The sequence below is a fragment of the Aquarana catesbeiana genome, linkage group LG05, assembly GCF_042186555.1.
Source record: "Aquarana catesbeiana isolate 2022-GZ linkage group LG05, ASM4218655v1, whole genome shotgun sequence".
Taxonomy (NCBI): domain Eukaryota; kingdom Metazoa; phylum Chordata; class Amphibia; order Anura; family Ranidae; genus Aquarana; species Aquarana catesbeiana.
This window is the reverse complement of record NC_133328.1, coordinates 644,632,755-644,704,843: the sequence shown is the minus strand read 5'-3', so window position 1 is coordinate 644,704,843 and position 72,089 is coordinate 644,632,755.

The window sequence follows — 72,089 nt, the reverse complement described above, 5'->3', positions numbered from 1 at the left end:
CCACCATACTACACAGACCACCATACTACGCTGACCACCATACTACGCTGACCACCATACTACGATGACCACCACACTACGCTGACCACCACACTACGCTGACCACCACACTACGCTGACCACCATACTACACTGTCCACTACACTACACTGACCTCCATACTAAATTACACTATACTGACCACTATACTACACTGACCACTATACTACACTGTCCACTACACTACACTGTCCACTACACTACACTGACCTCCATACTAAACGACACTATACTGACCACTATACTACACTGACCACCATACTACACTATACTGTCCACTATACTACACTGTCCACTATACTACACTATACTGACCACCATGCTACACTGTCCACTATACTACACTACACTGACCACCATACTACACTGACCACCATACTACACTGTACTGTCCACTATACTACACTGTCCACTACACTGTCCACTATACTACACTACACTGACCACCATACTAAACTACACTATACTGACCACCATACTACACTGACCACCATACTACACTGTCCACTACACTACACTGACCTCCATACTAAATTACACTATACTGACCACTATACTACACTGACCACTATACTACACTGTCCACTACACTACACTGTCCACTACACTACACTGACCTCCATACTAAACGACACTATACTGACCACTATACTACACTGACCACTATACTACACTGACCACCATACTACACTGACCACCATACTACACTATACTGTCCACTATACTACACTGTCCACTATACTACACTATACTGACCACCATACTACACTGTCCACTATACTACACTACACTGACCACCATACTACACTGTACTGTCCACTATATTACACTGTCCACTACACTGTCCACTATACTACACTACACTGACCACCATACTACACTGACCACCATACTACACTGTCCACTACACTACACTGACCTCCATACTAAACTACACTATACTGACCACTATACTACACTACACTGTCCACTACACTAACCACCATACTAACCACTATACTACACTACACTGACCACCATACTACACTGTCCACTATACTACACTACACTGACCACCATACTACACTGACCACCATACTACACTGTCCACTACACTACACTGACCTCCATACTAAACTACACTATACTGACCACTATACTACACTACACTGTCCACTACACTAACCACCATACTAACCACTATACTACACTACACTGACCACCATACTACACTGTCCACTATACTACACTGACCACCATACTACACAGACCACCATACTACGCTGACCACCATACTACGCTGACCACCATACTACGATGACCACCATACTACGCTGACCACCACACTACGCTGACCACCACACTACGCTGACCACCATACTACACTGTCCACTACACTACACTGACCACCATACTAAATTACACTATACTGACCACTATACTACACTGGCCACTACACTACACTGTCCACTACACTACACTGACCTCCATACTAAACGACACTATACTGACCACTATACTACACTGACCACTATACTACACTGACCACCATACTACACTGACCACCATACTACACTGACCACTACACTACACTGACCTCCATACTAAACTACACTATACTGACCACTATACTACACTGACCACTATACTACACTGACCACCATACTACACTGACCACCATACTACACTGACCACTACACTACACTGACCACCATACTACACTGACCACCATACTACACTGTCCACTATACTATGCTGTCCACTACACTACACTGACCTCCATACTAAACTATACTATACTGACCACTATACTACACTGACCACTATACTACACTGACCCCCATACTACACTGACCACCATACTACACTGACCACTATACTACACTGACCACCATACTACACTGACCACCATACTACACTGACCACTATACTACACTGACCACCATACTACACTGACCACTATACTACACTGACCACCATACTACACTGTCCACTATACTATACTGTCCACTACACTACACTGACCTCCATACTAAACTACACTATACTGACCACTATACTACACTGACCACCATACTACACTGACCACCATACTACACTGACCACTATATTACACTGACCTCCATACTACACTGACCACTACACTACACTGACCACCATACTAAACTACACTATACTGACCACTATACTATACTACACTAACCACTATACTGACCACCATACTACACTAACCACTATACTACACTACACTGTCCACTACACTAACCACTATACTACACTATACTGTCCACTACACTGCCCCCCATAGTAACCACTACACTGACCTCCATACTATACTACACTACACTGTCCTGCCTACAGTCTCTCTCTCGCCCCCCCCCGGCCAGTAACAAGACTCTCACTCACCTTCTTACCCTGGCTGCATCGATCCGGATGAGGAGGAGACAGCGGCGGCTCACGTTGTTTCTTCTCTCCCCTGTGCTCTGCTTGCTGCCATGTTCAGTATCCAGCGCCCTGTGATTGGGCATATGGGGGGGTCATGTGCGGAGGCAGGACTTCAGGAGCGATCGAGGACAGGCCAGCCCTACGCCTCACATGACCCCCATACACCCAATCACAGGGCGCCAGACACTTAACATGGCGGCCGGAGCCCGGGGACACAGAATTAGAAATTAGGAGGCAGCCAGTGACACATACTGGCGCCCCCCTAAATATCGCGCCCGGGGCCACGGCTCCCCCTGCACCCCCCACGCTACGCCACTGCTTACCGTTAGATCCTGGAATCAATCATCCACTCACCTGTGAACCCGGGAGTCACTTGTTCCATTTTTGCTACGTGCAACCTGCATAGACTTTTGGTGGTGTTTTTTTCACAAATCTCTCTACAAATCTATATTATGGACTGTCACGTTTTAAGTTCTTTATATTAATTTAGGACTTTTTGGAGCTGTCACTATTTCCATTTTCAGTCACTGTTTTTATCTATCAGATTTATTACTGATTGTTTCATTCATTTTTTTTGTAGGTTAACACATTCATATTGTGTAATCCATATTTACGGTCATACTTAGTTCATTCTAGGTTTTTTTATTTATGCACTTAACTTTTTTGTCAATTTGTAGCTCTACACTTTTTTATATATTTTTTCACTTTTTTACCTAGAGTCTACAGGTGTGTTAGCTGCTATCTTGGTGTTTTTTGGTTTAGCGCAGCGCTGTACATATCCATTTATTTGTTGTCTACACTCACTTTATGAAAGTGAGTGCAACCTCCCCCCCCGTGTGTGTCTTGCCCCCCCCCCCCCCCTCCACTGTGGTCGTCGCAGAGTCATTTTACATGCTGTGTATTTTCTATTTTTATATTTCGCTTGGCATGTTCATCATTGTCACTACCTGTATGCACGGAACGTCTACACCTGCGGGTCATTTGCAACACAGGCTGTACACCTTACAGCTGTAAGGTAAGCGGTTTGCAAACACGGAGGTGTCCTCACTGAAGATCCCCCCTCCCTTCACGATTGGAACTGTTTTGTGTTTTTCATCACGAGCTTTGTTTTGGACTGGATGATAGAACTAGTATTTATGTTTTTCCTAGGGATTTGTCACTTGTAGTCCACCAGGATTTGGCACTTTTTTTGCTAATGGGGCACTAGCCCACATGTATTTTTGACTTATCTCATACATATTTTTGCATTGTGTCACTATTTATCCTATTTGTGTTAGCTCATGTATTTTTTGGTTTGCTTTATTCAAGCAGTCACTGTTTCACAATTACCTTTTATATATATATATATATATAGGCTTCGTTTGCCCGTAACATTATAGATATATCTATGTTGATCAGGAACTTTGCACTGCACCGCATCTTCACTATGTTTCTTTAGCATGTAGGATCCATTCATTTATTTGCCCTCTTCTTTTTCAGTTTACTTTGCCATTTTAGTCATCTTTGTAGCCCCCCCCTCCCCCCTTCATCACAGTGCAACTACCATCTTCCCCCACTTTTGACGTATCACATACGTCACCCAAAAGTCACTTCCGCCATCGTGTTTGGAGCGCACAAGCTGCACCATGAGGAGATTCTCTTTCCTCCTTTTCTGATCTACACATCTTGTTTGGCCACATGGTTGGGGAGAGACGCCTGTATTCGGTGGGGACATCGTGATACACGTTCTCTGCTTACTTGACACCTGTTATGGGTGTCAGATTCATCCGGTGAGTAGGATGTTTGTGCCCCTGGAAGACGTCACCTCTGACGAAACGGCGTAGGGAGGAGAGACGTGCTGACGTCACCACGACCCTCGATGATCCCGGAAGTTACGGGCAGCAGTATCCAGCCGGCCGGCAACTGTATATGCAAATCTATTTCTACTACATTAGGATTCCTATTACAGAGGTCCATGAGTGTCATTGTTACGGTCCACACCTGAGGCTGGGGTCACACAGCCACATGCCTGCTTGATCTCCTGAAAAGAGATCTAAGGAGTCGGTAAGGGGCCATCTTCTTACATAGGTGGAGGAGCTTTTCTGTCATCACTGAATCCCGGGTGATCTAGCCATATGCCATACACCATTCGGATGCTCACCACTCTCTCCCTGGCATAAATCTTATACTTATATGAACTGTACACTTTTGTGCACTCTGCACTTTGGACTTTATGTTGTTCATTAGCATTTTTTTGTTTACAATTATGTGAGTCATGCTATCACTGTTGTATTTTACGTACAGAAATGTATAATATAGTTTACCCTTCAGGATGTACTCACTATTTCATTGGTTTTATGTCACTCATTGCAGCGCAGCCTTTTAATTTTGATGAGTAGGATGTTTGCCTAGATTGGTGGAGGACGGCCCCTTTTTCCTTTCACAGATTTGTATTTTCACTGTGCTCTGGATTGAAGAATCATTCGGTGGCGGTTCATGGACTTCATTACTCAATATATTGTTGCATTTATATAGTCCATTCATATTATTTGTCACATGCATAGGTTTATATGAGTAATTTATATCACATGATTTGGTTTATTGAGCGCGGTATGAAATGTATTCATTTATTTTTTCGAGTAATCGGAATGGTCTGGTTTGGAAAGTGGGGTTCCCCAAGGATCTGCCCAGGGACCAATCCTGTTTAATTTATTTATAAACGATCTAGAGGATGGGATAAACAGCTCAATCTCTGTGTTTGCGGGCGATACTGAGCTAAGCAGGGCAATAACTTGTACGTCGGAAGTGGAAACCTTGCAAAAAGACCTGAACAAAACAATGGGGTGGGCAACTACATGGCAAATGAGGTTTAATGTTGAAAAATGTAAGGTAATGCAATTGGGGGCCAAAAATGTGAACGCAAGTTACCAGCTAGGGGGAGAACCTCTGGGGGGAATCTAGGATGGAAAAGAACCTGGGGGTCCCAGTAGATGACCGGCTTAGCTATAGCATGCAATGCCAGGCTGCTGCAAGCAAAGCAAACAGAATATTGGCATGCATTAATAAGGGGATCAACTCCAGAGATAAAATGATAGAGACCTTCTGGACATCTGTGTGCACGCTAGATGCGGGTGTCATCATCATAGAGATGGCATTTGAGGTTATCAATTGACTCAGGGGACGGTATAAATATAGAATAGAAGGGGTCTGAGTACAGAGCCTTGGGAGAGGAGAAGAGGAGAGGAGAGAAGTGGAGAGGAGAGGAGAAGAGAGGAGAAGAGAGGAAAGGAGAGGAGAGCCCTGTCCGATTTCCAGTGCAGCAGTTCTTGGGAGATTCTTCTTTCTCATTTGTCCTGGTGACCATTATTACAGAGAGATAAAGTAATGGAAAATCCAAAATATTACAATTGTTATCAAAAGGTGAAAAGGGTAAATCTTTTAAAGGGGGGTCACCTGTTTTGGTGACAGCTGTCTAAGATGTGCAAAGATCTCCTCTTATTTCCTGCTGCATTTATGGGACAGGAAGTGACGGGAAATCTCCTAAGTGGGCCACAGACACAAAAAGAGGGTTTTAACCCTTCCCTACTCTTTTAAAAAGGAATATACCTACATTAATTTGGAGTCACAGACCCAGAACATAAATGCTGTGAATGAGCATCACAATTTCTTCTCTCTATGCTCATTTCGGGTCAGCAACTCAGAATGCATTAGAGTTGTCTCTGGGTATTGTTGACGTAAACCACGGCACTTGCTGTGCTGCCAGCTAGACAGGGACATTGTTTCTTTATTATTTTTAAAAACATGTATTTGCATGAAGGTTTGTTTAGCTAATCTTCTTATAATACAACCTTCTTAAAAAGGTAGCTTCAGATGACATGTGTTTTTTTTTTTTTTAGGTGGGGGGGGGGGGAGTAGGAAAGGGTCAGAGCCACATATTTAAAAGGCAAGCTTGACTGCCCTTAGGAAGAATCAACTGCCATTTTTTATGTAGCAAAAAATGTATTAAATCCCTTAAAGAGGAAGTAAACTCTCCCACTCTGATGCTGCTTTTCATTTAGTCCATTATAATAAGTAATTATCAAACTATAGCCACTGTAATCCAGCCCAAATCGCATATTACTTACTGTTTAACCACTTCAGCACCCGGCCATAGACCAATGACGTCCACATGTGGGATCTCCCATCCTGGGTGGAAGTCATATGACGGCCTGGGCTTCCCGGCCGCCTAGGGGGCGCGCGCACGCGCCCGCTGCATTGCTCGGGACCCGGTGCGTGTGCCCGGCGGCCGCGATGTCCGCCGGGCACCCGCGATTGCCCGTTAACCGGGCCGGACCGTGGATCTGTGTGTGTAAACACACAGATCCACGTCCTGTCAGTTGAGAGGAGACTGATCTGTGTTCCCAGAATGGAGGAACACTGATCGGTCTGCTCCCCTTGTACGTCCCCGTAATAAATATTTTTTTTTTTAAATGCCAAAATCTATCCCGTATTTTATAGACGCTATAACTTTTGCGCAAACCAATCAATATACACTTATTGCGATTTTTTTTTTACCAAAAATATGTAGAATACGTATCGGCCAAAACTGAGGAAAAAATGTGTTTTTTTTTTTTTTAATTGGGATATTTATTATAGCAAAAAGTAAAAATAAATGTGTTTTTTTTTCAAAATTGTCGCTCTTCTTTTGTTTATAGCGCAAAAAATAAAAACCGCAGAGATGATCAAATACCACCAAAAGAAATCTCTATTTGTGGGTAAAAAAGGACGTCAATCTTGTTTGGGTACAACGTCGCACGACCGCACAATTGTTGTTTAAAGTGTGACAGCGCTGAAAACTAAAAATTGATCTGGGAAGGAAGGGGGTGAAAATGCCCGGTATTGAACCGGTTAAAGAAACTTTGTTTCCAGGGGTAAGGCAGCACCATCTTAAGTATTGTTTTCTGAGTCCACAGTAGAGTGTATTTCCGCCCTTACATTGAGCACTTCCTGTACTGTTAACCAAGCCTCCTTCTCAATCCAACGTTTCTATAGAAACCCTGCTTCAATGCTCATAGCTGACTTCAGATCTTAGGAACACAGCCTCCTGGACACCTACCCCAACCCTGAAGGATCTTAGGAACACAACCTCTTGGATACCAACCCTGAAACATCTTAGGAACACAACCTCCCGGACACCCACACCAACCCTGATACATCTTAGGAACAAAACCTCCTGGACACCTGCACCAACCCTAAAAGATCTTAGAAACACAACCTCCTAGACACCCACGCCAACCCTGAAGAATCTTAGGAACACAACCTCTTGGACACCCACACCAACCCTGAAACATTTTAGGAACACAACCTCCTGGACACCCGCACCAACCCTAAAAGATCTTAGGAACACAACCTCCTGGACACCAACCCTGAAGGAACTTGAGAACACAACCTCCTGGACACCCGCACCAACCCTGAATGATCTTAGGAACACAACCTCCTGGACACCCGCACCAACCTTGATACATCTTAGGAACACAACCTCCTGGACACCAACCCTGAAGGAACTTAGGAAACCAATGACACAGAACACAACCTCTTAGACACCCACACCATCCCTAAACCATCTTAGAAACAGAACCTCCTGGTCCTGGACAACCACGCCAACCCTGAAAAATCTTAGGAACACAACCTCCTGGACACCCACACCAACCCTGAAAGATCTTAGGAACACAACCTCCTGGGCACCCACAACAACCCTGATAGATCTTAGGAATAGACAGGTGCACTGCCAAAAAATGTGTTCGTTTTCGTTTCATTGTTTTTTTTTTTTCGTTTTTCGTCATTCGTTCTAAAGTGTTATTTCAAATAAATTTATAACTTTGGAAAAAATTCAAATTCATTATGTTCCATTAGTTTAGATGCGATATTCGAACATTTGGAGATTCGAATATTCAAAAATTCAGAAATTCGAAAATTCAGAAATTCAAAAATTCGGAAATTCGAAAATAAGAACGAAAATCCTGAAATAATAACTGACTAATAATAACTATTAAATTATTGGCATTGGAGTTTCCTTTCATATTTAGCTGTTAGTGAACGTAACGAATATAAATTTATCTGAAGTTACAAATTATCCGAATTAACGAATGTCACATCTAAATGAATGGAACGCACCCAATTAATAATAAAATATAATAATAATAAAACGTTTTTATTATTATTATTATTATTATTATTATTATTATTAATAATAATATTTATTATTATAAATTTGTTAAGTTCCATTCATTTAGCTGCAGCATTTGTTATTTCGGATAATTTGTAACTTCAGATAAAATCGTATTCGTTACGTTCACTAACAAATTTGAAAATAAATTCCAATACCTATAATTTTCGTTTTTGGAAAAATATGTTAAACGGGTTTTCGTTAATTCAAATATTTCCAAATTAACTAATTTGTTGAATTCTGTCAAAAAACGAATTTGGAACAAAATGAATTGCACATGTCTACTTAGGAACACAACCTCTTGGACACCACGCCAACCCTGAAAGGCCTTAAGAAAACAGCCTACTGGACACCCAAACCAACCCTGAAAGATTTTAGGAACACAGTCTCCTGGATACCCACACATCCCTAAAAGATCTTAGGAACCCAACCTCCTGGACATCCAAACCATCCCTAAAAGATCTTAGCAACACAACCTCCTAGACACCCAAACCGACCCTGAGTTATCTTATGCCGCGTACACACGATCGGACTTTCCGGCATACTTGGTCCGGCATTTCGTCGGACAATTCGATCGTGTGTGCGCTCCAGCGGACTTTGTTTTCTCAAAAGTTTGACGGACTTAGATTTGAAACATGTTTCAAATCTATCCGACGGACTCTTCTTTCTAGTGGACAAACCGGTCGTCTGTGTGCTAGTCCGACGGACTCAAACTGACGCATGTTCTGAAGTAATTACAAGACGGAAGCGCTCGGTCTGGTAAAACTAGCCTTCGTATTGAAGCTAGCACATTCCTCTTCTGTAATCTTTTAATACAGCGCTTTTTTTTTCTTTATAATGCGAGAAGAAGGAAGTTGTTTTGCTGCTTATATTCACACAGAGTTCTCACAAACTACTTTCTTCATGATTTATCCTCATGCCATGACTAATATTAGATTTTTGAAAAGCCAGATCTCCAGAAATAAAGTAGCAAATTTGTTTTTGGACTCATATTTATTTTTTACAGATTTCAACAATATAGATTTTACAATGTGTGCTAAATTATCCAAAATGTTTATTTTATTTTATTTTTTTTATTTTGAGTTTCAAGTTACCACAATAACCTTAATAATTTTTATTGTTTTAATGAATCTTAATGAGGTTGGTGTCCCTTGTTAATTAGACATAGGGGGGTTATTTTAAAAATGCTAAATCATTTTTCACTACAAGTGCAAATTGTACTTGGAATTGCCCTGAAAGAGCATTTGGAAGTGCATTCGCTGTGGATCCAAGGGGCACATGCAAGGAAAACCCCCCCAAAAAAAAAATACTCTTGCACATGATTGGATGATAAAATCAGCAGAGCTTCCCCTCATTTCAGATCTTCCCCTCAGATTTACAGCGACTGCACTTCCAACAAGTGCACTTGCAGTGCAATTTATCAAGTGAACTTTGCAATAGCACTTTGCACTTGAGTTGCAAAATGATTTAGCCTTTTGTAAATAACCCACATATAGTCTGTTTGACCTGTACCTGCCTACTCACAAACCAAATGTCCTTTTTGAATCAAAACACATAGTCAATAATGTAAGGTAACGAAAATATCCATTTATTTGGGTCAAAACAGAAATGAGGAAGGCAACACTGGAGACACTTTTGGAATGTGTGAAGCCTTTTGTCCCCCAGGACACACATCAAGTTAGAGGACAATAAAATTGGTATCTTGCGCCTAGGGAGCACAGTCAGAAGTCAGACCAGACAGAAGGCAGCCAATCACTTTCGAGTCTTCCGTGGAGCCTTCCCTGCACGCTGCCCTGCAGCCTTCCTTGGAGCCTGTGCCTCTGGTGGTGTACTTGGAGCAGGAGGAGGAGGAGGAGGAGTAGCAGGAGGAGTGGCTTCATCTGCTATATATAATTTTGCAGTAAGTTCCCTTCTCAAGCCCTTCTGATAGGCTTGAAAAATCAGACCCTCACAGAGGAGGCGTTGCCCCTTTTCGAGTTCCAGCAATCTGGTGGCCATATAGGTTCCATACGCCTCTTCCGCATTGGGTGGTGTGCTGAGGATTTGGCTGGCTTCGCGAATGAGGGCTAGTGATTCCTCCTCAGTTCGGGTCATCTTTCTTGCCCTTTTGGTGGTAATGCGGAGGGGAAGCACCTGACACTCCGTGAGGCTTCTACTGGGCCCAGCCACGGCCTCCTCCTCTCTCCCACTGGGCAAGGCCTCCTCCTCTCTCCCACTGGGCAAGGCCTCCTCCTCTCTCCCACTGGGCAAGGCCTCCTCCTCTATACCTCTGGGCACAGACTCCTCCTGGCTGAGCTCATCCTGGGTAAAAAAAAGGGACATACTGGTATTTGTAATTTTTCCTTACTCAATCACACACAATTTTCAGCTCATGACTTGCAAATATAATTCTAAACAAATATTAAAGGCTATCATTTTGACCCCACCATTATTCTAGCTGCTCACCAATATTTGAAGTCTATTTTTGGCCACTACTGTCTAGTGATATGTCTACATATTAATAATTGTGATGAAGTAATTTTTGGTGAAGCACTTAAAACATTTAGAGTTTTACATCATTAATATTTACACAATCCCAAAAGTATACCTGGCTGAAGCTGGGCACATCCACCTCATCAATGATGAAAGGGCCCAGTTCTTCTTGGGACTCCTCAGCTGGGGTGGAGGGAAGGGTGGAGGTGGAGGGAAGGCTGGAGGGAAGGCTGGAGGGAAGGGTGGAGGAAAGGCTGGAGGGAAGGGTGGAGGGAAGGCTGGAGGGAAGGCTCGAAAGTGATTGCCTTGCTTCTGTCTGGTCATCCAGAAATCGCATTTTTTGGTAGTACCACAGCTTGGGGACATACACCTGGTCTGCTGCTGTTCCGTATCTGTGCGACTCCTGGATCTTCCTGTGTTCCCGCCTATACATGTTGCGCAAGATACCAATTTTACTGTCCAGAAACTTAAGGTCTGCCTGGGGGACTCGAGTCTTCGCAAATTCCAAAAGTGTGACCAGTGTTGCCTTCCTTGCCTCTCTATTGGAATATAATGGGTGCTTGACCTCCCACAGGTTTCTGTTTTGTTCATACAACTCAATAAAACGTGACAAAAAATCTTGCTCCTTAAAAGGATTCATTTTTTCTGAAAGCCAAGACACAAGATAAAAACTGCAATGTCAGTCCAAAATCCCAGTATTATATTTGGCTCAATCTAGGCTACACACACACACACCAAACACACACCCACATTTAATCTTAACTTCGTTTCTGACGCTCGCTACTTCCGCTCGGACATACGTAGGCCAGCGGAATAGCTTTATATACACTGCGCATGTGTCATGCTACGGCTGCGTCGCCCGCCCCTGACGTTCTTTAGTACGATTTGTCCCCGCCCCTTCACTCTTCGTTGCGCAGTGGGAGTATACAGAGAAAGATGGCGGAGAGATTATCTGGAACTAGCGCGGAGGAAAGCCCGGAGCCACAACCATCCAGATCCAGGAGGAGATATAAGGACACCAACATGGCCTTTGAAGAGATGGTGGAGATGGTGTCCATATTGAGAAGGGAGGACTGCAATGGCAAAAAAGGACCGTACACCCGACCCAATATGCGGAAGGACAAAATAATGTCCTCAGTTGTCACCGCTCTTGAACATAAATTTGGCACTAAACGGGCTAAAGAACAATTGAGGAAGAGGTGGTCTGACCTCAAAAGTAGGAAGCCTGAACAATATTGGCGAATAAAGAAGCTGCTTAAAAAAAGTAAGTACTTGTTGTGCGTTCCGAATGAGATACTTAACTTGCATGCTGATCCATATGCTTTTCGTTTATACAGCATCGTTCGTAAAGAACGTTCTTTATATAAAACATGATACTTAGAAAATGACGTGTTTTTTTTCAGCCAAATACGATGGTACAGGGTTTGGACATACATTTATGTCTTGATAATTTGTCGTATTCCCAAAATGTGGTGATGTTGTGTAGATGTGTTGGAAAATATAATGCTTCTTCAAAAATGATTCAGTGTAATGTAAGGACAGGACACAGCAGCTGTTTCCACATCTGGACTCACAAGCACTATAGTGTACTATGTGACACCCGAGAAAATTTTTGTGGGTAATACACAAAGGGGCTCCAGGGGGTACTTGAGGTCTTTGCATCTGTGAAACTTGCATGAAAATATGTATTGTTTGTCATTTTTGGGCAGAGTGAATGTAGATCCTGTCTTCAAAATTTTTTTTGGCAAAAAATGACAATTGTCCACAACTTCTAACGAACGTTTCATATTCCTTTTTCAAGACTGAAATATCACTGTGTTTTAACTATACATTTTGTATAATTCTCATGGGGAGAAAAGACTCAGACAACAGTCCAAGGATCCCAGGACCCCCCCAAGTCACCAGCCTGAAGCTGAAATTAGCCCAAGCCCCAGCCCAAGACCACGCCCACCCGACGAGCTGGAGGAAGGAGAGGTGGAGGAAGTTTGCGATATTTCCACCCCACCAAGTGAGTGACTGACACCCTAGCTTAAGTTCATCTATTTAGGCGTGCATATTTTACAATAATTTTTTTTCCACAAATTTTAGGTGATGTTCCGGTTGTGGAAGGCTAAGCGGCGGAGCCATTTAGCACAGACAGTGCACAAAGACTCATTGGCCAGATAATGGTGTGGAATGGCCAAATTGATAGAATGCGTGATCAAATAGACAGCATGAGAAATCGGCTGGACAGCATGTAACAGAAAATGAAGAACATGATTGATGTTTTGGGCAGAATCTAATAACTTTTTGCCTAAAAACGTCAATCATGTTCTTCTTTTCATTGTGAAGTTTTATTTTTCTAAAATGTTTTAACTTAAATACTAGCTAAATACTAATGTCAACATTTTGCAGATGCACATGGTGTGTCATCATGTGCTATCTTCCATCAGGGGATATCAATCTACTTGTTTTGTGTTTGCAACCCCTTCATCAGAATAATGTTAGTTTGTGAGAGGAACAAAGGGATTGCACACACAAAACACGTCCATTGCTCCCCCATGATGGGAGATAGCACATGTTGACTTGAACCTTTTTTCTGCGGAAATTGTGAGCATCTGCAATTTTTTTAGTTTTACATGGGTGACATCACCAGCACCGTTATTAACATGTTGAACTTTGGAAGTTCCTTTTATTTTTTGTTCTTTTTAAAACCCTGTTGTGAAGCCCAATTTTTTACAAAATGTATATTTTTGATAAATATGCCGAAACTAAAAAAAAGTAAAAAAATATTTTTAAAACATAAAAATATAAAAACAGGTTCTAACAAAATGCAACTTTCAATGTGCACTCAGTAAAATGTTTTTACTACTACAATGTGTGTGGCTTATTATTTATCAATAACATTTTTTATTTTAATTGTGTGGTTACAGTGACAAAGGGCCTTATTAACTAAAGGGAAATGCGCTTGCCACTACAAGTGCACTAGGAGACAGGCAAAACAGAATGCAAACAGGAATCAAAACAATAGATTGTTGGCCAAAAGTTTTTATTTTTTTTCTTTAAAAAATTAAAGATCTTGTGGCATTGCAATGGCCCCCCGACCATTAAAATAATTGACATATCTGTCACTCACTTCACGTGCGGTTTGGGGGGCCAAGCCAATACGGCCACTTTCCAGGCCTGTGAGTGGTACATCAACACCAAGTCCAGCCTCAGGCCCAACAGAAGATACATATGTTATCGAATGTTGTCTCAAAAAATTGTGAAGAATGCAGCAAGCAAAGATCACATGATTTATTTTGTATTCAGCTAGATTGATTGCAGAGAGGAACAAACGGAACCGGCTGGCCAGAATCCCAAAGGCATTCTCCACAACGCTTCTTGCTCTGGCCAGCCGGTAATTAAATACCCTCCTCTCAGGGGTGAGTGTCCTTTGGGGGAACGGCCTCATCAAGTGCTCGCCGAGAGCAAACGCTTCATCAGCGATAAAAACTGAGGGGAGTCCATCCACATTCTGGTCATCAGGTGGTAATCCCAGGCCACCAGTCTGGAGACGCTGGCACAGCTCAGTCTGTGCAAACACTCCTCCGTCAGACATCCGGCCATTCTTCCCCACGTCCACGAACATAAATTCCAATTGTGCCGAGACCACCGCCATCAAAACTACACTATGGAACCCCTTATAGTTGTAGAAATAAGACCCCGAATGGGGTGGTGGCACAATGCGGACATGCTTCCCATCGATCACCCCGACACAGTTGGGAAAGTCCCAACGGTCAGCGAACTGGGAGGCCACAGTCTGCCATTCCTGTGTGTTTGAAGGAAACTGTGGAGTCAAACCAGAAAAAAAATATAAGTACTTTTATACATAACTTGAATATCAGATTACACAAAAACATTATTGATCAACAGCAGTTGAACATTATTAATATGTGTTATTTTAAAAAAAACTAAAACAAAGGGATACTTATAACATTACTCACCCCCTCTGATGGACCATTGATCAATTTGTATGTGGGGGGAGGGATACTACTTGGGGCCAAGAACACACCTGACAGTTGCAAACATTTGAGGGGGTGGGGGAGGGGTACTAATTGGGGCCAAGAACACACCTGACAGTTGCAAACATTTGAGGGGGTGGGGGAGGGGTACTAATTGGGGCCAAGAACACACATGACAGTTGCAAACATTTGAGGGGGTGGGAACACACCTGACAGTTGCAAACATTTGAAGGGATGGGGGAGGGGTACTAATTGGGGCCAAGAACACACCTGACAGTTGCAAACATTTGAGGGGGTGGGGGAGGGGTACTAATTGGGGCCAAGAACACACATGACAGTTGCAAACATTTGAGGGGGTGGGGTACTAATTGGGGTCAAGAACACACATGACAGTTGCAAACATTTGAGGGGGTGGAGGAAGGTAAAACAGTACAATGGAATTACACTCAGTAATAGATGACCATGGTCGGTATATAATTCTAGTTGCTATTATAGACAATGTTACTTACACAATAGCCAACACTTATGCTCCTAACAAGTATCAACAAAAATTAATCCGTAAGCTGTTGAGAAAGGTACGGAAAATACAGAAAGGGCATATTATCATCTGCGGAGATTTTAATGCCCCGATGGATCCTAATGTAGATACTACTAAAAGAGACCGCACAAATAGATTGAGCCTTGGTAATATTTTCGCTGAGGAAGATTTATATGATCCATGGAGGTGTTTACATACTACTAAAAAACAAAAACTCAAACTCAAATATTCCGCGCTTAGGACAAATATTCAAAGAGAACTGCAGCCCCCCCAAAGAAATGGAAAAACACCGAGGTGAGATCCAAAAAGACTAACAAACTCTAGTGGGGAATGTGGCGCTGTTCAAAAGTGAATGAAAATAAAATAGTACCCCAAAAAAATATTTTTTGTTGCAGCATATAAGAAATAAATAGTGAACATACAGTATGTCAAGTGTAAATGCAACAAGTGTAAAATACCACGTATTATTATAAAATCAAGTGCAAATATATATAGGTTAGACTGGAGTGTGAATAGTCCTAGAAAAAAATCCCTGCACTCATACCAAATACATAAATATGTGCATAATGTAAGTGCTGGTTTAAAAGATCCTAAAAGAAAAAGCACAAAATATACCAAATAATTGACGTAATAGTGCACCAAAAAATTAGAGATCCAAATAATTGTCCAAACAAAAAATAAAGTCTTATATATGTAAAAAAGAAGAAAAAAAAAAAAGAAAAAATCTGTGAAAAGTGTCTTTGCTTCAAAAAGGATCCCGTGTGAATTTGTTGTGATTGTTATGTGATCTCCTCTTCTGGAACCCCCACTTGTGTCCCCACTCACCGAAAAGCCCAACCCCTGCAGGGGTAATGAGCATATGAATGCGCAGGGACTCTGGGGCCACGCCCCCTTATGACGCCAGAGTCCCTGCGCATGCTGGGACCATGACGTCGTAAGGGGGCGGGGTCACCGCCTATATAAATGGCTCCGCAGCTCGCACACAGCATTCGAGCCGGAGAGAGCGTCGTGTCAACATCGGGGAAGAAGAGAAGAAGAGAAGAGGCAGCGAGACAGTGGCGACAAGACAGCGGCGGCGAGACAGCGGCGACGAGACAGCGGCAGCAGACCGGGCCCCTCGCTGGCAATAGAGCTGGAAGAAGATAGCGGCGGGGCCCGGGAGAAGAGGCCGAACACCGGGAGAAGAGGCCGAACACCGGGAGAAGTCGGAAGGAGACCCCCCGAAGTTGGAAGAAGACCCCGGAGCTGACTAATAAATTACTCTTAAAATCTGTGTACTGTGTTTTTTTTATATTGACACTTTTCCCTATGTGAATGGGTAGGGGTACCATGTACCCCAAACTCATTCACACAGGGTGGGGGGCCGGGATCTGGGGGCCCCCTTATTAAAGTGGGCTCCCGGATTCCGATAAGCCCCCCGCCCGCAGACCCCGACAACCAACGGCCAGGGTTGTCGGGAAGAGGCCCTTGTCCTCATCAACATGGGGACAAGGTGCTTTGGGGTGGGGGGGCCCCCGCAGGGCGCCCCCCTCCCCCAAGGCACCCACCCCCCCATGTTGAGGGCATGCGGCCTGGTACGGCTCAGGAGGGGGGGGGCGCTCGCTCGTCCCCACCCCCTTTCCTGGCCGGCCGGGCTGCGTGCTCGGATAAGGGTCTGGTAAGGATTGGGGGGGACCCCCACGCCAATTTTTTGGCGTAGGGGGTTCCCCTTACAATCCATGCCAGACCTAAGGGCCTGGTATGCCCCTGGGGGGGAACCCACGCCGTTTTTTTCATTTAAAATTTGGCGCGGTGTTCCCGCCTCAGGATTAATACCAGACAGCTGTCAGCACTGCCTGTCACTCATCGCGGAAGGAAAACAAAATTTTCCTTTCCCGATGAGTGAGCCAGCGCGACATGCACAGTACCCTGTCGCCGAGAACCAGCGCGATGGTATCGTGCTGGAAACACAATCTCGCTGTCAGGTACTGTACTAACACGAGATAAACGCGAGATTAGCAGAAGGGGCCCAAAGGGTGGCGTAGTGGGGCTTGAACTTCCTTTTTCTAGTCCCGTCGTACGTGCTGTACGTCACTGCGCTCAAAACCAGCGGACTTTTGGAGTGATCGTGTGTGTCCAAGTCCGTCCATTTTTAAGTCCGGCGCACCTAGTGTACAAAGTCCGTCGAAAAGATCGCCGGACCAAGTATGCCGGAAAGTCCAATCGTGTGTACGCGGCATTAGGAACACAAACTCCTGGGCACCCACACCAATCTTGAAAGATCTTAGGAACACAACCTCCTAGACACCCACAACATTCTTGAAAGTCTGAGGAACACAACCTCCTAGACACCCAAACCATCCCGGAGAGATCTTAGGAACACAACCTCCTGGACAACCACACCATTCCTCAAAGATCTTAGGAACACAGCCTCCTGGACACCCACACCAACCTTAGGAACACAAACTCGTGGACACCCACACCAACCCCAAAAAATCACAACCTCCTAGAAATCCACATCTACAGTGGAAGATCACAAGCTGGAAACCCACACCAAGCCCTAAAAATTTTATGAACATAACCTCCAGGATGCTCACACCAGGAGGTAGGGGGGAGGGCAGTAAAAACACACAAAGGCCCTTAAAATCATAGGCTAATTTGCTGTAAGAGAGTTTTAAAAAAAATATTTTTTTTCCCTTCCTTTAACCCTTTTTTTCCATTTACTCTCTCCTCCTTATTGGTCTCTTCTGTCATAACAGCTTCCTCCTGCCTCTCAGTTGTAATATACACTGAGCTGCGCATGCACAGTTCAGTGTACATTTATGGCCCCTGATCTGTGGTGCATTGATTTAGCTGCAGTGTGCATGCTCAAGAGTGACATCATCACAGCCTGGCCAATCAACTGGCTAAAGAGACGGCACCCAGAAGGAAGACAGGATGAAGATGGAAACACCCGGGACCTTCCAGATTGGTGGCACCACACTGCTGGGGGGGCTTCTTTGGCAGGTAAGTCTGCCATAATGTTCTAATGCAATGCATCCTAGCACATTATAACATTACATAAAAAAGCAGAGCTTATTACTTCTCTTAAGCTCCTCTTCTACAGAGACACAATAAATGTGATCTATGTATTTGTTCTCATAGCTAAGGTCTCCAACCCTCTTATTAATTTTGCGCACTTCACAGTGCATTCTAGGGCCCTGATTGGCTGAAGCAAGGAACGAGTCATCAGCTGTCAGCGGGCTTCCTCACTGACAGCTGAATGGCAACATTTAAAAAAAAATGGTGTGGTGTCCCCCCCTAAAAGTCATACCAGACCCTTATCCGAGCATGCAGCCTGGCAGGCCAGCAAAGGGGAAGGGAGCGAGTGCCCCCCCTGAACCATACTAGGCCACGTGCCCTTAACATGGGAGGGGGGGTGCTTTAGGGCAGGGGGGCTCTGTTGATGGGGACAAGGGCCTCCTCCCCACAACCCTGAGTGGTGGTTGTGGGGGTCTGCGGGCAGGGGACTTATTGGAATCTGGAAGCCCCCTTTAACTAACAAGGGGGTCCCCAGATCCTGGCCTCCTATGTGAATGAGTATGGGGTAAATAATACCCCTACTCATTTACCAAAAAAAAGTGTCCCCCGATGTGGATATATGGTCAATCATGATGCCCGCCACGCCGCCAGTGAAGGATCCCCACCGACTGCCTGCTCCGCCGTCTGACAAGCACCCCCCCATATTGAGAGAATGTGGCCTGGTATGGTTCAGGAGAGAGGGGTCGCTTGCTCACCCCCTTCCCTTCCTTGCCTTCCAGGCTGCAGGCTTGGATAAAGGTCTGGTATAGATTTTGGGGGGTACCCCTCAACGTTTTTTTTTTTTCACATTTTTTTATTGCCGGCAATGGCTTTTTATTTTTCAATAAAGCTTGCAGGGAAAATAAATTTAAATGTCTTTTTTTTTTTTCTTTAGATATGGCAGTTCTATGCAGTTCTATACACAGTACAGATGCGTCACTTTACAGGCAAACTAAGGCCGCCCCCCCCCCGGCACTATATTTAAAGGAATTTTTTATTTTTATTGCTTCACTTTAAGCATCATTGACCACTTACCTACTGGACACTTTTACCCCCTTCCTGCCCAGGTTAATTTTCAACTTTCAGCGCTGTCGCACTTTGAATGACAATTGCGCGGTCATGTAACACTGTACCAATATTGAATATTAATCATTTTTTTCACATAAATAGAGCTTTCTTTTAGTGGTATTGAATCACCACTGGGGTTTTTTATTTTTTGCTAAACAAACGAAAAAAGGCGGACAATTTTGGAAACAAAACACAAAACATTTTTCATAGTTTTTCTCCTACACTGATGTGTGCTGATGAGGCGGCTGCACTGATAGGTGGCAATGGTGGGCACTGATGAGGCGGCACTGATGGGCACTGATGAGAACGTTGATAGGGGGCACTGATGGGCATTGATAGGCACTGGTAGCCGGCACTGATAGGCACTGGTAGGCGGCACTAATGGGCACCAAGAGGCACTGGTAGGTGGCACCGATGGGCACTGAGAGCTAGCACTGATAGGTGACACTGATAAGGAGGCACTGATGGGCACTAATTGGCAGCATTGGTGGATACTAATTGGCAGCATTGGTGGGCACTGATTGGCAGCATTGTTGGGACTGCACTGATAATCAGGACATGGGTGTCCTAATTATCAGTGTTAATGTCCATTTAACAAAAGCTGCTTATCAGCTCTCTCCTTCTTTCCTCATGCTGTCAGTGTGAGGAAAGAAAAGCTGATAACCGGTTTGTGTTGACATCCGTGATCAGCTAACAGCTGATCATGTGGTAAAGGATTGCTGTGATTGGCCCTTTACCCTGATCTGTGATCAAATGATTTCAAAGGACTCTGCGACCACAGAGCATGAGCGGAAAGGGGTTAAAATCACTGACCAAATTTCCAACTCCATTTGCAGAAATGCAGCTCCAGATTTACAAGGAACCTCCACTATGCTTCACAGTTGGCTGCAGACACTCATTATTGAACCACTCTCCAGCCCTTCCCCCAACAAACTGCCTCCTGCTACAGCCAAATATTTCACATTTTGACTCATCAGTCCAGAGCACCTGCTGCCATTTTTCTGCACCCCAGTTCCTATGTTTTCCTGCATAGTTGAGTCGCTTAACCTTGTTTCCATGTCGGAGTTATGGCTTTTTTCCATGTCGAAGTTATGGCTTTTTTCCAATGTCGGAGTTATGGCTTTTTTCCATGTCGGAGTTATGGCTTTTTCTCATGTCGGAGTTATGGCTTTTTGGTTGCATTTCTTCCATGAAGACCACTTCTGGCCAGACTTCTCTGGAAAGTAGATGGATGTACCTGGGTTCCACTGTTTTTTGCCAGTTATGAGCTGATGGCACTGCTGGACATCTGTCGATGTGGAAGAGAAGTAAGCATGATTTGTCTTTCATCTGCTGTATTAAGTTTCCTTGGTCGACCACTGCGTCTTCGGTCCTAAACGTTGCCCATTTATTTGTGCTTCTTCAAAAGAGCTTGAACAGCACATCCTGAAACCCCAGTGCCTGGGAGAGACCTTGCTGATGCAGTCCAGGTACCTTGTGTCTTGTAGCTGTGCTCAGCCTTGCCATGGTGTATGACCTGTGATATTAAATTGTCTTCCACAACCTCACCTTAGTAGAAGAGTTTGGGTGTTCCTCACCCAGTTTTAAGCCTCCTACACAGCTGTTTCTGTTTCAGTTAATGACTGTTTTCACCTACATATGAAATTGATGATCATTAGCACCTTCTTGGTATAATTGGTTAATCATACCCCTGACTCTAATCCTACACAAAACCCATGACTTTGCGCAAGTGTACAAAGAGTGCAATGATGCAGTCCCTTTAACGAGTGAACTAAATGCCGTGCTTTGTACAATCTTCATACATGTATAGTAAAGTGCAGAGGGTCCTCCCACCATCATTCAGACTCCGCTCTCACCTTACTGATTGGACTTGGTTAGGAATAGGTCAGATGCACATTCCCCTTTAATGGGTTCCCTCCATGGCACTGCCAATCTCTGATGGTCCTCCTTAATGTTGGATAATAGCTCTCCAACTTGTCACAGTGAAACAAGGGGGCAGAGAATGGACACAGGGCAGTAAACCCATTCTACAGCAGGCATCATCAGTGGCAAGGGGGTGCTTTTCCACATCCTTGCCCTGGGCACAAGATGAACTTGTTCTGGTGCTGGGGGGGGGGCTGTAATGTTTAGGGGGGCTCTGATGCATAGCGTGGACTCTCATAGGAAGGGCTTCTGATGTGGTGAGTGTATTTTGTGATGGAGACTCTGATGTTATGGGTGGGGGGGGGCTTTAATGTGAAGGGGGTGGTTGTGTGCATCCTCCCAGGTTCAGGCTTCATATTGATAAGAATTATTAAATCATTTTTACTTTTTAGACTGGGGGGGGGGAGGTCAAGAATTAGGGTACATTTAGGGTGCAATTGGTTGAGCTAATATTCCATTAAGGTTGACAGAGGTTCAAAAACTTCTGCAATCTCTCCTAAAATAAAACATAAAGTCTCTGCAGGTTTTACAAAGTGATGTAATCTTTATATGTTGGTGGTGATGATGGCGGTGCTGTTATCTCACATCTCTGACCTATTAATGGAGACATCAGTTCTGCAGGATGTGAATGGGCCGCGTCATTTAATTCTCTGCTAATTATTGCTTGTTCCTATTCTGATTGTTCCTTCCAGTAAGGACTTGTAATGTCATTCCTTGCCAGGATCATTCTGATTGCAGGTTTATATAGAGAGGGAATAATAATTGAACATTGTTTACTGAAAGATATAATCAGCTGTAATTCATTCGAACACGCAAACACCGTTAAAGTCTATGGGACACGAACATGAAAAATCAAAAGTGTTTTTTTTTAAAGGATTATATGCAAGTTATTGTCATAAAAAGGGTTTGGGGACCCGGGTCCTGCCCCAGGGGACATGTATCAATGCAAAAAAAAGTTTTAAAAACGCAAGTTTTTTCGGGAGCAGTGTAAAACAATTTGTGAAAACAATGAAAGTGTAATATTCCTTTAAATTTCGTACCTGGGGGCTGTCTATAGTATGCCTGTAAAGGGGCGCATGTTTCCCGTGTTTAGAACAGTCCGAGAGCAAAATGACATTTCTAAAGGAAAAAAAGTCATTTAAAACTACTCGCTATAATGAATCGTCGGACTGGCAATACGCATAAAAGTTCATTGATAAAAACGGAATGGGAATTCCCCACAGGGGAACCCTGAACAAAAATTTCAAAAAAAACATGCGTGGGGGTCCCCCCAAATTCCATACCAGGCCCTTCAGGTCTGGTATGGATATTAAGGGTAACCCCGCACCAAAATTTTTTTAAAAATGGCGTGGGGTCCCCCCAAAAATACATACCAGACCCTTATCCGAGCACACAACCTAGCAGGCCGCAGGAAAAGAGGGGGGACGAGACAGCGCCCCCCCTCCTGAACCGTACCAGGCCACATGCCCTCAACATTGGGAGGGTGCTCTGGGGTAGGCCCATCCCCAATGCTTTTATCACGCCAGCCACTCATTAAAATGGTGACAATTCTTGTCCGCAATGAGTCCATACCACAAGGGGATTTATCTGTATGGTTGAGGAGGTGAGGAGGTATGGAGACATCCTGAGCCCCCTAAAGAAGATTTTGGATGATTGGGGAATATGGATGGGAGGGTGGTCTGTGCAGTTAAAATTAAAAGTCACTGACAATGTCGTCCAGCATTTGCCATTCTCAGCTTTCCTGGGGAGGGTCAGGCTGACCATCTTCTAACCGGGCCAGTCAAAGCTATGCAACAAGTGTGGAGATAAAGGGCAAAGTGTTCTCTGTGTCAGGGTGTAGGACATTTGACAAAGGATTGTAACATTATAAGGTTCAATCTGTGCAATGCTTACAGTCAGTGTCCTGAGGCAATGCACAACAAGCCTGAGCTCATGAGAGAGTTCTTCCGCCTGGACATGGAGGATGCTCAGAGCTCAGCAGCTGAGGTGCCTGTGATTCCATCTGAGTCTGTGCCAATACCCAATATGTCTGTGTCTTCCCAGTCTGTAGTGCCCCAGTCTGTGCCAATACCCAGTATGTCTGTGTCTTCCCAGCCTGTAGTGCCCCAGTCTGTGCGTTTACCTAGTGTGCCTGTGTCTTCCCAGTCTGTGGTGCCCCAGTCTGTGTGTTTACCTAGTGTGCCCGTGTCTTCCCAGTCTGTGGTGCCCCAGTCTGTGCATTTACCTAGTGTGCCTGTGTCTTCCCAGCCTGTAGTGCCCCAGTCTGTGCATTTACCTAGTGTGCCTGTGTCTTCCCAGTCTGTGGTGCCCCAGTCTGTGCGTTTACCTAGTGTGCCCGTGTCTTCCCAGTCTGTAGGTAAGGTATCATTTACAGAGAATGTGTCCAATCCTTCTAAGTCTTTCAAAATTGCAGAGGCAGCAAGAGGTGCTGAGGCAGGTGCATCAAGTGCAGTAGCAGTCCCCCTCCCTCGAAGCTGCAAGGTTTCTATTGAGGACCGTGGGGTGCAGAGGAGTGGGGAGGATGGTGAAGAGGCTGACCTAGTGGTAGGTAAGGGAAGGGCAAGTGGGGGGGAGAGGGTGAAGGGGAGGGTAGGAGTGGGGAAACTGTTGATTCCGGTTTTTCTAAGGATGATATGGAGTGGTTGGAGGATAAAAGGAGGAGGGGCAAAAGAAAGGAAAAAAAGAGGTACAGTTACCTTAACCACTTGACCACTGGACACTTAAACCCCCTTAATAACCAGACCAATTTTCAGCTTTCAGTGCTCTCACATTTTGAATGACAATTACTCAGTCATGCAACACTGTACCTATATGAAATTTTTGTCCTTTTTTTCACACAAATAGAGCTTTCTTTTGGTGGTATTTAATCACTGCTGGCTTCTTTATTTTTTGTGCTATAAAAGAAAAAAGACCTAAAATTCTGTTTAAAAAAATGCATTTTTCTTCGTTTCTGTTATAAAATCTTGCAAATTAGTAATTTTTCTTCATATATTTTGGGCAAAATTTATACCCCTGTGTAAATATCTTTGGTAAAAAATAACCCAAATCGGTGTATATTATTTGGTCTTTGTGAAAGTTATAGAGTCCAAAAGCTATGGTGCCAATATCTGAACATTGATCACACCTGACGGCCTATCTAAATTCTTGAGATCCTAACATGCCAGAAAAGTACAAATACTCCCCAAATGACCCCTTTTTGAAAAGAAGACATTCCAAAGCATTTATAAAGATGCATAATGAGTTTTTTGAAGTTGTCATTTTTTCCCACAATTCTTTGCAAAATCAAGATTTATTTTTTCTTTTTTTTTTTTTTTTTCACAAAATTGTCATATTAGCAAGATATTTCTCAAACACAGCATATGCATACCACAAATTACAACCCAAAACACATTCTACTGTTACTCCCGAGTATGGCGATACCACATGTGTGAGACTTTTACACAGCGTGGCCACATACAGAGGCCCAACATGCAGGGAGCACCTCCAGGCGTTCTGGAGCACCCAGGCCAATTCTGACATTTCTCTCCTACATGTAAAAATCATCATTTATTTTCCAGGAAATTACATAGAACCCCCAAAAATTATATATGTTTTTTTAGCAAAGACCCTAGAGAATACAATGGCGGTCATTGCAACTTTTTATCTCGCACAGTATTTGTGCAGCAATTTTTCGAATGCTTTTTTTTTTGGAAAAAAAAACAGTTTTGTGCTTAAAAAAAAAAAAAACACAGTAAAGTTAGACCAATGTTTTTGCATAATGTGAAAGATGAAGTTATGCCGAGTAAATAGATACCTAACATGTCACCCTTCAAAAATTACACACGCTCGTGAAATGGTGCCAAACTTCGCTACTTAAAAATCCCCATAGGTGACGCTTTAAAATTTTTTACTGGTTACATGTTTTGAGTTACAGAGGAGGTCTAGGGCCAAAATTATTGCTCTCGCTCTACCGATCACAGCGATACCTCACATGTGTGGTTTTAACACCGTTTTCATATGTGGGCGGGACTTACGTATGCGTTCGCTTCTGCATGCGAGCACACAGGGACAGGGGCGCTTTAAATTTTTTTTTTATATAGTTCATTTTACTTTATTTATTTTAGTTTGATGCTTTTTTCCCAAAAATACATTTTTTGATCACTTTTATTCCTATTACAAGTAATGTAAACATCCCTTGTAATAGGAATATGGCATGACAGGTCCTCTTTACAGTGAGATATGGGGTCAATAAGACCCCACATCTAACCTCTAGGATGGGAAGCCTGAAATTTAAAAAAATAATAATCCTGGCTTCGATCGTAGCGGTGAGTCGGTAGAAGCACATGAGGGCGGCGGGAGGGGGGATGTCCGTAAGAACGATCAAGCAGTGGAACAGCCACTATGATCATTCTTATGGTGTAGGGAATCACCGGCTGAAACAGCTGATATCTGAATGATGCCTGTAGCTGCACCCATCATTCAGATATCCCCGCACAAATTCAAGGACATTGTATGACGGCCGGCGGGCGGGAAGTGGTTAAAACGCATTTTTTTAACACAAAGTTGTCCATTTATACAATATTTCTAACACATAGCATGTACATTCCAAAAATGACACCCCAAAATAGATTCTCCTACTCCTCCTGAGTACAGCGATACCACATGTGTGAGACTTCCACAGCCTGGCCACATACAGAGGCCGAGTACAGCCGAGTATGGCTGAGCATGGTGGAGTATGGCTGAGCATGGCTGGGTATGGCAGAGTATGGCTGGGTATCACTGAGTATTGCAGAGTATGGCTGGGTATTGCAGAGTATGGCTGGGTATGGCAGAGTATGGCAGAGTATGGCAGGGTATTGCAGGGTATTGCAGGGTATGGCAGAGTATTGCGGGGTATTGCAGAGTATTGCAGAGTATGGCACGGTATTGCAGAGTATGGCTGGGTATTGCAGGGTATGGCAGGGTATTGCAGAGTATGGCATTGTATTGCAGAGTATGGCAGGGTATTGCAGGGTATGGCAGGGTATTGCAGAGTATGGCAGCGTATTGCAGAGTATGGCAGCGTATTGCAGAGTATGGCACGGTATTGCAGAGTATGGCAGGGTATTGCAGAGTATGGCACGGTATTGCAAGATATTGCAGGGTATGGCAGGGTATGGCAGAGTATTGCAAGGTATTGCAGAGTATTGCAGGGTATTGCAGAGTATTACGGAGTATTGCAGAGTATTGCAGAGTATTGCAGAGTATGGCAGAGTATGGCAGAGTTTTGCAGGGTATTGCAGAGTATTGCATGGTATTGCAGATTATTGTAGGGTATTGCACGGTATTGCAGAGTATTGCAGAGTATTGCAGAGTATGGCAGAGTATGGCAGAGTATTGCAGAGTATTGCAGGGTATTGTAGGGTATTGCACAGTATTGCAGGGTATTGCAGAGTATTGCAGGCTATTGCAGGGTATTGCAGGGTATTGCAGAGTATTGCAGAGTATTGCAGAGTATTGCAGGGTATTGTTGAGCATGGATAGATGGATGGCTGGATGTGACTGCATTTGTCACAGAGCAGCGCTGTGGGCACTACACATCAAGCCCACAGCGTTGCTGCCATCCGATCCCTCCCCCTCTGTACCGATCGGTGCACAGAGGGGAGGAAGGAACCGGCATCATGAGGTTTGTTTACATGTGATCGTTCCGTCACTTGACGGAGCGATCACATGGTAGACGGCCGCGATCACCGGCCGTTTACCGTGATCACAGATGTTCTCAGGTGCGCGCCCCAGAGCAGGATTCTGGGAGGACGTCATAGTACGCCCTCCCAGGGTTAAGCAACCGCCCTGTAGCCATCATTCGGCTATGGGCCGGATGCTAAGTGGTTAAGTTCTAAGGTTTTGCCTTTGGCAAAGAAGTTTGAGGTCCTGTCAGATGATGACGATGAATGGGACTTGTTGAGTATGGCATCCTCTATGAATGATGAGTCCCAGGGTGCAATGCAGCGCGCCGGTTCTCCAGGGAGAGGGAGTAGTCAGGCTAAGAAACGGCTGCCTCAATTACCCTAGTGGCAGTTCCCACTTCATTAAAAGTGGCAGCCATTAACCACTTCAATACAGGGCATTTTTTACACCCCCTTCCTGCCCAGACCAATTTTTAGCTTTCAGCGCTCTCACACATTGAATGCCAATTACTCAGTCATGCAACACTGTACCCAAACAAAATTTGTTACCATTTTTTCATACAAATAGAGCTTTCTTTTGGTGGTATTTAATCACCACTGGGTTTTTTACTTTTTACACATAAGTGAAAAAAGAGTGAAAATTTGGGGGGAAAAAAGCACTTTTTTTTAGTTTCTATGATAAAATTTTGCAAGTAAGTCATTTTTGTTCATAAATTTGGGCCAAAATTTATACTGCTAAATCTCTTTGGTAAAAATAACCCAAATTAGTGGATATTATGTAGTCTCTGTGAAAGTTATAGAGTCTACAAGCTATGGTGCAAATCATTGAAAATTGATCACACCTGATGCACTGACGGCATCAGGTGTGATCTCATTTCTTGAGGCTCTGAAATGTCAGGAAAGTACAAATACCCCCAAAATGACCCCTTTTTGAAAAGTAGACAGTCAAAGGTATTTAGTAAGAGGCATGGTGAGTTTTTTTAAGTTGTAATTTTTCCCCACAATTCTTGGGAAAATGAAGAATTTTTTTTTATTTTTTTCACAAAATTGTCATAATAAGAAGTTATTTCTCACACACAGCATATGCATACTTCCAATTACACCCCAAAATATATTCTGCTACTCCTCCCTGAGTATGGCGATACCACATGTGTGAGACTTTTACACAGCCTGGCCACATACAGAGGCCCAACATGCAGGGAGCACCATCAGGGGTTCTAGGAGCATAAATTACACCTCTAATTTCCTAATGACCTATTACATTTGTGGAGGCCCTGGAGCACCAGGACAGTGGAATTACCCACAAAATGACCCTATTTTGGAAAACAAACACTCCAACGTATATTCTATGAAGCATTATGAGTCTTTTGAACGGTTAATTTTTTTACACAAGTCTTCAGAATATGTGGAAAGAAAATGAAAATATATATTTTTTTTTACACAAAGTTGTCAATTTATAAGATATTTCTAACATATAGGGGGTTATTTACTAAAGGAAAATCCACTTTACACTACAAGTGCACTTGTAAGTTCAGTCGCTGTAGATCGCTGTAGATCTGAGGGGAAGTTCTAAAAAGAGGTGAAGCTCTGCTGATTCTATCATCCAATCATTTGCAAGCAAAAATGCTGTTTTTTATTTTCCTTGCATGTCCCCCTCAGATCTGCAGCGACTGCACTTTCAAGTGCACTTGTAGTGCAAAGTGGATTTGCCTTTAGTGAATAACTACCATAGCATGTATATAGCAAAAATTACACCAAAAACACATTCTGCTACTCATCCTGAGTATGGCAATACCACATGTGTGAGACTTTTACACAGCCTGGCCACATACAGAGGCCCAACATTGAAGTAGTACCGTCAAGCGTTCTAGGAGCATAAATTACACATCTCATTTCTTTCCTACCTATCACACTTTTGAAGGTCCTTGAGCATCAGGACAATGGAATTACCCACAAAATTACCCCATTTTGGAAAGCAAACACCCCAACGTATATTCTATGAGCATGGGCTGCAGATAGGTACTCGGGTACTCTGATGGGCTGCAGATAGGTTCTCGGGTACTCTGATGGGCTGGAGACAGGTACTCGGTTACTCTGATGGGCTGGAGACAGGTACTCGGTTACTCTGATGGGCTGGTGACAGGTACTCGGTTACTCTGATGGACTGGTGACAGGTACTCAGTTACTCGGATGGGCTGGTGGCAGGTACACGGGTACTCTGATGGGCTACAGATAGGTACTCTGGTACTCTGATGGGCTGGTGACTGGTACTCGGGTACTCTGATGGGTGGGGACAGGTACTCAGATGGGCTGTGACAGGTACTTAGATGTGACAGGTGACAGGTACTCAGTACTCAACCTTGAGGTCCTGTCATAGACAGACCTTAGCTGCCGTTATTTCGTCCCCAGTTATCCAGAAGGATAAGCCCCTGGTTTTGATCACCCTTTCTTGGGCTGAGTCGTCCATCGAGATACAGGTTCTAATCGACTCTGGGGCTGCAGGCCTGTTCATTGATGCTGCCTTTGTATCGCAGCACTCGATTCCGCTGCAGCTGCGTGACACTCCACTTGCCATTGAGGCTCTTGACGGGAGACCTCTACAGCCTGCCCATGTGACTCATGAGACGGTTCAGTTGTTCATCGCCGTAGGGGCTCTTCACCATGAGATAATCCAATTCCAAGTTATTTCCTCACCTAGGTTTCCGCTGGTTATTGGTTATCCTGGGTTACAGAGGCACAACCCCTCTTTTGATTGGTTCCGTGCTGAGGTTCTCTCCTGGTCACCACAATGCAGTGAGACATGCTTCCAGAAGGTAGCCAAGGTAACTGTGCACCTCTTCACTCTCCTCCCTGCCGGATGAGATTTTAGCAATGTCTTTGACAAAGGTCAAGCTGGTGGTTTGCCTCCACACCGGCCTTATGATTGGGCAATTGACCTTCAACCTGGTGCCATACCCCCTCGTGGCTGGGTTTGCCCTTTGTCGGTCTTGGAGGATAAGGCCATGGAGGAGTATGTTGCAGATGCACTTTCTCGTGGTTTCATCCGCAAATCCTCGTCTTCTGCTGGTGCTGGTTTCCTCTTTGTGAATAAGAAGAGCAGTGAACTGAGATATTGATTATAGGGGTCTCAATAGTTTCACGATTAAGAATGCCTACCCGATTCCATTGATTACAGAGTTATTTGAGTTGAGTAGAGTTTTCACGAAACTTGATTTGAGAGGGGCATACAATCTCGTGCGGATTAAGGAGGGCGATGAGTGGAAAACTGCGTTTAATACCAGAACAGGCCATTATGAGTACCTCGTAATGCTTTTTGGCCTATGTAACGCCCCGGCAGTTTTCCAGGAATTTATTAACGATGTCCTCTGAGATTTGTTGCAGTTATGTGTAGTGGTTTATCTCGATGATATCTTCATATTTTCCAAGTCACTGGAGAGCTGCCACACAGATGTCTGTCGTGTGCTTCAGAAACTAAGAGAAAACAATCTCTATTGTAAACTGGAGGAGTGCGAGTTCCATCGTGAACAGGTCAATTTCCACTGCTGGTTTTTCGATGGACCAGACTAACTTTCGGCAGTCCTCCAGTGGCCCTGACCCGGGGGTTTACGTCCTCTGCAACGTTGCCTGGGCTTTGCCAACTATTATCGGAAGTTTATTTGTAACTTCTCGTCTCTGGTCAAGCCCCTGACTGATATGACCAGAAAGGACGGTAACCCACAGAGTTGGTCTCCGGAGTCCATTAAGGTCTTTAAGAGTCTCAAGGCTGCCTTTGTTTCTGCTCCTGTGTTGGCACATCCTGATCCTACGTTGCCTTTTATCCTAGAAGTTGATGCTTCTGAGACTGGAGTTGGCGCCCTTCTGTCTCAACGTCCTAACTCTGAGAGCGCTATGCATCCGTGTGGCTACTTTTCCCAGAAATTGTCACCTGCAGAGTGCAATTACGAGATTGGTGACAGAGCTGTTGGCAACCCATACCCAATGGAGAGAGGCCCTGGACCCACCTGTCTATGGATTTCATTGTGGAGTTACCCAACTCCCAAGGCAACACTGTTATCCTTATGGTGGTTGACCGGTTCTCAAAGATGTGTCATTGTATTCCACTTAAGAAGTTTCCCACTTCTAAAGGGAACTGGTTTCCATTTTTGCTCAGGAGACCTTTCGCTTACATGGGCTAGCCAAGGTGATTGTCTCTGACAGAGGTAGTCAGTTTGTCTCTCGGTTCTGGCGAGCCTTTTGTGCACAGTTGGGAATTCAGCTTGCTTTCTCCTCTGCGTATCACCCGCAGTCTAATGGGGCCGCAGAATGAGCCAATCAGCCCTTGGAGCAATTCTTACATTGCTATATTTCTGACCATCATAACAACTGGTCAGACCTACTACAGTGGGCAGAGTTTGCTCACAATAGTGCTTTTAGTTCTGCTTCCCGATTGTCCCAGTTTATGGCAAATTATGGTTTCCAACCTTATATGTTGCCTGACTCGTTTGTTCTGCAGAGTATTCCTGCATTAGAGGAGCATCTCTGTGGTCTTCATTCCACTTGGGCACAAGTACAGGAGGCTTTGCAACATGCTAATGATAGGTACAGACTCCATGCTGGCCGCAGACGCCTGCCTGCACCTTCCTACCAGGTTGGGGACAGAGTCTGTTCCGTGGACGCATACAGTACCTGATGCATTGGAAGGGGTACGATCCGGAGGAACGTACATGCCCCCGTCCTCTTCCGTGATTTCCATAGACATTTTCCCCTCAAGCCCAGTGGTCATCCGAGGGGGAGGGGTCGTTGAGGAGGGGGTACTGTCAGGGCTGGGCTCAGCCCTTCCTTCTCTGAGCTGGCCGCTCAGCTGTCGGCTAATTGCCAGCTCCCATCTCTCTCCACAGTTGCCCAGCTGTTGTTGATTCTGCTCGTCAGTCCTGCCTACTTAAAGCCGTCCAGCTCACTTGATCTCTGCCTTCGCCTTTGTCAACATCACAGAGACTTTCTCCTGCGTTCCTGTTGAAGACTCGCTTGGCTGACGTTCCTTCTGGCTCTTGATCCTGCTTGCTGTACTACTACGTTTATCTCTGGCTCTCTTACATTTGCTTGGCTGACTACCCGATCCGGTTACTGAACTCTGGCTTGTTTTGACTACGCTTACTCTGTTTACCTTATTATTATTATTATTAAACCAGTGTGATTTAACTTTATTTCTGTCTCGGTCTGATTCATGGTTCCTGATACTGCCTCCTCTACAGCCAAATATTTCACATTTTGACTCATCTGTCCAGAGCACCTGCTTCCATTTTTCTGCGCCCCAGTTCCTATGTTTTCCTGTATAGTTAAGTTGCTTAGCTTTGTTTCCATGTCCTATGCAGGAAAACTCAGATTAGGGATGTAGGGGTGGAGAACTTTTATGAAGAAAGGTTCCATCCCTATTAACTCTGGGTATAGGAAGTTGTGTTTGTTCTCAAGAAGAGTTCTTGTCCCATCAAGAGTGGAGTCCCATCAAGAGAAGACTTTGAAACATGGGTGGGTCAAGCCTCTCAAGCACTAGAGGACTGGGATATCCCTCAGGCAGCAAAAAATTAATGAGAACCAGAGGGCACCAGATGCTGGAGTGATTTGGAATCTCAAGCTGGGGAATGTGGGGGCTCGTCCGGGATACTGCTATTCTGCAAGCAAGCAACTGAGACAACAAGCTAATTAAAGTTAACATGGATCCTGCAGTCACAATCCAGCGGTGTGAAGAACAAAACGGCCAGTGGAAGTAGAGCATGGTGGTCGATATCCCCAGAGACATGTGGATGTCCCTGGGAGTCCACTAGGCAGTGATGAGACTGCTGTCAGCCCATTAAGCCACCATTCACACTGGTATAGCACATGAATGCAAAAACATCTTACAATTTTGTGTGCGAGAAACGTGCGTCATGCATGCGCTGCCGTTTATTGTTAATGGAAGCTCAGCATCCCATGTGGGTGTTACTTATGCTAATGCCTCCTGCCTAGGAACACCCACTCCTCCAGACTGACACCTACCCATCAAATAATTTTGATATTTGCATAATGGCTCCCAAGAGACAGCCCACTGCTTGTAGCAGGACTGAGGGCTTTTGAGAGGATGCTGGGTGTCCTTCAGCCAGGAAATAAGGCAGGGCTTTCTCTGACTTGCTGCAGCTTCTAATGCACATTGTGAGAAGCTCAATCAGCTGAAATCAGAAGAAGCCGTTTCAGTCCAGGAGAGGAGTGAGGTTTTATGTAGAAAAATGTAAAATAATGCATTTGGGTGGCAAAAAATATGAATGCAATCTATAGACTGGGAGGAGAACCTCTGGGGGAATCTAGCATGGAAAAGGACCTGGGGGTCCTAGTAGAAGATAGGCTCAGCAATGACATGCAATGCCAAGCTGCTGCTAACAAAGCAAACAGAATATTGGCATTAAAAAGGGGATCAACTCCAGAGATAAAACGATAATTCTCCCGCTCTACAAGACTCTGGTCTGGCCGCACCTGGAGTATGCTGTCCAGTTCTGGGCACCAGTCCTCAGGAAGGATGTACTGGAAATGGAGCGAGTACAAAGAAGGGCAACTAAGCTAATAAAGGGTCTGGAGGATATTAGTTATGAGGAAAGGTTGCGAGCACTGAACTTATTCTCTCTGGAGAAGAGACGCTTGAGAGGGGATATAATTTCAATTTATAAATACTGTACTGGTGACCCTACAATAGGGAGAAAGCTTTTTTGCGGAAGGGAGGTTAACAAGACTCGTGGCCACTCGTTAAAACTCGAAGAAAAGTGGTTTAACCTTAAACTACGTAGAGGGTTCTTTACTGTAAGAGCGGCAAGGATGTGGAATTCCCTTCCACAGGCAGTGGTCTCAGCGGGGAGCATCGATAGCTTCAAAAAACTATTAGATAATCACCTGAACGACCACAACATACAGGGATATACAATGTAATACTGACACATAATCACACACATAGGTTGGACTTGATGGACTTGTGTCTTTTTTCAACCTCACCTACTATGTAACTATGTAACCTGTGCAAGACTGAAGGAAAGGCCGGAGTGATAGATTTTTGCTGCCATCGACCATCTTCATTGTTCAGTAAAGCTGGGTTATGGATTGCAAGCTCTTCTTCCCATTCACTTGCGTTCTAACATTCATAGGAATTGTTTGAATGAAGCTGAAAGTTTGCTTTAAAAGGAGTGGCGGTGGACGTTCCGTCCTCCGGGTAATATAAATATGTAAATATAAAGTCAGGGGATTGAACAGCATCAGGCAGACGGAGCTGTACCTGCTGCAGGTATATCAGGATATCCTCAGATGGGTCTCTTTCTGGTCCTCTCCCTGTGTGTCCACATGGCCGTCACATTGTCCGCTCCGACCTCTGACCCTCCGAGAGACGCCGGGACACCAGACGGTGAACAGGTAACTGACTTCATAAATCTTTATTAATGATCCCGGGGGAAATCCTTCTGCCATTTCACCATGCTGTATATTACAGGCGGTCTGAGCCCCGGGATGCACCGATAGACTTAAAGAATCATTTTACCGGCAAAATAAATACAAGATAACATTTTAAACTTTTGACAAATAATAAATATGCCGAGACACATGATCCAGGAGATAAAGTTTTATGATCTGTAGACATAATATGGAACCCTGAGAGATTTCAAAATATGAACAGCTGGCACTGCCATCTTATTAATTGATCCGATGTTTAATCAGAGATATAAAATCTATTTAGTGACCAATTTACTGAACAAATTTCAAAATGACCAAAAACGTTCCGATTTTTATCCACCACTTGGAGGTCATTAAAGTGATCCTGTCAGGAGGAATTGAGAGGGAAGCTGCCATGGCCGGTTTTATTTTCTTTAAGTACAGAATGTAATACGTGTGGCCAGCTGAACCACCTTAAAACTGCGCCATTGTAAAAAAAAAAAAACAGTAGGACGGTGAAATCTATTTCCTGGATCACTGATTATAAACGGCTCAGCAGAAAACACACGCAGGTGCTCAATGCGCCCTTTAAATGTCTGTGATCGAGTTGTCATTAGCACAGATTAAGTGCACAGAGCCAATCAGAGCGGCTCCGGTCCTTGTCATCACTGTGAACCAATCACAGTGATAATAAATGTAAAAAAAAATGTAAACAATCCTTCCCCTTAAGGATAGGGATTCCCCATAATACTCAGCACCATCTAGTGGGCAAATGTGGTATTTTTAATTTAAATACAATGATTTACATTTGGACAGTGCAGCATATAGCCTATTTACAGTCATTGTATTGCACCATATGCACAGAACAAACATACAGTATCTCAGAAAAGTAAGTACACCCCTCACATTTTTGTAAATATTTTCTTCTATCTTTTCATGTGACAACACTGAAGAAATGACACTTTGCTACAATGTAAAGTAGTGAGTGTACAGCTTGTATAACAGTGCAAATTTGCTGTCCCCTCAAAATAACTCAACACACAGCCATTAATGTCTAAACCGCTGGCAACAAAAGTGAGTACACCCCTAAGTGAAAATGTCCAAATTTGGCCCAAAGTGTCAATATTTTGTGTGGCCACCATTATTTTCCAGCACTGCCTTAACCCTCTTGGGCATGGAGTTCACCAGAGCTTCACTGGTTGCCACTGGAGTCCTCTTCCACTCCTCCATGATGACATCACAGAGCTGGTGGATGTTAGAGACCTTGCGCTCCTCCACCTTCCGTTTGAGGATGTCCCACAGATGCTCAATAGGGTTTAGGTCTGGAGACATGCTTGGCCAGTCCATCACCTTTACCCTCAGCTTCTTTAGCAAGGCAGTGATCATCTTGGAGGTGTGTTTGGGGTCGTTATCATGTTGGAATACTGCCCTGCGGTCCAGTCTCTGAAGGGAGGGGATCATGCTCTGCTTCAGTATGTCACAGTACATGTTGGCATTCATGGTTCCCTCAATGATCTGTAGCTCCCTAGTGCCGGCAGCACTCATGCAGCCCCAGACCATGACACTCCCACCACCATGCTTGACTGTAGACAAGACACACTTGTCTTTGTCCTCCTCACCTGGTTGCCTCCACACACGCTTGACACCATCTGAACCAAATAAATCTGCTTGTCTTCAGCAAACTGTTTGCGGTGCTTTCTTGTACTCATCTTTAGAAGAGGCTTCCTTCTGGGATGACAGCCATGCAGACCAATTTGATGCAGTGTGTGGCGTATGGTCTGAGCACTGACAGGCTGACCCCCCCCCCACCCCTACAACCTCTGCAGCAATGCTGGCAGCACTCATACGTCTATTTCCCAAAGACAACCTCTGGATATGACGCTGAGCACGTGACCTCAACTTCTTTGATTGACCATGGCGAGGCCTGTTCTGAGTGGAACCTGTCCTGTTATACTGCTTTATGGTCTTGGCCACCATGCTGCAGCTCAGTTTCAGGGTCTTGGCAATCTTCTTATAGCCTAGGCCATCTTCATGTAGAGCAACAATTCTTTTTTCCAGATCCTCAGAGTTCTTTGCCATGAGGTGCCATGTTGAACTTCCAGTGACCAGTATGAGAGAGTGAAAGCGATAACACCAAATTTAACACACCCGCTCCCCATTCACAGCTGAGACCTTGTAACACTAACGAGTCCCATGACACCGGGGAGGGAAAATGGCTAATTGGGCCCAATTTGGACATTTTCACTTAGGGGTGTACTGACTTTTGTTGCCAGCGGTTTAGACATTAATGGCTGTGTGTTGAGTTATTTTGAGGGGACAGCAAATTTACACAGTTATACAAGCTGTACACTCACTACTTTACATTGTAGCAAAGTGTCATTTCTTCAGTGTTGTCACATGAAAAGAGAGAAGAAAATATTTACAAAAATGCGAGGGGTGTACTCACTTTTGTGAGATACTGTATATATACTTTCACTCAGTGAACGGCTAAGCAAGACCGTTTTAAACCAACCCCTGTGTGTGTGTGTGTGTGTATGACTGAACTGATAATCATTTGTTCTAATCGTGCTTCCTGCTGTCTTTTATGAAGATCTCCAATGGAGCGGAATTGAACGCGGATTCGGAATCTGAAACAAACAATGACTCAATCCCAGACCCGTTCCCAACAGTTCTAGAAAATTATCTGGCGGGTACTTCAGAATGTTGCCCTCCGCCTGAGCAGGTAACTGACTTCATATATCTTAATGATCCCGGGGGAAATCCTTCTGCCATTTCACCATGCTGTATATTACAGGCGGTCTGAGCCCCGGGATCCACCGATAGGCTTAAAGAATCATTTTACCGGCAAAATAAATACAAGATAACATTTTAAACTTTTGACAAATAATAAATATGCCGAGACACATGATCCAGGAGATAAAGTTTTATGATCTGTAGACATAATATGGAACCCTGAGAGATTTCAAAATATGAACAGCTGGCACTGCCATCTTATTAATTGATCCGATGTTTAATCAGAGATATAAAATCTATTTAGTGACCAATTTAATGAAGAAATTTCAAAATGACCAAAAACGTTCCGATTTTTATCCACCACTTGGAGGTCATTAAAGTGATCCTGTCAGGAGGAATTGAGAGGAAAGTTGCCATGGCTGGTTTTATTTTCTTTAAGTACAGAATGTAATACGTGTGGCCAGCTGAACCACCCTAAAACTGCGCCATTGTAAAAAAAAAAAAAAAACAGTAGGACGGTGAAATCTATTTCCTGGATCACTGATTATAAACGGCTCAGCAGAAAACACACACAGGTGCTCAATGCGCCCTTTAAATGTCTGTGATTGAGTTTTCATTAGCACAGATTAAGTGCACAGAGCCAATCAGAGCGGCTCCAGTCCTTGTCATCACTGTGAACCAATCACAGTGATAATAAATGTAAAAAAAAATGTAAACAATCCTTCCCCTTAAGGATAGGGATTCCCCATAATACTCAGCGCCATCTAGTGGGCAAATGTGGTATTTTTAATTTAAATACAATGATTTACATTTGGACAGTGCAGCATATAGCCTATTTACAGTCATTGTATTGCACCATATGCACAGAACAAATATACAGTATCTCAGAAAAGTAAGTACACCCCTCACATTTTTGTAAATATTTTCTTCTATCTTTTCATGTGACAACACTGAAGAAATGACACTTTGCTACAATGTAAAGTAGTGAGTGTACAGCTTGTATAACAGTGTAAATTTGCTGTCCCCTCAATATAACTCAACACACAGCCATTAATGTCTAAACCGCTGGCAACAAAAGTCAGTACACCCCTAAGTGAAAATGTCCAAATTTGGCCCAAAGTGTCAAAATTTTGTGTGGCCACCATTATTTTCCAGCACTGCCTTAACCCTCTTGGGCATGGAGTTCACCAGAGCTTCACAGGTTGTCACTGGAGTCCTCTTCCCCTCCTCCATGATGACATCACAGAGCTGGTGGATGTTAGAGACCTTGCGCTCCTCCACCTTCTGTTTGAGGATGTCCCACAGATGCTCAATAGGGATTAGGTCTGGAGACATGCTTGGCCAGTCCATCACCTTTACCCTCAGCTTCTTTAGCAAGGCAGTGGTCGTCTTGGAGGTGTGTTTGGGGTGGTTATCATGTTGGAATACTGCCCTGCGGTCCAGTCTCTGAAGGGAGGGGATCATGCTCTGCTTCAGTATGTCACAGTACATGTTGGCATTCATGGTTCCCTCAATGATCTGTAGCCCCCCAGTGCCGGCAGCACTCATGCAGCCCCAGACCATGACACTCCCACCACCATGCTTGACTGTAGACAAGACACACTTGTCCTTGTTCTCCTCACCTGGTTGCCTCCACACACGCTTGTCACCATCTGAACTAAATAAATCTGCTTGTCTTCAGCAAACTGTTTGCGGTGCTTTCTTGTGCTCATCTTTAGAAGAGGCTTCCTTCTGGGATGACAGCCATGCAGACCAATTTGATGCAGTGTGCGGCGTATGGTCTAAGCGCTGACAGGCTGACCCCCACCCCACCCCTACAACCTCTGCAGCAATGCTGGCAGCACTCATACATCTATTTCCCAAAGACAACCTCTGGATATGACGCTGAGCACGTGACCTCAACTTCTTTGGTGGACCATGGCGAGGCCTGTTCTGAGTGGAACCTGTCCTGTTATACCGCTGTATGGTCTTGGCCACCGTGCTGCAGCTCAGTTTCAGGGTCTTGGCAATCTTCTTATAGCCTAGGCCATCTTTATGTAGAGCAACAATTCTTTTTTCCAGATCCTCAGAGTTCTTTGCCATGAGGTGCCATGCTGAACTTCCAGTGACCAGTATGAGAGAGTGAGAGCGATAACACCATATTTAACACACCCGCTCCCCATTCACAGCTGAGACCTTGTAACACTAACGAGTCCCATGACACCGGGGAGGGAAAATGGCTAATTGGGCCCAATTTGGAGATTTTCACTTAGGGGTGTACTGACGTTTGTTGCCAGCGGTTTAGACATTAATGGCTGTGTGTTGAGTTATTTTGAGGGGACAGCAAATTTACACTGTTATACAAGCTGTACACTCATTACTTTACATTGTAGCAAAGTGTCATTTCTTCAGTGTTGTCACATGAAAAGATAGAAGAAAAGATTTACAAAAATGCGAGGGGTGTACTCACTTTTGTGAGATACTGTATATATACTTTCACTCAGTGAACGGCTAAGCAAGACCGTTTTAAACCAACCCCTGTGTGTGTGTATGACTGAACTGATAATCATTTGTTCTAATCGTGCTTCCTGCTGTCTTTTATGAAGATCTCCAATGGAGCGGAATTGAACCCGGATTCGGAATCTGAAACAAACAATGACTCAATCCCAGACCCGTTCCCAACAGTTCTAGAAAATTATCTGGCGGGTACTTCAGAATGCTGCCCTCCGCCTGAGACCCGTGGGACGCCTCAGACATGACCCTCTAATTATGAGAACGCTCATACTTGCTTGTGCAGAAGTTATGGAAAATTTTAGTGTATAATCAGTGTAACACATTTCTATATCAGTAAATGGACACCCCTCCCCCCCCAGCACTAGTGATAGACGAGTGCTGGCGGGGAGCTCTGATCTTCTGCTGTGCATGCTCTACACAAGGGGCACCTACAGTAGTCCATGTGAGTGATTTTTTTTATTTGTGATCAATAAAATGATTTGATGCTATTGCAATTCCTGGTCTTTTTGATTTTTACTGACATTCAGACCTTTCCAGGGAGGGTGCAGTTTACAGTACGGTAGATTGCCTAAGTGTCTAAGTGATGTTAAAGTCATTCTAAAGACAAAAGTTTTCTTTTACCTTAAAGTGATACTATAGCTTTGATTTTTTTAAATAAAGCAAACATGTTATACTTACCTGCTCTGTGTAATGGTATTGCACAGGGCAGCCCCGATCCTCCTCTTCTCTGGTCACCCGCCGACACCTCTGGTTACTCTTCTTTTTTGAGTGCCCCCCACAGGAAGCCGCTTCCTATGGGGGCTCTCGTGCACGCTCACTCCCGAGCCCCCCGTTGCCTGCATCCATAGATACAGACAGCGAGGCTTAGCCACGCCCCCCTCCTCATCACAAAATTGTATTGAATTTTGAATCTGCCCCATGAGGAGGAGGAGAGAGGAAAGAGCTGCTTCTCTTGTGCACATGGCTGGATCGAGATCCGGCTCAGTTATGTTTTTTTTTGGGGGGGGAGTAAAAAGATTTCAGCCTTTACAAGCACTTTGATGTATTCCCTGCATGAAGGCAGAGCCATCTTTAATATTGATTGGACCCTGGGCAAACATTTTCCTCCCAAATCCACTTATCAACTATTTGCAGGCAGTGGGGGCTCAAGGGGCAGCTGCTTTGGGCCCCACAACAATGACTGGGCCCGGGGCAGCTGCCCCTTTTGCCCTGCGTTAAAGACGACCCTGCATGAAGGGTAAAAAACCTTCCACCAGCTGTTCCCCCCACCGCACTCACTAAACACTTACCTGAGCCCTCTATCTGTCCAGCGCTGTGCCTGTCTGCAGCAGTGCTGGTTCTCTCTCTCCCCTCTCTAAAGACAGACTGAGGCAGCAGCAGGAGCCATTGGCTCCTCCTGCTGTCAATCAAATCCTGTAAGGAGGGAGCGTGGGGTGGGGTGGGGGGCAGGGAGGCTGAGCCACGCTGTGCGTGTCTATGGTGATTGTGATTATCTGGTGAGGAGCGTTTCAGTTCTAGGTGGAGGTGTGCACTCACATAGATGCAGTAAGGTGAAGAGTTTATTACTGAAGAAGTAAGGCATGTTCTATCTTTTTCTCCTTGCTAGAGGAGAAGTTTGTTAAAAAAAAAAAAAAAAATGCAACCACTTCAGCTCCAGAAGGTTTTCCCCCCTTCATGACATGGCAATTTTTTTGCTATTTAGCACTGCGCTACTTTAACTGCTTGCCGGCTGCCCCGCCGTCAAATGACGGCGGGGCGGTGTGGCTCTCGTTCTGGGACGCCGTCATATGAGGGTGTCCCAGAACGGCCGCTCTCGCGCGCCCCTGGGGGCGCGCAGCGCGGCGATCGTCCGTGGCTCTTTAACCATGTGATCGGCTGTGGCAACTGACAGAGTATGAGGAGAGGACAGCCGATCAGCCGCATCTCCTCACAGGGGGACATCTAGGGATGTAATCAGGGCTCTGCTTACAATAAATAAATACAGTGTCACAAAACAGTGCCCACCATTGCCCACCAATGCCAGCATACAGTGCCCACCAGTGGCAGCAATTAGTGCCCACCACTGCCCACAAGTGCCACCAATCAGTGCCCATTAGTGATTCCAGTCAGTGCTGGCAATCAGTGCCGCCTATCAGTGCTGTCGATCAATGGCCATCGGTGCCACCCATCAATGCCCATCAATACCCATCTGTACCGCCTATCCGTGCCGCTTATCCGTGCCCACCAGTGCCGCCTATTAGTGTCCATCAGTGCCACACAACAGTGGCCATTAGTGCTCATCAATGCCACATATCAGTGCCACCTATCAGTGCCCATAAGTGTGGCATATTAGTGCCTCCTCATCAGTGCCACCTCATCAGTGCCCATAAGTGTGGCATATTAGTGTCTCCTCATCAGTGCCACCTATCAGTGCCCATAAGTGTGGCATACTAGTGCCTCCTCATCAGTGCCACCTCATCAGTGCCCATAAGTGCCACCTCATCAATGCCCACCAGTTCAGCCTATCAGTGCCCATCAGTGCCGCCTCATCAGCGCACATCAGTGAAGGCGAAAAATTACTTTAGTTACAAAATTTACTGACAGAAAAAAAGTAAAAAACATTTATTTTTTTCCAAATTTTTGGTCCTTTTTTTTTTTTGTAAAAAATAAAAAAACCCAGCAGTGATTAAATACCACCAAAAGAAAGCTCTATTTGTGTAAAGAAAATGATAAAAAATGTATTTGGGTACAGTGTTGTATGACCGCGCAATTGTCATTTAAAGTGCGACAGCGCTGAAAGCTGAAAAATTGGCCTGGCAGGAAGGGGGTGTAAGTGCCCGGTAGGCAAGTGGTTAACTGACAATTGTGCGGTCATGTGACGAATGTACCCAAATTAAATTGATATCTTTTTTTTTACACAAATAGAGCTTTCTTTTGGTGGTATTTAATCACAACCTGGTTCTTTATTTTCTTATTATATAAACGAAAAAGACAGAAAATTTTGAAAAAAAAAAAACAATGTTTTACTTTCTATTATAATACATATACACAAAAAAAAATTTTTCATCAGTTGAAGCCAAAATGTATTCTGCTACACGTCTTTGGTTAAAAAAAAAAAAATCCCACTAAGCGTATATTAATTTAGTTTGTGTAAAAGTTATTGCATCCACAAACTATGGTGTATATATATACTGGAATTGATGCAGCTATAGACGCTATACCGGCAGGGATCAGGGCTAACAGACACGGGCTGGAAGGGACGCTAACTGACATTGACGTCGCCAGTGACACTAATACAGCGATCAGTGATAATACTATACACTGTCACTGTACTAATGACACTGGCTGGGAAGGGGTTAACTGTGTGCCTAACAACGTGTAATGTGTGCTACTTTTACTCACAGATCTGTCTGTTTTTAGTCCCTGCTTTGCAGGGAGAAAAAAATAAAAAACAGCCAGATCGCTGTTCTGTGAACACAGAGTCCTGTGTGTTTCTAAACACTCAGGACTCTGTTTTGTAATTGGACACATCTGATCAGCAGGTTTCAGCTGAAATCGTTGGCTGAAACCTGCTGACTAACTCCTGCTGTGTCCAATCACACAGCAGCGGGGGGGGGGGGAGCAAGCGCCCGAAAACTCAGAAGCAGGTGGTGACTTACCTACAGGTACGCTGCCTGGCCTGCCTGTGCCACTGGCCCACAGTAAAATGACTGCGGGTAGGGGCGGCAAGTTTCTAAAAAGCACATGGTAAAAAAAAAAATTCAATATTTAGATCAGGGTTTAATCTAGGTCAAGGTCAGGGTCAAGGCTAAGGTCAAAGGTCAAGGCCAGGCTTAAAGGTCAGAATCAGTATATTTTAGGTAGGATTTAAAAAAAGTCCTTTTTATAATTTTTTTTTTTACAAGAAAGTCCTTTTTATAATTAGTGTCGGTGTGTTTTAGGTAAGATAAAAAAAAAAGTGAAATGTGCGCTATTGTTTCTGGGTCCTGCTACAGGTACAAACAACTAATAATATGCACATGTGTGGTATCCATGAGATTGTTAGGAGCAGGAGGATTTATTTCTGGGTGTTCTTTGGTGGTAAGTTATGGCAATAGCAAGAAATATATAAGTAATAGAGAGGGGAAATCTTCCAATGGGGACACTAGTTCTGGTGATCTGGGGGCCCCAAGGGATTCCCTTAATTTCCAGGGATTTCCTCTCACTTCCTGTCGTGTCTAAGGGACAATCTCCCCAATGGGACATAGATAGCAAAAAATAAACTGACCGCGGTTATGACCATATCTTACTAAATGATAGAAAAAAGTTTTGCCTATATTTCTAATCTATTATATTAACCATTTCCATACCGGGCCATAGTCAAATCACGCCAGCAGGAACATCTCCTCCCACCGGGCGGGCGTCATATGATGTCCTCCGGTTCTTGCCGCTCTCGCGCACCCCCCAGTGATCGGGGATAAGGCGTGTCCCTCAGGACACAGCACATCCCCAATTAGTGTAAAGAGCCAATAACATGGCTTTTTACTCCGTGACCAGCTGTGTCCAATCACAGCCCGTCACAAGAAATGTTCTCCTGCACGCCCAAAGTGGCGCTCATAGCGGCGATCGGGGATGAGGCGTGTCACTCTGACACAGCCCAAACCCACAATCGGGGTAAAGAGCCAATAAAATTGCCTCTTTACCACGTGACCGGCTGTGTCCAAACCGCGGTAACTAGCGGTTACTGGGTTCTGCTCCTCACACACCGATTGTGTGGGAGGAGGAGATTGCGATAACAGCTCGTTACCAATCACAGTTCACAGTAAAGCACACTGATTGCCCCCTGTAATAAAGAGTACCTGTTACCAGCACATCTTAGTACCCGAGTACCTGTCACCAGTCCAGAGTACCCGAGTACCTGTCACCAGCCCAGAGTACTCGAGTACCTGTCACCAGCCCAGAGTACTCGAGTACCTGTCACCAGCCCAGAGTACTCGAGTACCTGTCACCAGCCCAGAGTACCCAAGTACCTGTCACTAGGGATGAGCTTCGAGTTCGAGTCGAACTCATGTTCGACTCGAACATTGGCTGTTCGCAAGTTCGCTGAACAGCGAACAATTTGGGGTGTTTGCGGCAAATTCGAATGCCGCGGAACACCCTTTAAAAGTCTATGGGAGAAATCAAAAGTGCTAATTTTAAAGGCTTATATGCAAGTTATTGTCATAAAAAGTGTTTGGGGACCCGGGTCCTGCCCCAGGGGACATGGATCAATGCAAAAAAAAGTTTTAAAAACTGCCGTTTTTTCAGGAGAAGTGATTTTAATAATGCTTAAAGTCAAACAATAAAAGTGTAATATCCCTTTAAATTTCGTAGCTGGGGGGTGTCTATAGTATGCCTGTAAAGGGGCGCATGTTTCCTGTGTTTAGAACAGTCTAAAAGCAAAATGACATTTCAAAGGAAAAAAGCCATTTAAAACTACCCTCGGCTATTGCATTGCCGGTCCGACAATACACATAGAAGTTCATTGATAAAAACGGCATGGGAATTCTCCACAGGGGAACCCCGAACCAAAATTTAAAAAAAAAATGACGTGGGGGTCCCCCTAAATTCCATACAAGGCCCTTCAGGTCTGGTATGGATATTAAGGGGAACCCCGGCCAAAATTTAAAAAAAAAATGACGTGGGGGTCCCCCTAAATTCCATACCAGACCCTTTAGGTCTGGTATGAATTTTAAGGGGAACCCCACGCCAAAAAAAAAAAAAACGGCGTGGGGTCCCCCCAAAATTCCATACCAGACCCTTATCCGAGCACGCAACCTGGCAGGCCGCAGGAAAAGAGGGGGTGACGAGAGAGCGCCCCCCCTCCTGAACCGTACCAGGCCACATGCCCTCAACACTGGAAGGGTGCTTGTCCCCATGCTGATGAGGACAAGGGCCTCATCCCCACAACCCTGGCCGGTGGTTGTGGGGGTCTGCGGGCGGGGGGCTTATCGGAATCTGGAAGTCCCCTTTAACAAGGGGACCCCCAGATCCCGGCCCCCCCGTGTGAAATGCCATTTCACTAAAAAACTGTCAAAAATGTTAAAAATGACAAGAGACAGTTTTTGACAATTCCTTTATTTAAATGCTTCTTCTTTCTTCTTTCTTTTATCTTCTATCTTCCTTCATCTTCTTCTTCTTCTGGTTCTTCTGGTTCTTCCTCCGGCGTTCTCGTCCAGCATCTCCTCCGCAGCATCTTCTATCTTCTTCTCCTCGGGCCGCTCCGCACCCATGGCATGGGGGGAGGCTCCCGCTCTTCTCTTCACCTTGTTCTCTTCTTCATCTTCTTCTCTTCTTCTCTTCTTCTCTTCTTCTCTTCTTCTCTTCTTCTCTTCTTCTCTTCTTCTCTTCTTCTCTTCTTCTCTTCTTCTCTTCTTCTCTTCTTCTCTTCTTCTCTTCTCCTCTTCTTCTCTTCTTCTCTTCTTCGTCTTCTTCTCCGGGCCGCCCTGCATCCATGCTGGCATGGAGGGAGGCTCCCGCTGTGTGATGGCGTCTCCTCTTCTGACGGTTCTTAAATAACGGGGGCGGGGCCACCCAGTGACCCCGCCCCCCTTAGACGCATGGGACATGACAGGACTTCCCTGTGGCATTCCCCGTGACGTCACAGGGAAGTCCCGTCAAGTCACCGTGCGTCAGAGGGAGCGGGGTCACCGGGTGGCCCCGCCCCTGTTATTTAAGAACCGTCAGACAAGGAGACGCCGTCACACAGCGGGAGCCTCCCACCATGCCAGCATTGATGCGGAGCGGCCCGGAGAAGAAAATGAAGAAGAGAAGAAGAGAAGAAGATGAAGCAGAGAAGAAGATGAAGAAGAAGATGAAGAAGAGAAGAAGATGAAGAGAAGAGCGGGAGCCTCCCCCCATGCCATGGGTGCAGAGCGGCCCGAGGAGAAGAAGATAGAAGACGCCGCGGAGGAGATGCTGGACGAGAACGCCAGAGGAAGAACCAGAAGAGCCAGAAGAACCAGAAGAAGAAGATGAAGGAAGATAGAAGAAAGAAGAAGCATTTAAACTAGAAAATGCATTTCCTGGGGAAAATGCGTGGGAATGCTGAATAGCTAAATTGCTAAAACGGCCGCCATCAAAACTGCCCCATCATACTGCCATCAAAACTGCCCCATCAGAATTGCCCAATCAAAATTGACCCATCATATTGCCACCATCAGAATTGCCCCATTTAAAACTGCCCCATCATATTGCCACCATCAAAACTGCCCCATCAGAATTGCCCCATCATATTACCACCATCAAAACTGCCCCATCATATTGCCACCATCAAAATTGCCCCCATCATATTGCCATCAAAACTGCCCCATTAGAATTGCCCCATCAAAATTGTCCCCATCAAAACTGCCCCATCATATTGCCACCATCAAAACTGCCCCATCAGAATTGCCCCATCAAAACTGCCCCATCATATTGCCACCATCAAAACTGCCCCATCAGAATTGCCCCATCAGAATTGCCCTATCAAAACTGCCCCATCATATTGCCACCATCAAAACTGTCCCATCAGAATTGCCCCATCAAAACTGCCCCCATCATATTGCCACCATCAAAACTGCCCCCATCAAAACTGCCCCATCATATTGCCACCTTTAAAACTGCTCCATAAAAATTGTCCCCATCAAAACTGCCCCATCATATTGCCACCATCAAAACTGCCCCATCATAATTGCCCCATCAAAACTGCCCCATCAGAATTGCCCCATCAAAAATGCCCCATCATATTCCTCTATTATAAATCAGTACATGGTGTGTCTGTCCCCTCCCCCGGGCTCTGTAATCAGAGCTGAGATGCTCCAGCCACCTCCCCCAGTGTGTATAACAGAAGCTTTGGTAACCATGGCAACAAAACAAACACAGTACACTCTGATTAATGGCTAAAATTTCCTGAAATGACCTCTAAACAAAAAGCTTTTTCTCAAAAACTGTAAAAGATATCAAACTGAAAAGATATAGCCAGATAGCTGAATATTTTGTGAACATTTTAAAGTTTGTTTGGTGTCTCTAGGTGAAAGTATGAAGGAGCTGAAACTTTTGGGAGCAGAAGAAGAATTTAAAGATTTCAAGCATGCTCCCATTGACTTCAATGTTAAAAAAAGTGTTAAAAAGCTTAATATTTTAAAAAGTATAAATGGTAGAAAAAAAGTTAAAAAAGAGCACACCTCAGCTAAAAGAGACGAACATTTTAATAGTTGAATGGTTTTAAAAGCTGAGAGTATGCAGAAGTTACGCAGAACCAAAAAACGTACGGAATAAAATTATTAAAAACTAGAAAATGCATTTCCTGGGGAAAATGCATGGGAATGCTGAATAGCTAAATTGCTAAAATGGCCGCCATCAAAACTGCCCCATCATACTGCCATCAAAACTGCCCCATCAGAATTGCCCCATCAAAATTGTCCCCATTAAAACTGCCCCATCATATTGCCACCTTCAAAACTGCCCCATCAGAATTGCTCCATCAAAATTGTCCCATCATATTGCCACCATCAAAACTGCCCCATCAGAATTGCCCCATCATATTACCACCATCAAAACTGCCCCATCATATTGCCACCATCAAAACTGCCCCCATCATATTGCCATCAAAACTGCCCCATTAGAATTGCCCTATCAAAATTGTCCCCATCAAAACTGCCCCATCATATTGCCACCATCAAAACTGCCCCATCAGAATTGCCCCATCAAAACTGCCCCATCATATTGCCACCATCAAAACTGCCCCCATCAAAACTGCCCCATCAGAATTGCCCCATCAAAACTGCCCCATCAGAATTGCCCTATCAAAACTGCCCCATCATATTGCCACCATCAAAACTGTCCCATCAGAATTGCCCCATCAAAACTGCCCCGTCATATTGCCACCATCAAAACTGCCCCTTCAGAATTGCCCCATCAAAGCTGCCCCTATCATGTTGCCCCCATCAAAACTGCCCCCATCAAATCTGCCCCATCATATTGCCACCTTTAAAACTGCTCCATAAAAATTGTCCCCATCAAAACTGCCCCATCATATTGCCCCCATCAAAACTGCCCCATCATATTGCCCCCATCAAAACTGCCCCATCATATTGCCACCTTTAAAACTGCTCCATTAAAATTGTCCCCATCAAAACTGACCCATCATAATTGCCACCAATAAAACTGCCCCATCATAATTGCCCCATCAAAACTGCCCCATCAGAATTGCCCCATCAAAACTGCCCCATCATATTCCTCTATTATAAATCAGTACATGGTGTGTCTGTCCCCTCCCCCGGGCTCTGTATTCAGAGCTGAGATGCTCCAGCCACCTCCCCCCTTGTGTACAACAGAAGCTTTGGTAACCATGGCAACAAAACAAACACAGTACACTCTGATTAATGGCTAAAATTTCCTGAAATGACCTCTAAACAAAAAGCTTTTTCTCAAAAACTGTAAAAGATATCAAACTGAAAAGATACAGCCAGATAGCTGAATATTTTGTGAACATTTTAAAGTTTGTTTGGTGTCTCTAGGTGAAAGTATGAAGGAGCTGAAACTTTTGGGAGCGGAAGAAGAATTTAAGGATTTCAAGCATGCTCCCATTGACTTCAATGTTAAAAAAAAGTGATAAAAAGCTTAATATTTTAAAAAGTATAAATGGTAGAAAAAAAGTTGAAAAAGAGCACACCTCAGCTAAAAGAGATGAACATTTTGATAGTTGAATGGTTTTAATAGCTGAAAGTATGCAGAAGTTACGCAGAACCAAAAAACGTACGGAATAAAATTATTAAAATTAAAATTAAAAATAAATAAAATCGAATAACAATAGTGGGACTGCTAAAGCAGTCCCACTAACTAGAAAATGCATTTCCTGGGGAAAATGCGTGGGAATGCTGAATAGCTAAATTGCTAAAACGGCCGCCATCAAAACTGCCCCATCATACTGCCATCAAAACTGCCCCATCAGAATTGCCCCATCAAAATTGTCCCATCATATTGCCACCATCAGAATTGCCCCATCAAAACTGCCCCATCATATTGCCACCATCAAAACTGCCCCATCAGAATTGCCCCATCATATTACCACCATCAAAACTGCCCCATCATATTGCCACCATCAAAACTGCCCCCATCATATTGCCATCAAAACTGCCCCATTAGAATTGCCCCATCAAAATTGTCCCCATCAAAACTGCCCAATCATATTGCCACCATCAAAACTGCCCCATCAGAATTGCCCCATCAAAACTGCCCATCATATTGCCACCATCAAAACTGCCCCCATCAAAACTGCCCCATCAGAATTGCCCCATCAAAACTGCCCCATCAGAATTGCCCTATCAAAACTGCCCCATCATATTGCCACCATCAAAACTGTCCCATCAGAATTGCCCCATCAAAACTGCCCCATCAGAATTGCCCCATCAAATCTGCCCCGTCATATTGCCACCATCAAAACTGCCCCATCATACTGCCACCTTTAAAACTGCTCCATAAAAATTGTCCCCATCAAAACTGCCCCATTAGAATTGCCCCATCAAAACTGCCCCATCAGAATTGCCCTATCAAAACTGCCCCATCATAATTGCCCCATCAAAACTGCCCCATCAGAATTGCCCCATCAAAACTGCCCCATCATATTCCTCTATTATAAATCAGTACATGGTGTGTCTGTCCCCTCCCCCGGGCTCTGTAATCAGAGCTGAGATGCTCCAGCCACCTCCCCCCCTGTGTATAACAGAAGCTTTGGTAACCATGGCAACAAAACAAACACAGTACACTCTGATTAATGGCTAAAATTTCCTGAAATGACCTCTAAACAAAAAGCTTTTTCTCAAAAACTGTAAAAGATATCAAACTGAAAAGATATAGCCAGATAGCTGAATATTTTGTGAACATTTTAAAGTTTGTTTGGTGTCTCTAGGTGAAAGTATGAAGGAGCTGAAACTTTTGGGAGTGGAAGAAGAATTTAAGGATTTCAAGCACCGGGTGGCCCCGCCCCTGTTATTTAAGAACCGTCAGACGAGGAGATGCCGTCACACAGCTGGAGCCTCCCACCATGCCAGCATTGATGCGGAGCGGCCCGGAGAAGAAAATGAAGAAGAGAAGAAGATGAAGCAGAGAAGAAGATGAAGAAGAAGATGAAGAAGAGAAGAAGATGAAGAGAAGAGCGGGAGCCTCCCCCCATGCCATGGGTGCAGAGCGGCCCGAGGAGAAGAAGATAGAAGACGCCGCGGAGGAGATGCTGGATGAGAACGCCAGAGGAAGAACCAGAAGAGCCAGAAGAACCAGAAGAAGAAGATGAAGGAAGATAGAAGAAAGAAGAAGCATTTAAACTAGAAAATGCATTTCCTGGGGAAAATGCATGGGAATGCTGAATAGCTAAATTGCTAAAACAGCCGCCATCAAAACTGCCCCATCATACTGCCATCAAAACTGCCCCATCAGAATTGCCCCATCAAAATTGTCCCATCATATTGCCACCATCAGAATTGCCCCATTTAAAACTGCCCCATCGTATTGCCACCATCAAAACTGCCCCATCAGAATTGCCCCATCATATTACCACCATCAAAACTGCCCCATCATATTGCCACCATCAAAACTGCCCCCATCATATTGCCATCAAAACTGCCCCATTATAATTGCCCCATCAAAATTGTCCCCATCAAAACTGCCCCATCATATTGCCACCATCAAAACTGCCCCATCAGAATTGCCCCATCAAAACTGCCCCATCATATTGCCACCATCAAAACTGCCCCATCAGAATTGCCCCATCAGAATTGCCCCATCAGAATTGCCCCATCATATTGCCACCATCATAACTGCCCCATCAGAATTGCCCCATCAAAACTGCCCCCATCATATTGCCACCATCAAAACTGCCCCCATCAAAACTGCCCCATCATATTGCCACCTTTAAAACTGCTCCATAAAAATTGTCCCCATCAAAACTGCCCCATCATATTGCCACCATCAAAACTGCCCCATCATAATTGCCCCATCAAAACTGCCCCATCAGAATTGCCCCATCAAAAATGCCCCATCATATTCCTCTATTATAAATCAGTACATGGTGTGTCTGTCCCCTCCCCCGGGCTCTGTAATCAGAGCTGAGATGCTCCAGCCACCTCCCCCCCTGTGTATACTCTGATTAATGGCTAAAATTTCCTGAAATGACCTCTAAACAAAAAGCTTTTTCTCAAAAACTGTAAAAGATATCAAACTGAAAAGATATAGCCAGATAGCTGAATATTTTGTGAACATTTTAAAGTTTGTTTGGTGTCTCTAGGTGAAAGTATGAAGGAGCTGAAACTTTTGGGAGCGGAAGAAGAATTTAAGGATTTCAAGCACCGGGTGGCCCCGCCCCTCTTATTTAAGAACCGTCAGATGAGGAGACGCCGTCACACAGCGGGAGCCTCCCACCATGCCAGCATTGATGCGGAGCGGCCCGGACAAGAAAATGAAGAAGAGAAGAAGATGAAGCAGAGAAGAAGATGAAGAAGAAGATGAAGAAGAGAAGAAGATGAAGAGAAGAGCAGGAGCCTCCCCCCATGCCATGGGTGCAGAGCGGCCCGAGGAGAAGAAGATAGAAGACGCCGTGGAGGAGATGCTGGACGAGAACGCCAGAGGAAGAACCAGAAGAGCCAGAAGAACCAGAAGAAGAAGATGAAGGAAGATAGAAGAAAGAAGAAGCATTTAAACTAGAAAATGCATTTCCTGGGGAAAATGCGTGGGAATGCTGAATAGCTAAATTGCTAAAACGGCCGCCATCAAAACTGCCCCATCATACTGCCATCAAAACTGCCCCATCAGAATTGCCCCATCAAAATTGTCCCATCATATTGCCACCATCAGAATTGACCCATTTAAAACTGCCTCATCATATTGCCACCATCAAAACTGCCCCATCAGAATTGCCCCATCATATTACCACCATCAAAACTGCCCCATCATATTGCCACCATCAAAACTGCCCCCATCATATTGCCATCAAAACTGCCCCATTAGAATTGCCCCATCAAAATTGTCCCCATCAAAACTGCCCCATCATATTGCCACCATCAAAACTGCCCCATCAGAATTGCCCCATCAAAACTGCCCCATCATATTGCCACCATCATAACTGCCCCATCAAAACTGCCCCCATCAAATCTGCCCCATCATATTGCCACCTTTAAAACTGCTCCATAAAAATTGTCCCCATCAAAACTGCCCCATCATATTGCCCCCATCAAAACTGCCCCATCATATTGCCCCCATCAAAACTGCCCCATCATATTGCCCCCATCAAAACTGCCCCATCATATTGCCACCTTTAAAACTGCTCCATTAAAATTGTCCCCATCAAAACTGACCCATCATAATTGCCACCAATAAAACTGCCCCATCATAATTGCCCCATCAAAACTGCCCCATCAGAATTGCCCCATCAAAACTGCCCCATCATATTCCTCTATTATAAATCAGTACATGGTGTGTCTGTCCCCTCCCCCGGGCTCTGTATTCAGAGCTGAGATGCTCCAGCCACCTCCCCCCCTTGTGTATAACGGAAGCTTTGGTAACCATGGCAACAAAACAAACACAGTACACTCTGATTAATGGCTAAAATTTCCTGAAATGACCTCTAAACAAAAAGCTTTTTCTCAAAAACTGTAAAAGATATCAAACTAAAAAGATATAGCCAGATAGCTGAATATTTTGTGAACATTTTAAAGTTTGTTTGGTGTCTCTAGGTGAAAGTATGAAGGAGCTGAAACTTTTGGGAGCAGAAGAAGAATTTAAAGATTTCAAGCATGCTCCCATTGACTTCAATGTTAAAAAAAAGTGTTAAAAAGCTTAATATTTTAAAAAGTATAAATGGTAGAAAAAAAGTTAAAAAAGAGCACACCTCAGCTAAAAGAGACGAACATTTTAATAGTTGAATGGTTTTAATAGCTGAAAGTATGCAGAAGTTACGCAGAACCAAAAAACGTACGGAATAAAATTATTAAAAACTAGAAAATGCATTTCCTGGGGAAAATGCGTGGGAATGCTGAATAGCTAAATTGCTAAAATGGCCGCCATCAAAACTGCCCCATCATACTGCCATCAAAACTGCCCAATCAGAATTGCCCCATCAAAATTGTCCCCATTAAAACTGCCCCATCATATTGCCACCATCAAAACTGCCCCATCAGAATTGCTCCATCAAAATTGTCCCATCATATTGCCACCATCAGAATTGCCCCATCAAAACTGCCCCATCATATTGCCACCATCAACACTGCCCCATCAGAATTGCCCCATCATATTACCACCATCAAAACTGCCCCATCATATTGCCACCATCAAAACTGCCCCCATCATATTGCCATCAAAACTGCCCCATTAGAATTGCCCCATCAAAATTGTCCCCATCAAAACTGCCCCATCATATTGCCACCATCAAAACTGCCCCATCAGAATTGCCCCATCAAAACTGCCCCATCATATTGCCCCCATCAAAACTGCCCCCATCAAAACTGCCCCATCAGAATTGCCCCATCAAAACTGCCCCATCAGAATTGCCCTATCAAAACTGCCCCATCATATTGCCACCATCAAAACTGTCCCATCAGAATTGCCCCATCAAAACTGCCCCATCATATTGCCACCATCAAAACTGCCCCATCAAATCTGCCCCTATCATGTTGCCCCCATCAAAACTGCCCCCATCAAAACTGCCCCATCATATTGCCACCTTTAAAACTGCTCCATAAAAATTGTCCCCATCAAAACTGCCCCATCATATTGCCACCATCAAAACTGCCCCATCAGAATTGCCCCATCAAAACTGCCCCATCATATTGCCACCATCAAAACTGCCCCCATCAAAACTGCCCCATCAGAATTGCCCCATCAAAACTGCCCCATCATATTGCCACCATCAAAACTGTCCCATCAGAATTGCCCCTTCAAAACTGCCCCGTCATATTGCCACCATCAAAACTACCCCATCGGAATTGCCCCATCAAAGCTGCCCCTATCATGTTGCCCCCATCAAAACTGCCCCCATCAAAACTGCCCCATCATATTGCCACCTTTAAAACTGCTCCATTAAAATTGTCCCCATCAAAACTGACCCATCATAATTGCCACCAATAAAACTGCCCCATCATAATTGCCCCATCAAAACTGCCCCATCAGAATTGCCCTATCAAAACTGCCCCATCATATTCCTCTATTATAAATCAGTACATGGTGTGTCTGTCCCCTCCCCCGGGTTCTGTATTCAGAGCTGAGATGCTCCAGCCACCTCCCCCCCTTGTGTATAACAGAAGCTTTGGTAACCATGGCAACAAAACAAACACAGTACACTCTGATTAATGGCTAAAATTTCCTGAAATGACCTCTAAACAAAAAGCTTTTTCTCAAAAACTGTAAAAGATATCAAACTGAAAAGATATAGCCAGATAGCTGAATATTTTGTGAACATTTTAAAGTTTGTTTGGTGTCTCTAGGTGAAAGTATGAAGGAGCTGAAACTTTTGGGAGTGGAAGAAGAATTTAAGGATTTCAAGCATGCTCCCATTGACTTCAATGTTAAAAAAAGTGATAAAAAGCTTAATATTTTAAAAAGTATAAATGGTAGAAAAAAAGTTGAAAAAGAGCACACCTCAGCTAAAAGAGATGAACATTTTGATAGTTGAATGGTTTTAATAGCTGAAAGTATGCAGAAGTTACACAGAACCAAAAAACGTACGGAATAAAATTATTAAAATTAAAATTAAAAATAAATAAAATCGAACAACAATAGTGGGACTGCTAAAGCAGTCCCACTAACTAGAAAATGCATTTCCTGGGGAAAATGCGTGGGAATGTTGAATAGCTAAATTGCTAAAACGGCCGCCATCAAAACTGCCCCATCATACTGCCATCAAAACTGCCCCATCAGAATTGCCCCATCAAAATTGTCCCCATTAAAACTGCCCCATCAAAATTGTCCCATCATATTTCCACCATCAGATTTGCCCCATCAAAACTGCCCCATCATATTGCCACCATCAAAACTGCCCCATCAGAATTGCCCCATCATATTACCACCATCAAAACTGCCCCATCATATTGCCACCATCAAAACTGCCCCCATCATATTGCCACCATCAAAACTGCACCATTAGAATTGCCCCATCAAAATTGTCCCCATCAAAACTGTCCAATCATATTGCCACCATCAAAACTGCCCCATCAGAATTGCCCCATCAAAACTGCCCCATCATATTGCCACCATCAAAACTGCCCCCATCAAAACTGCCCCATCAGAATTGCCCCATCAAAACTGCCCCATCAGAATTGCCCTATCAAAACTGCCCCATCATATTGCCACCATCAAAACTGTCCCATCAGAATTGCCCCATCAAAACTGCCCCGTCAGAATTGCCCCATCAAAACTGCCCCGTCATATTGCCACCATCAAAACTGCCCCCATCAAAACTGCCCCATCATATTGCCACCTTTAAACTGCTCCATAAAAATTGTCCCCATCAAAACTGCCCCATTAGAATTGCCCCATCAAAACTGCCCCATCAGAATTGCCCTATCAAAACTGCCCCATCATAATTGCCCCATCAAAACTATCCCATCAGAATTGCCCCATCAAAACTGCCCCATCATATTCCTCTATTATAAATCAGTACATGGTGTGTCTGTCCCCTCCCCCGGGCTCTGTAATCAGAGCTGAAATGCTCCAGCCACCTCCCCCAGTGTGTATAACAGAAGCTTTGGTAACCATGGCAACAAAACAAACACAGTACACTCTGATTAATGGCTAAAATTTCCTGAAATGACCTCTAAACAAAAAGCTTTTTCTCAAAAACTGTAAAAGATATCAAACTGAAAAGATATAGCCAGATAGCTGAATATTTTGTGAACATTTTAAACTTTGTTTGGTGTCTCTAGGTGAAAGTATGAAGGAGCTGAAACTTTTGGGAGCGGAAGAAGAATTTAAGGATTTCAAGCATGCTCCCATTGACTTCAATGTTAAAAAAAAGTGTTAAAAAGCTTAATATTTTAAAAAGTATAAATGGTAGAAAAAAAGTTGAAAAAGAGCACACCTCAGCTAAAAGAGACGAACATTTTAATAGTTGAATGGTTTTAATAGCTGAAAGTATGCAGAAGTTACGCAGAACCAAAAAACGTACGGAATAAAATTAAAAATAAACTAGAAAATGCATTTCCTGGGGAAAATGTGTGGGAATGCTGAATAGCTAAATTGCTAAAATGGCCGCCATCAAAACTGCCCCATCATACTGCCATCAAAACTGCCCCATCAGAATTGCCCCATCAAAATTGTCCCCATTAAAACTGCCCCATCAAAACTGCCCCATCATATTGCCACCATCAAAACTGCCCCATCAGAGTTGCCCCATCAAAACTGCCCCATCATATTGCCACCATCAAAACTGCCCCCATCAAAACTGCCCCATCATATTGCCACCTTTAAAACTGCTCCATTAAAATTGTCCCCATCAAAACTGCCCCATCATATTGCCACCATCAAAATTGCCCCATCAAAACTGCCCCATCATATTGCCACCATGAAAACTGCCCCATCAGAACTGCCCTATCAAAACTGCCCCATCAGAATTGTCCTATCAAAACTGCCCCATCATATTGCCACCATCAAAACTGCCCCATCATAATTGCCACCATCAAAACTGCCCCATCATAATTGCCACCATCAAAACTGCCCCATCAGAATTGCCCCATCAAAACTGCCCCATCATATTGCCACCATCAAAACTGCCCCATCATAATTGCCACCATCAAAACTGCCCCATCATACTGCCACCTTTAAAACTGCTCCATAAAAATTGTCCCCATCAAAACTGCCCCATCAGAATTGTCCCATCAAAACTGCCCCATCATATTGCCACCATCAAAACTGCCCCATCATAATTGCCACCATCAAAACTGCCCCATTATACTGCCACCTTTAAAACTGCTCCATAAAAATTGTCCCCATCAAAACTGCCCCATTAGAATTGCCCCATCAAAACTGCCCCATCATATTGCCACCTTTAAAACTGCTCCATTAAAATTGTCCCCATCAAAACTGCCCCATCATATTGCCACCATCAAAATTGCCCCATCAAAACTGCCCCATCATATTGCCACCATGAAAACTGCCCCATCAGAATTGCCCTATCAAAACTGCCCCATCAGAATTGTCCCATCAAAACTGCCCCATCATATTGCCACCATCAAAACTGCCCCATCATAATTGCCACCATCAAAACTGCCCCATCGGAATTGCCCCATCAAAACTGCCCCATCATATTGCCACCATCAAAACTGCCCCATCAGAATTGCCACCATCAAAACTGCCCCATCAAAACTGCCCCATCATATTGCCACCATCAAAACTGCCCCATCATAATTGCCACCATCAAAACTGCCCCATCAGAATTGCCACCATCAAAACTGCCCCATCAGAATTGCCCCATCAAAACTGCCCCATCATATTGCCACCATCAAAACTGCCCCATCATAATTGCCACCATCAAAACTGCCCCATCATACTGCCACCTTTAAAACTGCTCCATAAAAATTGTCCCCATCAAAACTGCCCCATCAGAATTGTCCCATCAAAACTGCCCCATCATATTGCCACCATCAAAACTGCCCCATCATAATTGCCACCATCAAAACTGCCCCATCATACTGCCACCTTTAAAACTGCTCCATAAAAATTGTCCCCATCAAAACTGCCCCATTAGAATTGCCCCATCAAAACTGCCCCATCATATTGCCACCTTTAAAACTGCTCCATTAAAATTGTCCCCATCAAAACTGCCCCATCATATTGCCACCATCAAAATTGCCCCATCAAAACTGCCCCATCATATTGCCACCATGAAAACTGCCCCATCAGAATTGCCCTATCAAAACTGCCCCATCAGAATTGTCCCATCAAAACTGCCCCATCATATTGCCACCATCAAAACTGCCCCATCATAATTGCCACCATCAAAACTGCCCCATCAGAATTGCCCCATCAAAACTGCCCCATCATATTGCCACCATCAAAACTGCCCCATCAGAATTGCCACCATCAAAACTGCCCCATCATATTGCCACCATCAAAACTTCCCCATCAAAACTGCCCCATCATATTGCCACCATCAAAACTGCCCCATCATATTGCCACAATCAAAACTGCCCCCATCATATTGCCATCAAAACTGCCCCATTAGAATTGCCCCATCAAAACTGCCCCATCATATTGCCACCATCAAATCTGCCCCCATCAAAACTGCCCCATCAGAATTGCCCCATCAAAACTGCCCCATCAGAATTGCCCTACCAAAACTGCCCCATCATATTGCCACCATCAAAACTGCCCCATCAGAATTACCCCATCAAAACTGCCCCATCATATTCCTCTATTATAAATCAGTACATGGTGTTTCTGTCCCCTCCCCCGGGCTCTGTAATCAGAGCTGAGATGCTCCAGCCACCTCCCCCCCTGTGTATAACAGAAGCTTTGGTAACCATGGCAACAAAACAAACACAGTACACTCTGATTAATGGCTAAAATTTCCTGAAATGACCTCTAAACAAAAAGCTTTTTCTCAAAAACTGTAAAAGATATCAAACTGAAAAGATATAGCCAGATAGCTGAATATTTTGTGAACATCTTAAAGTTTGTTTGGTGTCTCTAGGTGAAAGTATGAAGGAGCTGAAACTTTTGTGAGCGGAAAAAGAATTTAAGGATTTCAAGCATGCTCCCATTGACTTCAATGTTAAAAAAAAGTGTTAAAAAGCTTAATATTTTAAAAAGTATAAATGGTAGAAAAAAAGTTGAAAAAGAGCACACCTCAGCTAAAAGAGATGAACATTTTAATAGTTGAATGGTTTTAATAGCTGAAAGTATGCAGAAGTTACGCAGAAACAAAAAACGTACGGAATAAAATTAAAAATAAACTAGAAAATGCATTTCCTGGGGAAAATGCGTGGGAATGCTGAATAGCTAAATTGCTAAAATGGCCGCCATCAAAACTGCCCCATCATACTGCCATCAAAACTGCCCCATCAGAATTGCCCCATCAAAATTGTCCCCATTAAAACTGCCCCATCAAAACTGCCCCATCATATTGCCACCATCAAAACTTCCCCATCAGAGTTGCCCCATCAAAACTGCCCCATCATATTGCCACCATCAAAACTGCCCCCATCAAAACTGCCCCATCATATTGCCACCTTTAAAACTGCTCCATTAAAATTGTCCCCATCAAAACTGCCCCATCATATTTCCACCATCAAAATTGCTCCATCAAAACTGCCCCATCATATTGCCACCATGAAAACTGCCCCATCAGAATTGCCCAATCAAAACTGCCCCATCAGAATTGTCCCATCAAAACTGCCCCATCATATTACCACCATCAAAACTGCCCCATCATAATTGCCACCATCAAAACTGCCCCATCAGAATTGCCCCATCAAAACTGCCCCATCATATTGCCACCATCAAAACTGCCCCATCAGAATTGCCACCATCAAAACTGCCCCATCAAAACTGCCCCATCATATTGCCACCATCAAAACTTCCCCATCAAAACTGCCCCATCATATTGCCACCATCAAAACTGCCCCATCATATTGCCACAATCAAAACTGCCCCCATCATATTGCCATCAAAACTGCCCCATTAGAATTGCCCCATCAAAACTGCCCCATCATATTGCCACCATCAAATCTGCCCCCATCAAAACTGCCCCATCAGAATTGCCCCATCAAAACTGCCCCATCAGAATTGCCCTACCAAAACTGCCCCATCATATTGCCACCATCAAAACTGCCCCATCAGAATTACCCCATCAAAACTGCCCCATCATATTCCTCTATTATAAATCAGTACATGGTGTGTCTGTCCCCTCCCCCGGGCTCTGTAATCAGAGCTGAGATGCTCCAGCCACCTCCCCCCCTGTGTATAACAGAAGCTTTGGTAACCATGGCAACAAAACAAACACAGTACACTCTGATTAATGGCTAAAATTTCCTGAAATGACCTCTAAACAAAAAGCTTTTTCTCAAAAACTGTAAAAGATATCAAACTGAAAAGATATAGCCAGATAGCTGAATATTTTGTGAACATCTTAAAGTTTGTTTGGTGTCTCTAGGTGAAAGTATGAAGGAGCTGAAACTTTTGTGAGCGGAAAAAGAATTTAAGGATTTCAAGCATGCTCCCATTGACTTCAATGTTAAAAAAAAGTGTTAAAAAGCTTAATATTTTAAAAAGTATAAATGGTAGAAAAAAAGTTGAAAAAGAGCACACCTCAGCTAAAAGAGACGAACATTTTAATAGTTGAATGGTTTTAATAGCTGAAAGTATGCAGAAGTTACGCAGAACCAAAAAACGTACGGAATAAAATTATTAAAAACTAGAAAATGTATTTCCTGGGGAAAATGCGTGGGAATGCTGAATAGCTAAATTGCTAAAATGGCCGCCATCAAAACTGCCCCATCATACTGCCATCAAAACTGCCCCATCAGAATTGCCCCATCAAAATTGTCCCCATTAAAACTGCCCCATCATATTGCCACCATCAAAACTGCCCCATCAGAATTGCTCCATCAAAATTGTCCCATCATATTGCCACCATCAGAATTGCCCCATCAAAACTGCCCCATCATATTGCCACCATCAAAACTGCCCCATCAGAATTGCCCCATCATATTACCACCATCAAAACTGCCCCATCATATTGCCACCATCAAAACTGCCCCCATCATATTGCCATCAAAACTGCCCCATTAGAATTGCCCCATCAAAATTGTCCCCATCAAAACTGCCCCATCATATTGCCACCATCAAAACTGCCCCATCAGAATTGCCCCATCAAAATTGCCCCATCATATTGCCCCCATCAAAACTGCCCCCATCAAAACTGCCCCATCAGAATTGCCCCATCAAAACTGCCCCATCAGAATTGCCCCATCAAAACTGCCCCGTCATATTGCCACCATCAAAAGTGCCCCATCAGAATTGCCCCATCAAATCTGCCCCTATCATGTTGCCCCCATCAAAACTGCCCCCATCAAAACTGCCCCATCATATTGCCACCTTTAAAACTGCTCCATAAAAATTGTCCCCATCAAAACTGCCCCATCATATTGCCACCATCAAAACTGCCCCATCAGAATTGCCCCATCAAAACTGCCCCATCATATTGCCCCCATCAAAACTGCCCCATCAGAATTGCCCTATCAAAACTGCCCCATCATATTGCCACCATCAAAACTGTCCCATCAGAATTGCCCCATCAAAACTGCCCCGTCATATTGCCACCATCAAAACTGCCCCATCAGAATTGCCCCATCAAAGCTGCCCCTATCATGTTGCCCCCATCAAAACTGCCCCCATCAAAACTGCCCCATCATATTGCCACCTTTAAAACTGCTCCATTAAAATTGTCCCCATCAAAACTGACCCATCATAATTGCCACCAATAAAACTGCCCCATCATAATTGCCCCATCAAAACTGCCCCATCAGAATTGCCCTATCAAAACTGCCCCATCATATTCCTCTATTATAAATCAGTACATGGTGTGTCTGTCCCCTCCACGGGTTCTGTATTCACAGCTGAGATGCTCCAGCCACCTCCCCCCCTTGTGTATAACAGAAGCTTTGGTAACCATGGCAACAAAACAAACACAGTACACTCTGATTAATGGCTAAAATTTCCTGAAATGACCTCTAAACAAAAAGCTTTTTCTCAAAAACTGTAAGGCCTCTTTCACACGGGGCAGATCAGTCATGATCCGCCCCGTGAACACACGCTGGCTCAGCGGGGATCGCTCCGCCGATCCCCGCTGAGCAGGAAGATGACAGGTGCATCGCTGCACGCTGTGCAGCGACGGACCTGTCAGAGCGCCGCTCTCCCCTATGGGGGGATCGGATGATGACGGTCCGTAGTGTCCGTCGTCATCCGATCCGATCCGAAAACGGAGGGAAAAGTAGGTTTTTCCTCCGTTACACTTTTCGGATCGGAGCGGGGTCGGATGTCAGCGGACATGTCACCGCTGACATCCGACGCTCCATAGGGATGACTGTATGTCCGTTTTTCATCCGAAAACGGATGGATGAAAAACGGACATACGGATCATCCGTGTGAAAGAGGCCTAAAAGATATCAAACTGAAAAGATATAGCCAGATAGCTGAATATTTTGTGAACATCTTAAAGTTTGTTTGGTGTCTCTAGGTGAAAGTATGAAGGAGCTGAAACTTTTGTGAGCGGAAGAAGAATTTAAAGATTTCAAGCATGCTCCCATTGACTTCAATGTTAAAAAAAAGTGTTAAAAAGCTTAATATTTTAAAAAGTATAAATAGTAGAAAAAAAGTTGAAAAAGAGCACACCTCAGCTAAAAGAGACGAACATTTTAATAGTTGAATGGTTTTAATATCTGAAAGTATGCAGAAGTTACGCAGAACCAAAAAACGTACGGAATAAAATTATTAAAAACTAGAAAATGCATTTCCTGGGGAAAATGCGTGGGAATGCTGAATAGCTAAATTGCTAAAATGGCCGCCATCAAAACTGCCCCATCATACTGCCATCAAAACTGCCCCATCAGAATTGCCCCATCAAAATTGTCCCCATTAAAACTGCCCCATCATATTGCCACCATCAAAACTGCCCCATCAGAATTGCTCCATCAAAATTGTCCCATCATATTGCCATCATCAGAATTGCCCCATCAAAACTGCCCCATCATATTGCCACCATCAAAACTGCCCCCATCATATTGCCAACAAAACTACCCCATTAGAATTGCCCCATCAAAATTGTCCCCATCAAAACTGCCCCATCATATTGCCACCATAAAAAACTGTCCCATCAGAATTGCCCCATCAAAACTGCCCCATCATATTGCCACCATCAAAACTGCCCCCATCAAAACTGCCCCATCAGAATTGCCCCATCAAAACTGCCCCATCAGAATTGCCCTATCAAAACTGCCCCATCATATTGCCACCATCAAAACTGTCCCATCAGAATTGCCCCATCAAAACTGCCCCGTCATATTGCCACCATCAAAAGTGCCCCATCAGAATTGCCCCATCAAATCTGCCCCTATCATGTTGCCCCCATCAAAACTGCCCCCATCAAAACTGCCCCATCATATTGCCACCTTTAAAACTGCTCCATAAAAATTGTCCCCATCAAAACTGCCCCATCATATTGCCACCATCAAAACTGCCCCATCAGAATTGCCCCATCAAAACTGCCCCATCATATTGCCCCCATCAAAACTGCCCCATCAGATTTGCCCCATAAAAACTGCCCCATCAGAATTGCCCTATCAAAACTGCCCCATCATATTGCCACCATCAAAACTGTCCCATCAGAATTGCCCCATCAAAACTGCCCCGTCATATTGCCACCATCAAAACTGCCCCATCAGAATTGCCCCATCAAAGCTGCCCCTATCATGTTGCCCCCATCAAAACTGCCCCCATCAAAACTGCCCCATCATATTGCCACCTTTAAAACTGCTCCATCAAAACTGACCCATCATAATTGCCACCAATAAAACTGCCCCATCATAATTGCCCCATCAAAACTGCCCCATCAGAATTGCCCTATCAAAACTGCCCCATCATATTCCTCTATTATAAATCAGTACATGGTGTGTCTGTCCCCTCCCCGGGTTCTGTATTCACAGCTGAGATGCTCCAGCCACCTCCCCCCCTTGTGTATAACAGAAGCTTTGGTAACCATGGCAACAAAACAAACACAGTACACTCTGATTAATGGCTAAAATTTCCTGAAATGACCTCTAAACAAAAAGCTTTTTCTCAAAAACTGTAAAAGATATCAAACTGAAAAGATATAGCCAGATAGCTGAATATTTTGTGAACATTTTAAAGTTTGTTTGGTGTCTCTAGGTGAAAGTATGAAGGAGCTGAAACTTTTGGGAGTGGAAGAAGAATTTAAGGATTTCAAGCATGCTCCCATTGACTTCAATGTTAAAAAAAGTGATAAAAAGCTTAATATTTTAAAAAGTATAAATGGTAGAAAAAAGTTGAAAAAGAGCACACCTCAGCTAAAAGAGACGAACATTTTGATAGTTGAATGGTTTTAATAGCTGAAAGTATGCAGAAGTTACGCAGAACCAAAAAACGTACGGAATAAAATTATTAAAATTAAAATTAAAAATAAATAAAATCGAATAACAATAGTGGGACTGCTAAAGCAGTCCCACTAACTAGAAAATGCATTTCCTGGGGAAAATGCGTGGGAATGCTGAATAGCTAAATTGCTAAAACGGCCGCCATCAAAACTGCCCCATCATACTGCCATCAAAACTGCCCCATCACAATTGCCCCATCAAAATTGTCCCCATTAAAACTGCCCCATCAAAATTGTCCCATCATATTGCCACCATCAGATTTGCCCCATCAAAACTGCCCCATCATATTGCCACCATCAAAACTGCCCCATCAGAATTGCCCCATCATATTACCACCATCAAAACTGCCCCATCATATTGCCACCATCAAAACTGCCCCCATCATATTGCCATCAAAACTGCCCCATTAGAATTGCCCCATCAAAATTGTCCCCATCAAAACTGCCCAATCATATTGCCACCATCAAAACTGCCCCATCAGAATTGCCCCATCAAAACTGCCCCATCATATTGCCACCATCAAAACTGCCCCCATCAAAACTGCCCCATCAGAATTGCCCCATCAAAACTGCCCCATCAGAATTGCCCTATCAAAACTGCCCCATCATATTGCCACCATCAAAACTGTCCCATCAGAATTGCCCCATCAAAACTGCCCCATCAGAATTGCCCCATCAAAACTGCCCCGTCATATTGCCACCATCAAAACTGCCCCCATCAAAACTGCCCCATCATATTGCCACCTTTAAAACTGCTCCATAAAAATTGTCCCCATCAAAACTGCCCCATTAGAATTGCCCCATCAAAACTGCCCCATCAGAATTGCCCTATCAAAACTGCCCCATCATAATTGCCCCATCAAAACTGCCCCATCAGAATTGCCCCATCAAAACTGCCCCATCATATTCCTCTATTATAAATCAGTACATGGTGTGTCTGTCCCCTCCCCCGGGCTCTGTAATCAGAGCTGAGATGCTCCAGCCACCTCCCCCCCTGTGTATAACAGAAGCTTTGGTAACCATGGCAACAAAACAAACACAGTACACTCTGATTAATGGCTAAAATTTCCTGAAATGACCTCTAAACAAAAAGCTTTTTCTCAAAAACTGTAAAAGATATCAAACTGAAAAGATATAGCCAGATAGCTGAATATTTTGTGAACATTTTAAAGTTTGTTTGGTGTCTCTAGGTGAAAGTATGAAGGAGCTGAAACTTTTGGGAGCGGAAGAAGAATTTAAGGATTTCAAGCATGCTCCCATTGACTTCAATGTTAAAAAAAAGTGTTAAAAAGCTTAATATTTTAAAAAGTATAAATGGTAGAAAAAAAGTTGAAAAAGAGCACACCTCAGCTAAAAGAGACGAACATTTTAATAGTTGAATGGTTTTAATAGCTGAAAGTATGCAGAAGTTACGCAGAACCAAAAAACGTACGGAATAAAATTAAAAATAAACTAGAAAATGCATTTCCTGGGGAAAATGTGTGGGAATGCTGAATAGCTAAATTGCTAAAATGGAAGCCATCAAAACTGCCCCATCATACTGCCATCAAAACTGCCCCATCAGAATTGCCCCATCAAAATTGTCCCCATTAAAACTGCCCCATTAAAACTGCCCCATCATATTGCCACCATCAAAACTGCCCCATCAGAGTTGCCCCATCAAAACTGCCCCATCATATTGCCACCATCAAAACTGCCCCCATCAAAACTGCCCCATTATATTGCCACCTTTAAAACTGCTCCATTAAAATTGTCCCCATCAAAACTGCCCCATCATATTGCCACCATTAAAATTGCCCCATGAAAACTGCCCCATCATATTGCCACCATGAAAACTGCCCCATCAGAATTGCCCTATCAAAACTGCCCCATCAGAATTGTCCCATCAAAACTGCCCCATCATATTGCCACCATCAAAAGTGCCCCATCATAATTGCCACCATCAAAACTGCCCCATCAGAATTGCCCCATCAAAACTGCCCCATCATATTGCCACCATCAAAACTGCCCCATCAGAATTGCCACCATCAAAACGGCCCCATCAAAACTGCCCCATCATATTGCCACAATCAAAACTGCCCCATCAAAACTGCCCCATCATATTGCCACCATCAAAACTGCCCCATCATATTGCCACCATCAAAACTGCCCCCATCATATTGCCATCAAAACTGCCCCATTAGAATTGCCCCATCAAAACTGCCCCATCATATTGCCACCATCAAAACTGCCCCCATCAAAACTGCCCCATCAGAATCGCCCCATCAAAACTGCCCCATCAGAATTGCCCTACCAAAACTGCCCCATCATATTGCCACCATCAAAACTGCCCCATCAGAATTACCCCATCAAAACTGCCCCATCATATTCCTTTATTATAAATCAGTACATGGTGTGTCTGTCCCCTCCCCCGGGCTCTGTAATCAGAGCTGAGATGCTCCAGCCACCTCCCCGTGTATAACAGAAGCTTTGGTAACCATGGCAACAAAACAAACACAGTACACTCTGATTAATGGCTAAAATTTCCTGAAATGACCTCTAAACAAAAAGCTTTTTCTCAAAAACTGTAAAAGATATCAAACTGAAAAGATATAGCCAGATAGCTGAATATTTTGTGAATATTTTAAAGTTTGTTTGGTGTCTCTAGGTGAAAGTATGAAGGAGCTGAAACTTTTGGGAGCGGAAGAAGAATTTAAGGATTTCAAGCATGCTCCCATTGACTTCAATGTTAAAAAAAAGTGTTAAAAAGCTTAATATTTTAAAAAGTATAAATGGTAGAAAAAAAGTTGAAAAAGAGCACACCTCAGCTAAAAGAGACGAACATTTTAATAGTTGAATGGTTTTAATAGCTGAAAGTATGCAGAAGTTACGCAGAACCAAAAAACGTACGGAATAAAATTATTAAAATTAAAATTAAAAATAAATAAAATCGAACAACAATAGTGGGACTGCTAAAGCATTCCCACTAACTAGAAAATGCATTTCCTGGGGAAAATGCGTGGGAATGCTGAATAGCTAAATTGCTAAAACGGCCGCCATCAAAACTGCCCCATCATACTGCCATCAAAACTGCCCCATCAGAATTGCCCCATCAAAATTGTCCCCATTAAAACTGCCCCATCAAAACTGCCCCATCAAAACTGCCCCATCATATTGCCACCATCAAAACTGCCCCATCAGAATTGCCCCATCATATTACCACCATCAAAACTGCCCCATCATATTGCCACCATCAAAACTGCCCCCATCATATTGCCACCATCAAAACTGCCCCATCAAAATTGTCCCCATCATATTGCTACCATCAAAACTGCCCCATCAGAATTGCCCCATCATATTACCACCATCAAAACTGCCCCATCATATTGCCACCATCAAAACTGCCCCCATCATATTGCCATCAAAACTGCCCCACTAGAATTGCCCCATCAAAACTGCCCCATCATATTGCCACCATCAAATCTGCCCCCATCAAAACTGCCCCATTAGAATTGCCCCATCAAAACTGCCCCATCAGAATTGCCCTATCAAAACTGCCCCATCATAATTGCCCCATCAAAACTGCCCCATCAGAATTGCCCCATCAAAACTGCCCCATCATATTCCTCTATTATAAATCAGTACATGGTGTGTCTGTCCCCTCCCCCGGGCTCTGTAATCAGAGCTGAGATGCTCCAGCCACCTCCCCAGTGTGTATAACAGAAGCTTTGGTAACCATGGCAACAAAACAAACACAGTACACTCTGATTAATGGCTAAAATTTCCTGAAATGACCTCTAAACAAAAAGCTTTTTCTCAAAAACTGTAAAAGATATCAAACTGAAAAGATATAGCCAGATAGCTGAATATTTTGTGAACATTTTAAAGTTTGTTTGGTGTCTCTAGGTGAAAGTATGAAGGAGCTGAAACTTTTGGGAGCGGAAGAAGAATTTAAGGATTTCAAGCATGCTCCCATTGACTTCAATGTTAAAAAAAAGTGTTAAAAAGCTTAATATTTTAAAAAGTATAAATGGTAGAAAAAAAGTTGAAAAAGAGCACACCTCAGCTAACAGAGACGAACATTTTAATAGTTGAATGGTTTTAATAGCTGAAAGTATGCAGAAGTTACGCAGAACCAAAAAACGTACGGAATAAAATTAAAAATAAACTAGAAAATGCATTTCCTGGGGAAAATGTGTGGGAATGCTGATTAGCTAAATTGCTAAAATGGCCGCCATCAAAACTGCCCCATCATACTGCCATCAAAACTGCCCCATCAGAATTGCCCCATCAAAACTGCCCCATCATATTGCCACCATCAAAACTGCCCCATCAGAGTTGCCTCATCAAAACTGCCCCATCATATTGCCACCATCAAAACTGCCCCCATCAAAACTGCCCCATCATATTGCCACCTTTAAAACTGCTCCATTAAAATTGTCCCCATCAAAACTGCCCCATCATATTGCCACCATCAAAATTGCCCCATGAAAACTGCCCCATCATATTGCCACCATGAAAACTGCCCCATCAGAATTGCCCTATCAAAACTGCCCCATCAGAATTGTCCCATCAAAACTGCCCCATCATATTGCCACCATCAAAACTGCCCCATCATAATTGACACCATCAAAACTGCCCCATCATAATTGCCACCATCAAAACTACCCCATCAGAATTGCCCCATCAAAACTGCCCCATCATATTGCCACCATCAAAACTGCGCCATCAGAATTGCCACCATCAAAACTGCCCCATTAAAACTGCCCCATCATATTGCCACCATCAAAACTGCCCCATCAAAACTGCCCCATCAAAACTGCCCCATCATATTGCCACCATCAAAACTGCCCCATCATATTGCCACCATCAAAACTGCCCCCATCATATTGCCATCAAATCTGCCCCATTAGAATTGCCCCATCAAAACTGCCCCATCATATTGCCACCATCAAATCTGCCCCCATCAAAACTGCCCCATCAGAATTGCCCCATCAAAACTGCCCCATCAGAATTGCCCTACCAAAATTGCCCCATCATATTGCCACCATCAAAACTGCCCCATCAGAATTACCCCATCAAAACTGCCCCATCATATTCCTCTATTATAAATCAGTACATGGTGTGTCTGTCCCCTCCCCCGGGCTCTGTAATCAGAGCTGAGATGCTCCAGCCACCTCCCCCCCTGTGTACAACAGAAGCTTTGGTAACCATGGCAACAAAACAAACACAGTACACTCTGATTAATGGCTAAAATTTCCTGAAATGACCTCTAAACAAAAAGCTTTTTCTCTAAAACTGTAAAAGATATCAAACTGAAAAGATATAGCCAGATAGCTGAATATTTTGTGAACATTTTAAAGTTTGTTTGGTGTCTCTAGGTGAAAGTATGAAGGAGCTGAAACTTTTGGGAGCGGAAGAAGAATTTAAGGATTTCAAGCATGCTCCCATTGACTTCAATGTTAAAAAAAAGTGTTAAAAAGCTTAATATTTTAAAAAGTATAAATGGTAGAAAATAAGTTGAAAAAGAGCACACCTCAGCTAACAGAGACGAACATTTTAATAGTTGAATGGTTTTAATAGCTGAAAGTATGCAGAAGTTACGCAGAACCAAAAAACGTACGGAATAAAATTATTAAAATTAAAATTAAAAATAAATAAAATCGAATAACAATAGTGGGACTGCTAAAGCAGTCCCACTAACTAGAAAATGCATTTCCTGGGGAAAATGCGTGGGAATGCTGAATAGCTAAATTGCTAAAACGGCCGCCATCAAAACTGCCCCATCATACTGCCATCAAAACTGCCCCATCAGAATTGCCCCATCAAAATTGTCCCCATTAAAACTGCCCCATCAAAACTGCCCCATCATATTGCCACCATCAAAACTGCCCCATCAGAATTGCCCCATCATATTACCACCATCAAAACTGCCCCATCATATTGCCACCATCAAAACTACCCCCATCATATTGCCATCAAAACTGCCCCATTAGAATTGCCCCATCAAAATTGTCCCCATCAAAACTGCCCCATCATATTGCCACCATCAAAACTGCCCCATCAGAATTGCCCCATCAAAACTGCCCCATCATATTGCCACCATCAAAACTGCCCCATCAGAATTGCCCCATCAAAACTGCCCCATCATATTGCCACCATCAAAACTGCCCCATCAGAATTACCCCATCAAAACTGCCCCATCATATTCCTCTATTATAAATCAGTACATGGTGTGTCTGTCCCCTCCCCCGGGCTCTGTAATCAGAGCTGAGATGCTCCAGCCACCTCCCCCCCTGTGTATAACAGAAGCTTTGGTAACCATGGCAACAAAACAAACACAGTACACTCTGATTAATGGCTAAAATTTCCTGAAATGACCTCTAAACAAAAAGCTTTTTCTCAAAAACTGTAAAAGATATCAAACTGAAAAGATATAGCCAGATAGCTGAATATTTTGTGAACATTTTAAAGTTTGTTTGGTGTCTCTAGGTGAAAGTATGAAGGAGCTGAAACTTTTGGGAGCGGAAGAAGAATTTAAGGATTTCAAGCATGCTCCCATTGACTTCAATGTTAAAAAAAAGTGTTAAAAAGCTTAATATTTTAAAAAGTATAAATGGTAGAAAAAAAGTTGAAAAAGAGCACACATCAGCTAAAAGAGACGAACATTTTAATAGTTGAATGGTTTTAATAGCTGAAAGTATGCAGAAGTTACGCAGAACCAAAAAACGTACGGAATAAAATTATTAAGATTAAAATTAAAAATAAATAAAATCGAATAACAATAGTGGGACTGCTAAAGCAGTTCCACTAATAAAGGAATTGTCAAAAACTGTCTCTTCTCATTTTTAACATTTTTGGCAGTTTTTTAGTGAAATGGTAGGGGTACTTTTGTACCCCCTTACCATTTCACACAGGGGGGGCGGGATCTGGGGGTCCCCTTGTTAAAGGGGGCTTCCAGATTCCAATAAGCCCCCCGCCCGCAGACCCCCACAACCACCGGCCAGGGTTGTGGGGATGA